Here is a 72,089-nt window from a genome sequence, read left to right on the forward strand (position 1 = left end):
TGAACTGAAATCATGTGGTGTGTCCACGCACACTGACCGAGAAACAGAGACACGGACACACACGCAGACACATGTGCAGAACCAGGAAGTTGGCAGAGGAGAAGCAACATCATTGAAGATCATTAAATAAAAAAAGAAAGAAAGCTGAATCTCGAATGGAGAAAATGGAGCAATTAAAATAGAATCATGAAAAAATAATTCATCAAACCAAAAAGCAGAAAGAGGGATAAAGAGGCAGGAGCACATCGGTGACACAAAGCGGCAAGCCTCGAATGTCAGGATGATCGTGCCTCACGGACTCCACGGAACACAAGTCGAGCAACAAGCAGCACCTTCCAGCAAAGGCCTAAGTGGATTATTTTGTGTTTTTGTTTTTAGTAAGATTTTTATTTCTTTATCCAAGAAGGTGGATTTATTTATTTCTTTATCCATCCGAAGGTGGATGCTCAACCCCTGAGTCACTCGGGGGGTCTAGACTAAGCTACTTAAAATGTTCAAGTGATTGTGAATACTGTTTGTAATGTGGTAAAATTTCTGTTTACTAAGAAAGAGAGGGCAGCCTGGGTGGCTCAGCGGTTTAGTGCTGCCTTCGGCCCAGGGCCTGATCCTGGAGTCCCGGGATCGAGTCCCACGTCGGCCTCCCTGCATGGAGCCTGCTTCTCCCTCTGCCTGAGTCTCTGCCTCTCTCTCTGTGTCTCTCATAAATAAATAAAAATCAGTATATACCACATTTTCTTTATCCATTTATCTTTGATGGACATTTGAGTTGCTCCCACCCCTTGGCTATGATAAAGAATGCTTCTATGAAGATGGAGGTCTCTCGGAGACTTTATTTCTCTTTCTTTTTTTTCCATCTTCTTACCTTAATAGAAGCGCGAACACTTCTCACTGTAGTATTCCAGCTGTTCTCTCTTTAAATCTCAGGCCGAATTCATAGGTTTTCAGGATGATTTGAAAGTTATCTAGGTAAGTGGGTGGGGACAGGTGACCTGGGGACCCTACTCTTCCGCCATCTTGCCCCGCCTCCTAAAAAATCTTAAATAACTGACTAAAAACTATTAGAAATGGTGGAAGAGTTCAGTAAGCATTGCACATAAAAGATCAATCTCCAAAAATCAACTGTATATCTACATACTTTCAATGAACAATCCAAAAATAAAATTTGAAAAAATAAACCCATTTACAAGAGCATCAAAATATATAAATAAAATTCTGAGGAATAAACTTTACAAAAGAAGCTTATAACCCAATTTCTGAAAACTACAAACACTATTTAAGGAAATTGAAGATCTAAATATTTGGAAAAAATCATATATTTATGCACTGAAAAATTTAACATTGTTTCATAGCACCCCTGGTCCAAATTATCTCCAGATTCTATTACCTTCCAATAAGTAGATAAACATTCTCACACTCAGATGGAATTGCATGGGTGCCTAGTATCCTGAAAAAGAACAAAGTAGATGGAATTCTCAATTTCGAAACTTTCTGAAAAAGAATAGGAAACAAGACAGTGTGAGAACAGTGTGGTACTGGCGTAAGGATAGATATATTAATCAATGAAATAGGTTTCAGGATCCAGAAGTACACCATACATCCATGATCAGCTGAATTTAAGTATCCGTGCCATGACTATCCAATAGGGTAAAAAACAGTCATTTCAACAAATGGTCTTGGAACACTGGATGGCCACATGCAAAAGAATGAAGTTGCATCTTCACCTTACACCAAATACAAAAACTAACTCAAAATGGATTAAATCTAAATACAGGACATAAACTAAAACTTCTTAGAAGAAAACATGCAGATAATCTTTTGACCTTGAGTTTAGCATAGAATACTTCAATATGGCACAAAAAGCACTGGACTTCAGTGTTAAATGCTCTTGTTCTTCAAAGGACATAATAATGAAAATAAAAAAGCAATCCATATAATGAGATAAAATGTTTGTAAATCATATACCTAATGAGAAACTTATTTCCTGAATATATGATAAGTCAATAATATAAGTACAAAAAGCTCAATTTAAAAAAAATGGGCAAAGGATATAAATAGACATTTCTCCAAGGAAGATCAGAAATTGCTGATAATTACTTGACAAGATACCCAACACATTTTCAATTTTCATTGTATTCATTACCAAAGCATCTAACCATACCGTGAAATAGACTCCTATATGTACCACACCGTACAGAACAGTGCCGCTTCCTAGATACTCAATGCAGTTGTTCCTCAGGACAATCCTATAAAATAGGTATCATGGTGCCCATTTTATAGATGAGGAAATTGAGGAAAAGGTACCTCATCAGAGTTTTACAAAGAGCAGGACGTAGAACTAGGATTTCATCTCAAACTTTTATTAAGTCCACAAGTCCAAAGATGACTTTTAGAGCTGTAAACTAAGTATTATATTAATGTTTTGTCTATTCAGAGTTTTTCAACTAGAAGGAATCTGAATTTATAAATTGTAATTTTTCTAGAAATATTTGCTTTTTCTAAATGATCAGAATAATTAACAAAGTTCTATTCTTATATTTTCATAATCTCCTACATATGTAGGTTTATAGATCTACATCCTTTCTCATTATAATAAGTTTCATTCAAATTTCTGTCCTCCTTCCTTTTTGGTGGATTAAGATTGATGAGATTTGGTGGATTAAGATTTCATTTAGAAATTAATAATTTTTTTATTAATATTTTATTTAGAAACATTTTAAATAAATATACTTAACAATGGATTTACTCTACTTTTTAATTTTATCCATTATTTTATTTCAGTTATTATTATAAAGATGTTTTAAATAATTATTTTTTCTGAATTTCTGGGAAAAGTTTACATTATTTTTTTATTTTATTCTATTCTATTTATTTAGTTTTAGAGAGAGAGAGAAAGAGCAACCACAGGAGTTGAGAGGGAGAGGCAGAGGAGAGAGAAAGAGAGAATTGTAAGCAGGATCCACACCCAGTGTGATGTGGGACTCCATCTCATGACCCTGAGATCATGACTTGAGCCAAATCAAGAGTAGAACGCTTAACTAACTGAGCCATCCAGGTGCCCCTACTATCTCTAACAATAAGTTGGAATTAATTTTATTGGTTAATTTTTCTTCATTCTCTGAATTTATTCTGGATACATATTGATGAGCACTCAAAGTTCAATGTACTATTGTACATTGTTAACTGTAGACTTTATTTGTTCTCTCATCTTATATGGAAGACAACAATACAAACTTATATAATATAACACCACTACCAGTTTTTTTGTATATTATGGTTTGTATAAATTAAATGAAATTAATTAAATATTAATTATTAAATATTTTATGTAGTCACCAGTGGGGAATGTAATGAGCGATAGAAAGGATGCATTTGCAATTATGTGTCTTTGTATATATGTAATTATAAATAAATATTTTTGAGGCATTAAGATGACTCAACTTTCAGTACTTTACTATAACACTGTCCAGTCAGTATAATTATTTTTCAAAATTGGTTTTTAAACATTTTAATTTTGTAATAGCTTCAAAAATGGATATATTATGGAAGTGTCCTCAAAAACTTAAAAACAGAATGACTATGAACTAGCAATGGCACTATTAGGTATTAAAAAATACAAAATACTAGTTCCAAAATACGCATGCACCCTGATGTTATAGCAGCATTATCTACAACAGCCAAATTATGGAAGCAGTCCAAGTGTCCATCAACTGATAAGGGAAAAAGAAGATGTGGGGGATCCCTGGATGGCTCAGCAGTTTAGCGCCTGCCTTCGGCCCAGGGCATTGTCCTGGAGTCCTGGGATCAAGTCCCACATCCGGCTCCCTGCATGGAGCTGCTTCTCTCTCTGCCTATGTCTCTGCCTGTCTCTCTGTGTCTCTCATGAATAAATACATAAAATCTTTAAAAATAAAGATATGGGGATCCCTGGGTGGCTTGGTGGTTTAGCGCCTGCCTTTGGTCCAGGGCATGATCCTGGAGTCCCGGGATGGAGTCCCGGGATGGAGTCCCATGTCAGGCTCCCTGCATGGAGCCTGCTTCTCCCTCTGCCTGTGTCTCTGCCTCTCGCTCTCTCTCTGTGTCTTTCATGAATAAATAAATAAAAATCTTAAATAAAAGATATGGTATATATAGATATATAGATATAGATACATAGAGTGTGTGTGTATATCATACATATATATATATATATATATGTATTAGAATATTACTCAGCCATTAAAAAAGCCATATAAAAAGAACCAAATCTTGCCATCTGCAAGGACGAGGATGGAGCTAGAGTATTATGTTAAGCAAAATATGTCAGTCAGTGAAAGACAAATACTATATGATTTCACTCATATGTAGAATTTAAAAAACAAAAGAAATGAGCAAAGAGAAAAAAAAAGAAGAGGCAAACCAAGAAACTGACTTCTTAACTATGGAGAACAAACTGATGGTTAAAAAATGGGCAGACTGGTTAAATAGATGATGGGAATTAAGAGTGTCCTTGTGATGAGCACCAGGTATTGTATGGAAGTGTTGAATCCCTATCTTGTAAACTGAAGCTACTATTACACTGTATATTAACTAACTGGAGTTTAAATAAAAACTTAAAAAAAAAAAAAACAGATGTCTACTATTTGAGTTCCTGAGAAATTATATAGGGGGAAAGAACATCTTCTTTTTAAAGCAAAAAGCTCAGCAACATTAACAGCTTAATTTTCTATTTAGAAATGCATATTTCAATGGCAAACCAATTCAGATTTTCAAAAAATCATATTTCATAAAATACTTTAAGAGTGAAATACTCAAATACATATATTAGACCATGTTTGTAAAAATAATTCTATATTTAAACCCACTAATATAAATATGTGTGATGTTTTTAGATTTTTAATAAACTACAGACAATATTTAAAGTAAGTTATGTATGTTGATACTAGTCAGATTAGTGACTTGATAAAGAAACTTTTTAATGCAGATTTTAAAAACATTGTTGATTAGCACATCATATGTTTTGTGCTTTTACATTACTTTAAAATTAAGTACTAAAGAGAAATAATAAGTTTTTAAAAACCTAGTCATCTACTATCAACTTATTTTGTTATATATGTCATGTTTATTTTTATTTTCCACATACTGAAGGTACTAAATAGCACATCTGCTATCTAAATATTTTCATTGAAGTGCTGCTGAAATTGAAATCATTTCTACTCGTGGACACTAAAATATCAGCTGCTTCTGGTTAGTTAATTGAACTAGTGATTATTCTTGAACATGTGGGTTGGTTGTTTTCTGCCTGAAATAATTACCCAATGAGGCTTACACTAAGGCTATCAGCAGGAAGCTAACAATTGGGGGTTGGTGAGAAGAATGTACATAACACTTCTGTGTCTGCTGCCAGATGGAGAAGCAGATGGGTGTGTAATACATTCAAAACTAACTACATGACCTCAAATCTTCTCAGTATCTATTACCAACAAGGTCAAGATTTTTGAAAATCAAATTTTCCAACCAATAAATTACTAAAAATTAGCTAAGAACAAGTTTCTGCTTAAAAGTCTGCATATTTACCTGCAAAATCATTATTGAACCAAATTGTACATTGTTGTCTGTCACTAAAATGTGTGGTAATATGAATTTTTATTAATATATATGACTAAATAAGCAGTTACTTACTAAAAAAAGTGGTTATGTCTTAGTGTTTCAACTTAATATCATTCCCTGGGTAAAGAATTAAACAATTTTAGTGCAATTATTCTTCTAAACTGTGGTAAATAGAGGTTTTAATTTGTAGACCAATTTGTATTTGTTTTTTTTTAATTTTATTTATTTATAGTCACAGAGAGAGAGAGAGAGAGAGAGAGAGAGAGAGAGGCAGAGACACAGGCAGAGGGAGAAGCAGGCTCCATGCACCGGGAGCCCGATGTGGGATTCGATCCCGGGTCTCCAGGATCGCGCCCTGGGCCAAAGGCAGGCGCCAAACCGCTGCGCCACCCAGGGATCCCCTATATCAAACGTCTTTATAGTATTATGTATTCTGTTAGGACTAGGAATAATATATAACCAATGTAAAAACAAATCTCCCACTTTTATTTTATTTTTTTTAAGATTTTATTTATTTATTCATGAGAGACAGAGAGAGAGAGAGGCAGAGACACAGGCAGAGGGAGAAGTAGGCTCCATGCACCGGGAGCCCGATGTGGGATTTGATCCTGGGTCTCCAGGATCGCGCCCTAGGCCAAAGGCAGGCGCCAAACCGCTGCGCCACTCAGGGATCCCACCAATTTGTATTTGTTCTGTGTGTATGTGTATGAGAGTGCAGGTACATCTATTACCTATCTATCTAAATATATGACTTATTATTGTGCTATGCTGCCTTAGAAATAAAAGTTCAAATATTTCCAACACATCTGTTTAATATTCCTTTGGAATTTTATTCTTAATTATGAACTTGTAGAAAACATTGCTTAATTCCAATAAAAGTAATAAAGTACACTTTTTTTTCCTGATTATTCTTAGTTGTCCATTAGGTTTTCTTCAGGTGTGCTGTCATTACAAAGGAAAATTAATACTATAGAAGAATGTGTTCATGCCACTAATCTGAAGAGTAAGTTAATCATAATACTCCGAAAATAGCACTCAGAATATATATTTACAATCAAATAATACTGCTACTACTTCATTTTCCCATGTTTGTCATGCTATTATTTACATTTCTTACATTTGTAACTATTGCATTGTACTTTGTGTCTCAAACACATAAATGCTTCAATCGTTTGAAAATTTAATTTACCAAATTGGAAAATGGTACAAGAATATACAAATGCAACTGAGATTAATGCCATAAATTCACATAATGACATAAGTATTCAAAGAGTAGAATCTATATTTGCTAACAAATGAATATGTGAAACTTGTTTTTACACAATTACGCATAAGAAAAATTCAAATGAGTCATAACACCTTGAAAAGTGGGAGATTTGGGCAGCCCCAGGGGCACAGCGGTTTGGCACCACCTGTAGCCTGGGGCGTGATCCTGGAGACCCGGGATCGAGTCCCACGTCGGGCTCCCTGCATGGAGCCTGCTTCTCCCTCTGCCTGTGTTTCTCTGCCTCTCTCTCTCTCTGTCTCTCATGAATAAATAAATAAATCTTAAAAAAAATAAAATAAAAGTGGGAGATTTGTTTTTACATTGGTTATATATTATTCCTAGTCCTAACAGAATACATAATACTATAAAGACGTTTGATATAGGGATCCCTGGGTGGCGCAGCGGTTGGCGCCTGCCTTTGGCCCATGGCGTGATCCTGGAGACCCTGATCGAATCCCACATCGGGTCCCGGTGCATGGAGCCTGCTTCTTCTCCTCCTCTGCCTGTGTCTCTGTGTCTCTCTCTCTCTCTGTGTGACTATCATAAATAAATAAAAATTAAAAAAAAAGAAACTCCTTGAGCATGTGGATCATAGATCTCACTTAAAAATAAAAGACGCTTGATATATATCTTCAAAGTTATTGACAGACATGGCTAAAAATTGCAACAGTTTTCTGGCAGTATTTGTCATCAAATCACACTAATGCATAATGACACTATTTTTTACTTGGCCATACAAGCAGATATTTTATTTTTGCATGTGAAAAAACCTAAAGGTCAAAATATAACCAGCTTCTGGCATGTGCTGTGTATATATAGGATAAATGTTCATGCCTTTTTATTCTTTTAGCACTAAAACCCAAAGCTCAGAACTTTTGTTTTAGTTCTGATGTGTAAAGAGCTTAGACATTGTCACTCCTGTCTTTGCAACAAGAAAAATCAGGACAACTGAAAGCTCTTGACTTCTCTTGGCCCTATCTGAAAACTGGGCTTGTAGGGAAAAGCACAATCTTAAATCCAGAGATAGAGAAGAAAATTCAGAGAATTATAGCCAAGATCTTTTACCTGGAGAAGTAATTGTCAGACCCACAATCTAGTAAGAACATTTATGCAGTAACTTGCTTAATTCCTGGAGCTGAACATGGTCTTGTGTGAGCAGGAAATCTCTGGGCAATATACTCCTGAAGGCCCCCAACTTTCATGAGTTTTATCTTGAGGATCCCCACCTATTTATTAGAGCGATGATTTTTTTTAATTTTTATTTATTTATGATAGTCACACACACAAGAGAGAGAGAGAGAGGCAGAGACACAGGCAGAGGGAGAAGCAGGCTCCATGCACCGGAGCCCGATGTGGATTCGATCCCGGGTCTCCAAGATCGCGCCCCGGCCAAAGGCAGGCCCAAACCACTGCGCCACCCAGGGATCCCCACAGCGAAGATTTGAGCAAGATCTTCTCACGACCTTGGCAAGTGAAAGGGAGAGTAATCCTTGTGAATATGACCAGAGCTGTCTCCATTAACAAAGACCTCCCATCCAAGGAAAAAGACTTTACCAGAGCATTATTGAAGCTGGGTAAAAGTTATCCCTCTAATTCCAGTTTCCTATAGTTTTCTTGTCTTACTAAAGGAGAAGGAGAGAATACTATATAAGAAGAAACATATGTGAAGTTCAGAAGGTAAAGAAACAGGTCCACAAAATGAGATTTAGTCATAAGATTTTAGAGGGTTTCCCTTCCAAGACCCCAATACAATAATATGGATTATAGGTGAAAGTTTGCAAGACATGAGACTCTGAAAAAAATACATGGGAAAGCCCAAAGTTTCTGGCATTTATAAGCTACAGTAATCATCAAACAAAGCCAGGCTCCTAATCATATACACAAAATCCTCACAGGAGAGTCCTACTTACCTCACCTACTATTACCCAAAACTACATGTTCAGCTTTCAACAAAAAAAATTACAAGAATACAAAAAAACAAAAAAACACAGCGTGAAGACACAAAGCAAGTATTAGAATCAGATTCATATAAAACACCGATGTTGGAATTACATGGTAGAAAATTTAAAGTGACTAGGATTAATATGTTTAAAATTCTTAGAGTAGAAAATAATAGAAACAGGGATAAAAACCCTATGAAAAGAGTAAAAATCAGAAATTAAAAACATAGACAAAAATGAAAAATGACTTTCATGATTTTACAAGTAGATATGCACTGCTGAGTACAGAATTTCTGAGTTTGAGATAGGTAAGAACATATCAAACTAAAGTGCAAAGAAAATATTAACTAAATAAAAAAAGAAAACAAACAACAAAAACAGAAAAGATCATCTAAAACCATAGGATGGTTTTAAAAGATGTAATATGCTTAATTAAGAGACCATAAGAATAAGAAAGAAAGAATGGAGAAGAAATATTTTGAATGAGTAATGTCTGAGGATACTCTAATACACGCCAAATCACAGACACTAGAAGCTCAGAGAACATCAAGCAAGTTAAACAAACAAAAATACACTATACTTGGGTATATATTATTCAAATTATAAAAAACTAAATGAAAGAGAAATCTCAAAGCAAGATATAGAAGATAAATACCCACCTACAGAGAAAGGAGTAAGAATCACAATGGACTATTATCCAAAACCATATAAGCAATAAAAAGTGAAATATTTAAGTGCTTTAAAAAAACTAGAATTCTATTTCCAGTGGAATTATCCTTCAAGAGAAGAAGAAATATAAGGTATTTTAAGACAAACAAAAACAGAGAACTCATCACTAGCTGATCTTTTTTTTTTTAATTTTTAAATTTTGATAGAAGGAAAATTATTTAGTTTCAGTAGCCTGGATCTATATTAATAAGAAAGAATGTCAAAGAAAAATATTAAGGTAAAATAAATTTGTTTATTTTTATCAATCTAAAATTACTGTTTAAAGTATTATTGGGTGATTATAGTATAGGGATAAGTGAAATGAATGACAGCGTATCTATAAAGGACAACAGGGAAGAATTGGAAATGATCCATCATAAGTTACCTGCACATGAAGTGGAGCAATATTATTAGTAGGTTAACACAGATTAGCTAAACTCTAGGGAACTATGCATAGTTTTTAAAGGAAGTAAATCGAAATAATAACAAAGGACATAAATGGAATAATAAAATAACTAGAAGATAAGAAGGCAGTAAAAGAAGTGAAAAGAAGGAATAGAAAACAGATACAAATATGGTTGATACCAATCAAAATATGTTAATAATCAGTTTAAATATGAAAGATCTAAATACAGTGGTTAAAGACAGAACTAGTCAAAATAATAAAAAAGACACAACTATATATTACCTAGAAAGCATCCTCTAAATATAAAGAAGTTGATAAGACGTAAAATGATGGATGAAGATATATTTATGGTAGAAACTAATCAAAACAAAGTCAGACTAGTTATATGCATTTCAGACAAAACAGACATCAGAACAAGGAAAATTATCAGTTATCAGTGATAAAGAGAAGTACTATGAATAGTAAAGAAGTTTATTCTCCAAGAACTAACAATCCTAAATATATATGCATCTAAGGACAAGCATCAAAATATCTGGGGCAAACAGTGATAATATATTATAATTCATAAATCAAAGATGCAGAAAATCAGAAGAGATATAATTGGCCTAAACAATATATCAATCCACCTACCTAATTGAATATCCTAAAATATTCCATCCACAAGGAGTAGAATATAAATTCTTCTCAAACTTACATGAAATATTCACTAAATAGATTACATAGGGCCATAACCCACACCTTAGCACATCTTAAATGTATAAATCAAACAATAAATATCTTAGATCACAATGAAGTCAAACTAGAAATTAGTAATAGAAGCCCACCTGGAAAAATCCTCAAATATTTCTAAAAACACAATTCTAACAGTACACAGGTCACAGAAGATTTAAAAAATTTCAAAAAATTATTAACTAAATGAAAATAGAACTCATTAAAAATGTGCCAAATGCAGGAAAAAGTAGTGCTTAGAGAGAAATTTATAGCATAAAACACATATGTTAAGATACAGGAATAACTAAAACTGTCAGTTTGGGAAACCAGAGAAAGAAGACTAATGTAAGCAAGCAGAAGAAAAGAAACAATAATTTTGAAATGAACAGAAATAAAACTCAAATTAAGAAAAAATAGGGAAAAATCAACCAAAATAACACCCTCCTTCTTTTGAAAAGATCAATGAAATTGATAATCTTCTAGGTAGGCTAAAAAAGAAAAAAGAGACAGAAGAGGAGAGGAGAGGAAGAGAGGGAGGAGACGAGAGGAAGGAGAGGAGAAGAGAAGAGAAAGAGAAAGATCCTCTCCTCTCCTCTCCTCTCCTCCTCTCCTCTCCGCTCCTCTCCTCTCCTTCCTCTCCTCTCCTCTCTCTTCCCCCTCCCTCTTCTCCTTCTCTTCTCTTCCTTCTCTTTCCTCTTCCTTCTCTTTCCCTCTTTCCTTCCTTCCTTCCTCTTCCTTCCTTCCTTCCTTCCTTCCTCTTCCTCCTAATAATTAGTCACCAAATTACACATGTCATAACTAAAAATCCAATACTACATCTACCATGTGATTAAACAAGATAAGAAAGTGCGGCACTCTGGGTGACTTAGTCCCTTAAGCATCCAACTATTGATTTTGGTGCAGGGTGGTGAGCCAACTCTGATTTTAGGATCTCGAGGGTGGTGAGACCCAGCCTGTAGTCAGGCTCTATGCTGGACGTGGAGCCTGCTTAAGATTCTCTCTTTCCTTCTTTTCTGCCTCCCCCTTATTCTCATGTGCTCTCACTCTGTCTCTCTCTCAAATATAAATAAATAATAAAATAAAATAATAAAATAAAATAAATAAAATAAAATAATAAAATAAAATAAAATAAAATAATAAAATAAAATAAAATAAATAACATAGGAATACATTAAATAATAATTTTGTGCCCATAAGTCTGGTAATTCAGGTAAATGGAATACTTTGTGAAATATACAAATTACCACAAGTCTCAGAAAGACAGATAAACTTGAGAGTGTTTTATCTATTAAGAAAGTCAGTTCAAACTCAACTAACCATTTAGGGAAAAAAATGAAAGCAATTATCAACAATCACTTAAGTCAATAGGATTAGTAAAAGCACTTCCTAACTTATTCTACAAGGCCAGTGATATCCTAACAACAAAACAAGATAAATACCTATAAGGAATAAAAACTATAGATTAAGACCTTTTTAGGAAACATTAACATATCTCATGAACATAGAAGAAAAGTGAATTAATTCGTTCAATTAAATATTAACATATCAGATCTAATAATGTATAAAAAATTATACACCATGACCAAGGGAGATTTATTCCAGATACACAGAGTCAGTTCAAGATGTGAAAATCCATCAATGTACTACACTATTAATGTAATCTTTAAACCATCAAAGACTAACGAAAAAAATAGTATGACCATAGCAATTCATGCAGGAAAAAAACATTTCACAAGGTGTAAAAATCTCAATTATGTAAACCTCTCAGCGAAGCAAGAATAAAGGAGGATATCTCCAACTTTATTTAAAAAAAATCTACAGAAGCAAAACTGACTTCATGTTTAATGGTGAGAAACTGGACCCTTTCCAACTAAGACTGGGAACAAGGGAGGATGTTTTCTCTATAGTCCCATTCAATGATATATAAAGAATCCTAGTTAGTGCAAGAAAATAAACAAACAAAAGGAAATTGATTATTTGCAGATTGAGAAGGAAGATATAAACTATCTCTAGTCACAATAATTTGATTGATTTTTTTAAATCCCAAAGAATTAAGAACTCATAAAAATCATAAGTGAGTAGAGGAAGAAGGATAAAGGATAAATATACAAAGAGTGATTCTATTTTCTTTCCAATAAAAGCAATTAGAATTTGATATTTAGGACATGAACTGACATTTTACCAAAGACATACAGACAGACAACAGACCCATGAAAAGATGCTGAATATCACTCATCATGGGGGAAATGCAAATCCGAATTACAGTGAGATATCACCTCATGCCTGTTAGAATGGTTAAAATCAACAACACAAGAAACAAGTGTTGGTGAGGATGTGGAGAAACTGTAGATGAGAATGGAAACTAGTACTTTCACTCTGGAAAACAGTATGGAGATTCCTCAAAAAATTTAAAATAGAACTACCATACAGATCTAATAATGGCATCATTGAATATTTACCTAAAAAGTACTAACACACTAAATCAAAAAGATATCTGCACCCCTATGTTCATTACAGCATTATCTACAATAGCCATTTGTAACAACATGGACGGAGCTAGAGAGTATAATGCTAAGTGAAATAAGTAGTCAGAGAAAGACAAATACATATGATTTTACTCATATATGAAATTTAAGAAACAAAACAGATGAATGAAGACCAGACAAAGGGATACAAACCAAAAAACAGATCATTGGCTATAGGGAATAAACTGATGGATACCAGAGGGGAGATAAGCAGAAGGATGGGTGAAATAGGTGAAAGGGATTAAAAGACACTTATCTTGATGAGCACTGAGTAATACATAAAAATTTTGAAGCACTATCTTGTACACCTGAAATTAATATTATAACACTATATATTAACTATACCTAAAATAAATAAAAATTCTAAAAATACCATTTACCACAGTATTCCAACACTGAAATCCTTAACAATAATGAATTTAACAAAATGTACATAGGAATTGTATGTGGAAACTATAAAATATTGATGAAAAAACACAAAGAAGATTTAAATAAATGGAGATTTATTACATAGTTTTGTTTTGGAAGACTTGTTATTATTAAGGTGTCAATTCTCTTAACTTGGACTTTAGATTCAACTCAATCCCAATGCAAACAGATCTAGTAGAGCCAACACAATACTGAACAAGGACAAAGTTGAAAGGCTCGTAATATTTAAGAATTACTATAAGCTACAGCTATTAAGATAGTTTGACACTGGAAAAGAAAATAATAATTGAACAGATTAGAAAGCACCAAAATAAAACATAAAATCAGTCAACTAAATAAATACCAACTAAAGTAGTAAGGGTAATTCAATGAAGCAATGATAGGCTTTTCATTAATGGCTGAAATACTTAGATGTCCATATGGAAAAGAATGCACATAGAAACTGAACTTACACAAAAACTAGTTCTGAATGCAGCAAAAACTACACAAGCATAAAATTTCCTGATGAAAATGTGAAACTTAATGAAGAAAGTCTTCATAACCTTGGCTTTGTGAGTTTTCTGATGTAATAGTAGCATAATTAATAAGCAAAAATTTTAAACACTGGATTAATAAAAACTGCAAATATGGATCTTCAAATGATACTAGCAAAAGTATGAGATAGTAAGTCATAGGCTGGAAGAAAAGATTTGCAAAAACACATCTAATAAAAAATTTCTATCTAAAATTTATCGAGAACTCCTCAAACTCAGGAATAAGGAAATAAAGAGCCATTTTTTTTTTAAAAGGGAGACAGAACGTAAGACTGCTAACTCTGGGAAACGAACTAGGGGTGGTAGAAGGGGAGGAGGGCGGGAGGTGGGAGTGAATGCGTGACGGGCACTGGGGGTTATTCTGTATGTTAGTAAATTGAACACTAATAAAATAAATAAATAAATAAATAAATAAATAAATAAATAAATAAATAAAAAGTAAATGTTCTAAAATTATATATTAAGGAAGATATATGAGTGGAAAACAGTAATATGAAAAGATATTCAAAGTTTTTTCAATTAGGAAATTACAAATTAAAACCTCACTGATATGCTAAAACATTTGAATGGCTAAATTAGGAAAAAAAAGACAATACCAAATGCTTATGAGGATGTGGAGCAACATAAACTCTCATTTCCTGCTGGTAGGAATGCAAAATGAAACAGCCACTTTGGAAGACAGTTTTAGCAGCTTTACAAAGTTAAGTAAGCATAGCCTCACTATATATACGGCAATACTACTCTTAGGAAATTGGTTGAGTAATTTGAAATTGCTTGAGTAATTTTGCACATACATAAACCTGACTGCAAACGTTTATGGAAGCTTTATTCATAATGGCCAAACACTAGAAGAAACTAAGATGTCCTTCAAAGGTGAATGGATGAATAAACAGAGGTATACCTATACAACAGACTATTACTTGATAAAAATTTTAAAAAGAACTTTAAGGTACAAAAACACATGGGTAATTAAAAATGCTTACTGCTAAGTGAAAGGATCCTGCCTGAAAAAAAAAAAACTCTATAATTCCAATAATCTGACATTCTGCAAATGTTAATACTATAGTTATGGTAAATAAATCAGTGGTTCCCAGTTCAGGAAGATGGACAGATTGAATAAGCAAAGGATGGCATATTTTCTTGGGGCAGTGAAATTACTATCTATAACACTGGAGGGTGACTATAAGACATTAAACAATATTATTTGTATATTATTTATAAAAAGATCAAGTAATTCAATAAGATTTAATAGGATAGATATGTGTTTATTTTCCAACATTTAAAAATATATTTAATGTATTTTTGCAATGCCAAGATTTCCATTAAGACAACTCATGAAAATGATCTGGGAACTGTCATTAGTTAATAATTGTTTAAAAATGCAATATTCTATCAATTTATCAACTGCACATGTTTTTACATTTTTAACTTCTGTGACATTAAGTTGAGTCTTATAATGGATGGCATGTCATACTCTAATTGGCAAGATTTTTCTTTCTCAGTGGTATATGTAAAATGATACATATAAAAAATTAAGGAAATGAAGCATTTTGCTTATTAGACTTTGTTTAATTTTTGTTTTCATTTTTCCAGAGTAACTAAGGAAAAATATAAAAGCAAGTAAAAATTATAGTTAGTATAACTTGAGAAGTTCTATTCTATTTTTATTATCTTTAAAAAGATTGTGCATTTTTTTTTTGAGAGAGAGAGAAAGAGAGAGGGAACATGTTAGAGCATCCGCATGCAAGGTGGTGGGGGAACAGAGAGAATCTTATGCAGGCTCCAGGCCCAGCATTTATGGAGTTGATGCAGGGCTTGATCTCATGGCCCCAAGATCATGACCTGAGCAGACATCAAGAGTTGGATGATTAACCAACTGGGCCACCCAGACACCATTAGAGATTGTATATTTTATTTAGGTGTTCCCTTAAAAATCAGTAATATTCTCAGGAAAGAAACTTTGAAATGATGCTTAGAATTAGATCAAAATACACATATTGGGTAATCTGAAAAAATATTAAAATGTCATGGAAATATTTGCACATATCATGATATTGAAATGCCATTAACTGGAATGAGGAACATAATATACCATGATTGTCACTTCTACTCCTAAATGATCAAGCTCAGTTTAAGACCAAGTGTTATTTCCCCCTGAAAATGAGATAAGAAAGGCTAGATCTTTGATCTCCATGGAGTAGCAATGGGTAAAGAGATGTTTTTGAAATTTGTCATTTATAGACCACCATAAGTCTACATAAGGAAAAGTTTCTATTCCAGTTATGTTTTGATTTTCCCTAAAAAAGAAGACCACATAAAATATAGGGAATTTAGGACACAGGTAAAAAACAAAATATGATCATCCTTAAATTGATGAGAGAGAACAGTTCTATTAAGATTTTAAAGATAAGCTGTACAGATATTATAAGATATTAACTTGGAAACCTTGACTGAGGCAGTAAGATATAATAGGTAAGACATTCTTATAGACCAAGATGCAAATTTTCAAACAACATTTCTGAAAATCAATTTCATCACTCTTACAATCTTTCATTTGCATGGAGAATAAGAAAATCACTCCTCATTTTATCTGCAATCAGATGTTCCCAGCCTAGAGAATACAAAGCCAATGTATTTATTCTTCCATTTGACTTGCCTCTTGTCACTCTACTCAAGATTGAAGAGATTAGACACTGTGCTTAGGAAAGAAAGAGAGAAAGAAAGAGAGAGAAAGAGGAGGGAGGGAGGGAGGGAGGGAGGAAGGACGGAAGGAAGGAAGGAAGGAAGGAAGGAAGGAAGGAAGGAAGGGAAGAATGCAGTAGAAATGACTCATCTGCCTTCCATTACTCAAAGTTCTCACCTGCAGTAGACCCCATTAGGGGAAGAAAAGTCATTGTAATGTTTAAGGAAGTTGGATATTGGGAGTTTAATTATTAACTGGTAACTACCATTCAAATTATTAAATTAAGATTGTTTTGCAACTTATAGTGATATTAGAATCTTCCTACTTTCATCATATATTTTCCATAAATTTTAAAGTTAGCATCACTATTAGGGCTTTCCCTATTCTTGATTGTTTGAAATATCACTTATATACTTAGAAAACGAAATTGTAGTATACATATTTGAAATACATGTTAGGTTATTAAGTAAACCATTTTCATGATGTTTTTAACAAATGTGTACTTTGATTTATATATTCTGAGATACACGCAAGATAAAATTGGTGTCACTCTGCTTTCTCCCTAGGATTAAAAGATTTTCCAATTCTAAATTCTCTTCAACTACCAGGACAGCCCTGTTTTTAAAATATAGTCCTGTATGTAGACCTGGATAACACATGGGCATGTTTTCCTCAAATTATAAGTATAAATTTTGTATTCCCCAATCTTTAGCATCCTACGTGTGTGGAGAGGACCATTTGCGGTTTCTTGTCCTGTATGGTCATTTATTTAAGGACTGCACATATTCTGTAAAGAAGCTACCATGATTCCATGCTTTCTAGGCACCAGAAACTATTTTAAGTACTTAAAAATATTATTTATTTAATCCTCTCAACATCTGTAAGTGGAAATTATTGTAATTATACCCATTTTTAAAGCTGAGGAGACCAATGCCCAGAGAGTTAGGGAACTGTCCAAGGTCACACGGTTACAAAACAGCAATCCTGGAATTTGGCCCCAGGCACTCTTGGCTGTGGTGGCCACCACAGGGCCTACTGTCCTGCACTGCCAAGGAGAACTTTCCAAAAACAAGCAGGGAGTGTGCTTTGATTATTTATAAAGCTCAGCAGCCAGTGAGTGGAACATGAGTGGGAGGTTTGTTGCCAATAAAAAAGAGAGCTGATAGTGGGCAGGTCTCCAGACTGGACAAAATGAAGAGCTGAGCCAAGACAGGGGCAATGCAATTGAGACAGTGATGGAGATGGAAGAGAATGAAACAACAGAATTTAGAGAGAGGTGAGGAGGAGGAATAGGTCTACCTGTGGTTTTCTGACTTTGAAAAAAACCAAATCCCTTTGTCTCCTGTTTACTTCAAATTGGTTCCTTCCACTCTGTGGAGAGAGTATTTTGGGAAATCTGTAATTTCCCTGATATATGTCGGTGTATCAGTTTGGAATGGTTGGTAAATATAGCCCCAAATCTGAAATTTAGAAAGGAAGAAATAAGACAGATTGTATGTGTTATAAGGCCGGTACCAAAACAGGTACTTTGCTCCCAAGGGCACACATTTCTAAGCTGAGATCTATGAACTTGATCTCTGGATGGGCTCTAAAGGGTCTGAGCCACTTAAAATTGCAGGCAAAATTGTGCGTACCTTTGCGTCTCTGCGCTTCTCTGGGGAGGGTGTCCAAGCCTGTGTTAGAGTCTCAGGGGCTTTGTGACACAACAAAGCTCATAAACCACAGTCTGAGACCCTTAAGGTAAGTGCCATCCTTTTTTTTTTTTTCATACTTTTTTATAACATAGTGTGGTGCTCAGGATTAGTCTGCAGACAGACCATCTCAGTTTAAAGCCTGCCTCTGCCACCTGCTTTTTTATGACTGTGAGCAAGTTTTTTTTTTATTCTCTCCCTGCCTCAGTTTCCTCATCTGAAAAACGAGGAGTCTTTTCTAGTAGTTTTGAGAGTTTAGTCAATACAGGTAACGTTAAAAGGGCAGTGCTGGCACCAAATAAACTCTGATATGCTCTAACTCTTCCTTTGACCAGCAACATTTATTTTTCTTCACATAGAACTGTATCTTGCAGTCATTCCTGCCACATGGAGAGATTACATTAATATTATATTATGTAAAATCATTCGCTCAGTAACTATTGTATGAAACTAAAATGCACCCCTCAGATAGGGAGGGGCAACACTCTTCATCAAGCCCTGTACACGGGTATAATACACAAGAATCATAAAGAATGAATATTTTATGGATTCCTACCTAGAAATATTCACATTCTATAGATCTGTGTTTAGGCCAAGATTCTGCATTTGTAATAAGGGGCCTCAGATATGAATGATTTAGGTAATCCAGAGAGCAGCCTGAAGAGCATTATTTTAATTGTTCTACTTTCGTCCTTTTATACTTGCAGTCCTCCTAGTTATATTAGTCAGGAGTGATGGGATCTCTAAAATCAACAGATCATACATAAATTGCCCATAAACAAACAGGGGTGGAATGGATAAACAAATGTCCTTTTGTTTCCCAGGAAAGCTGGTTACTTCGCCCCCTTAGAAAAAAAATGCCTATCGCTTTTCTACTCCCAAACTAGCTCTTGTTATTTAAAATACATCTTATTAAAATTACTTCTGTTATAATTTGGAGATCCTTAAATTTCCATCTGGCTATAGCTTCATTCCCTGTCATAGCAGTGCCTTTGCCACAAGCGTCCAAGGCATGATTATGCCAATCAGTCATGTATTAGAACATTTTCTGTTTTCCCAAGAGCATGTCTAAGAAGCGAAAATTAAAAAAAAAAAAAAAACACTCACACACCCCTCACAGTTTATAATCTGATTTTGCATGAGAAGTCTGCAAAACCACAATGATACAAAAATCTGTGAGCATCTTGCACCAAGACATTGATGGTATTCTGGTTTTTCGATATCATGTGGATTCTTTAAAAATTAATTTCTCATCTTCCGAGTAGCTAAATATTTTGAAACTATGTAATTTTTCCATCACAGAAAAAAGAATTTAGAAACATATTTCTTGGCATATCATTCCAATGGGAATTTCATGCAAAAGTAATATTTTAACAGCAGGCTGGAAGGAAGACTCATTGCCTTGTCAAGTGCCAGTTACAAAATTAGACACAGCCTTAAAGGGAATAAATGGGGGATTAAAATGTTTTTGAAGCTGCTCATTTGTCTAAACTTTATTAAAATTTCCATGAAAGGGTAATGATATTGATCGACATATTGTCATATATACAGAACAAAAACAAAGTGAACGGAAGAATGATAAATTATTTCGCCTTAAAAATTCACGTTACTGATGGCCAGTGCTATCTGAACTGTATTTAGATGAATTAAGCAGATGCTACCCTTCTATTTCTAACAAAAGGAATGAAATTCAAATCAAAACATAGGAAGGCAAATCTCAGAAAAGTATGTGAAGGTTTAAAGCGGCCACAAGTCTACGAGTTGAGATGTCCTTAGCAAACAATTATTCCATCTAATACATCATTGATATCATTACCATATTTATCACCAGTATGCAATGTTTATAAATTGTGTTGACCTCGGTGACTAATTTAGGTTACAAATCGTGAATCACTGTATCATTTTTCGCTTCCATTTCTTTTAATGTCTGGGTCCTTTCTGGTTTCAGAGTGATACATTCTGGGTTCTGTAGTCCTTTGGGCTAATATCTTTTATACGGGGGGGGGGGGCTGAGCCATCTATCCCTTTGATGGAATCTGCTTTGTAAATAGACTGATGTACACTTTTTGTACACAAATATGTTTGTATACAAATCATGTTTCCTACTTTGAATTTTTTTTTCCTGTGTGTGAATATATCATCATACTCCAGAGTAAACGACTGGATACACCAGGTCTACTGGAGTAGACCGTATCTGGGGATCTCACGGACAGAAGAGTGATGGGTGCCCAGGTGCCTGCTTCTTTCGGGACCCCCCAAAGAGTTGTCGGTGGGGTTTTAAGCCACACAGTGTTCTGTTTTGTTTCTTAAACTTAGAGGAAACTTCTTTTTTAAATGACAACAAAGGGGATCCCCGGGTGGCTCAGCGGTTTAGCACCTGCCTTCAGCCCTGGGCCTGACCCCAGAGACCTGGGATCGAGTCCCACGTCGGGCTCCCTGCATGGAGCCTGCTTCTCCCTCTGCTGTGTCTCTGCCTCTCTTTCTCTCTCTCTGTGTCTCCCATGAATAAATGAAGAACATCTTTAAAAAATAATAAAAGGGAACAAAGAACATAAACCGTTGTGGCCGCGATAAAGGGACAGCAGGGAGGACGGGGACAGCCAGGGACTTCCACGGCAGGTCTTCTACCTCCTGGAAACGAGCTCGTCCCAGACTCTGGTCACTTCGTGGTCTTCTTGGGTCCGCTCAGCGGTCTTCCCGGAGAGTGGGTGAGATCTGCTGCTTCCCCGCGCCCCGGGCCCCCCAGGACCTGAGGGCTTCCATCACCCCCTTCCGTCCCTCACAGGGCTTGAAGGGGTTGGAGAAAGATCTTTTCCCATGCTGTTTGTCTCATAAAGCCCTATTTTTTTCTCTTCCAGAACCTTCCAGAGTTCGGCTTTGGCGAGTCTCCCGACCCCGTGTCCGAGCACCTGCAGGGGAGGAGGGTGCACGGGGCGGGAGGGCTCCGGGGCTGGGGGCGGCGGGGCGGGCTCGGACACCGGGTGGGCTGGGGTGGGGTGTGGAACTCGCCAAAGCCGAACTGTGAAAGGTTCTGGAAGAAAAAAAAAAAAAAAGGGAAAAAGGACTTTATGCACACAAACAGCATGGGAAAAAAATCTTTCTCCAACCCCTTCAAGCCCTGCGAGGGACGGAAGTGGGTGATGGAAGCCGTTTGGTCCTGGGGGCCCCGGGCGAGCCCGAGGAAGGCGCCGATGCTCCTGGGAGCCCTCCGGCCACGTGCACCCTCGTCCCCTGCAGGTGCTCCCCTGCAGCTCCTCACACCTGCCCTTCCGCAGTCACTGTCCCTGCGTGTGGCTGCGCGGGGGCGTCCAGGTCCTCCGCCCCGCTCTCCTCCCCCCCCCGCAGCAGGTGCACCCGGGAGGGGGCGCACGGGGGCCCGAGGGCAGCTGCCAACCAGGGTTCAGACGCGGAGGCGGCGCAGGTGCAGGTGCAGGTGCAGGGACCTCGGGGCTCGGCCGCTTCCTGTGGCCCCGCGCACCCCCCCCCCGCCGCAGTGCGCAGGTGTGAAGGCGCCCGCGGGGGTCCACGGGCTGGGGGGGGGGGCTCCAGGCAGCGCCCTCGCCGCCGACCCGCAGGTGCCGGAGCGCAGCCGGGTCAGGCCCCAGGCGGGCCCTGCACCCCCCAGGAGGGCCCGGCTCAGCGGGCGGGGCTCCCCGAGAGGCCGCGGTTGCCTGCGGGGCTCCCGAGGGTCTTCCCCGCGGCGCATCCCCTCCCGCGGCAGGTAAGGCTCCGCGCCCCCCGCCCCCCGTCTGCTCCAGGGGCCCCTCGCGCCCGCAGGACGCCGGCCGTTGGGTCGTTGGGCTGGTCCCGGGCGGGGCGGGGCGGGGCGGGCTGTCGGGCCCCCGGCGCCCCGGGCCGCCGCCTCGGTCTCCCCGCGCAGGGCGGCCCGCTGAGGGCTGCGTCCCCAGAGAAGCCACAGGCCAGCCCCGGGGCAGGCCCGAGAGCGCCGGCGGGTGCTCCCAGGAGGAGCCTGGCGGGGCCTGGCGGGCTGCGGGGGGGCCGGGGGGGCTTCTCCGCCTCCCCCGGGGCAGCACCAGGAAGCCGAGCAGGGACCCGGGGGAGCCTGGGCCGCTCTTCTGTCCTGGAGCCCGCAGCCCGGAGGCTCTGCTAGCCTCCCCCTGTTGGGGCCGGGGCACCCTGACACCTGCCAGCACCTGCCGAGGCGGGGCCCGGGGCTGCAGCAGGGCCACCCCCGCCTGACATGACCAGGCCTGGGGGGCGAGTCCAGCAGCTACATCCGTGCACATCCCTAGGAGGGGAGGGGACGGCCTCCCGCCTGACATGACCAATGCTTGGCCATTGTTATGAACCTTGGCCTTAGTCGTTTTTCAGGGCGCTTAGTGGAAGACTTCTTTTTTTCTTTTCTTTCTTTTCTTTTCTTTTCTTTTCTTTTTTTTTTCTTTTCTTTTCTTTTCTTTTCTTTTCTTATTTTGAGAGACCAACTTACAGCAGGGATCAGTCTTTGATTAATTTGTTCCTTTCTCTGTTTAAAAAAGTTCTTTTTTCCATTAATATGTGAGCAGTAGTTTTAGTATATTACACCTCTTAATTTATAATGCCTTTAAAATTATGATTTGCTTATCATTTAACGTGCATCATTATAAAATTAGATCATAATTTAATCTATGTATTTTTCCTGTATATGAAAGGTAGAACAGAAAGCTTAGGAGTTATTATAAATATGACTGACAATACGGTCTAATTATAAAAATTATGGTGTCAACAGACTTTTACAACTTTCATCATGGAAAAGTATTCACAGAGTTTCACCCTTGCTTTGTTTCAATAGAGATAATATATTTACACAGTAAAAGAGAAAAATTAAATTGTGCAAAAATAAATTATATAGGCTCTAACAGGCTCCCTCCATAATCCCCTGTTCTCTAGAAATCACCAGATATTTTAAGGTTTTAAAAGGTTTTTAAAGAAAGACCTTAAAATATCTGGTTTTGTTTGATTTGATTATTAGTACCATCGTTCTAAAGAATGCAATTAAAACATAATATACCAATTTGAGTTTACACATCCTGTTGTCCATTCTTACAGGCAATAAACGTGGGGGTCCAGCTTCTGGAGGCAGTTAGGTCTTGAAAAAAAATACCTGAACACTCTGTACCTACAGTCTCTAATTTTTAAGCAGAATAATATTAACTTATATCTTAAAAATCTGTTGTTAGGGTTCATTAAAATGCATTCAGCATTCAAACTGGAGAGATTTACAAGTCAGTATCATGGCTATGTACATATTATTAACGACATAATTAAGGTTAGCGATGGTCTCAAGTAAGAAAACATGTATCTTTTTCTTTAAACCACGTGAAGGAGCATGTTCAAGCTCTCAGGTTCAATTCATTCTCTTTCTTATACTTTATCAACTACTTAAAACAATTATCATATGTTAGATTGCTTTGTAATCATACCATAACTACTGGTACAGTATTGTGATTTTCTTGGAGTTAATATCTTGTGGATATAGAAAAGTCATATGAAAATATTGCAATTTCTATAACCTAATTTTTTTTTAATTTTTATTTATTTATGATAGTCACAGAGAGAGAGAGAGAGAGGCAGAGACACAGGCAGAGGGAGAAGCAGGCTCCATGCACCGGGAGCCTGATGTGGGATTCGATCCCGGGTCTCCAGGATCGTGCCCTGGGCCAAAGACAGGCGCTAAACCGCTGCGCCACCCAGGGATCCCTATAACCTAATTTTTTGATTGGGAACTACATTATCTTGATCAAAGAGCCATCTTTATCTTCTTACTTCTCAAGTATATACATGTAATTAGATTAATTGTGCTAAAAAGACAGTCTTCATGGGGCCTCCTTTGTCTTCCTTTCATTTGAATCTTGTTTTAATTTTCCTAGAATACTTTCTTAGGTTAGTTTGGATACTGGAGTTGGCTGAGTCAGAAATGACTCCAAATAATTGTTACTTTAAAAAAAAAAAAAGGTAGTTTGTTTCTCCAATAAATATAAGGTAAAGCAACTCCATAACTGTCAGTCTTCTGTTTCATTGCTCCATTATCTCAACACATGGCTTCATTCTCATAGTCCAATATGTCTACTCCAGTTTCCTCTATGATATTGTGATTTATGCATGAGGAGTGAAGCGATGAGGAAGGCTGGGATGTAGAGGGAGGATTTCTTTCTGTTAGGGAAAGAACCCTGACAACTCTTATGTTTATAGTGCAATGGTCTGAACTTAGGCATAGAGCCATACTTAGCCGCAAGAGAGATTGGAAAAGTTTGCTTTAGCTGGATGACCATTGCTCAACAAAATACTCTTATATTGCGAGAGGAGGTTATTAGAGGGCAGCTCACTGTCTCTGCCACAGTTCTTGCTCTTGAAAAGATAAGAATACTTGCATATCTTTCTTTTCACACGCAAAATTCACAAAGTTCTTTCCATTCTGTCACCCATCCCAGGATTTCTAGCTAATGTGTGGTCTTCTCTTTCAGGGTCAATTATAGTACCAAGTGGTCTGACCATATATAAACTGATCTTAAAAACAAACAAACAAACAAAAAAACAAAGGCAGCTTATCTGTACACACTCCCCTCCCCATGCCAAATATGCAGTGGTTTGGTTAACATAGGCAATCGCAATACAACATACAATTTGAAAAAGGGTAAACAGAAATAAAACACTGAACAACTGCTCAAGAGCTATTATCCTATTTCGCTTGGTCAGAATTATGAAGCCTTTAGGCAAAGGCAGAGAGGTAAATCCCCTGGTAAATCCATATGTCAGCCCTGTACTGCTTTCTAGGACAAATCCCTATGTCCTTCACAGTTGAAATTTGTTGTGCTAAGTGGTCCTTCCTTTTCTGTTGTCTTCTGTACCCTTTATGAGATCTACAGAGCATTTGCAGCTAAAGTTTTCCTGATGCAGTTTTGGGATAGAACACTCACAGGCTTCTGCAGACATGTAGTCTCTGCAACAAAACATTTTTAGGAGCACCTGGGTGGCCCAGTTGTTTAAGCATCTGCCTTTGGCTGAGGTCATGATCTCCTGGTTCTGGGATGGAGCCCTGAGAGTCAGGCTCCCTGCCCGGTGGGGAGCCTGCTTCTCCCTCTCCCTCTGCTCCCTGGCTCTTGCTCTTTCTCTCTCTCAATCTCTATCTCAAATAAATAAAATCTTTTTACAACCTGACAATACATTTTTTAGCCAAAAAAAAGAAGAAAAAGGAGGTTTCTAGTGTTTTTACTTTTCATCAATTTCTTCTTGCAAATGAACCCAGATGGAGAGCCTATCTGGACATAGAGATTAAACCTGAACACTCTCATCTGTGTATTGGTGTTTGTGGTTTGTCCTTCAGGATCTCTCAGATGATAGGAAACTGCAACCTGGCCAGTTGTTTAACATTTAACAGTTATCACTGAGATCTTATTGTACCAAGTTGTATTGTCAGTAACAAGTTTGATGGTTGTCCAATTTTTTTGTGTATTTTTCAAAATGTAGATCTTTTAGAATTATGCATTTTTCATCAGAACTTTGAAAACTCATGTCTATGTGTTTATGTCTGGGAACTCAATGTGCCTTTCAATTAAAAGATTTATCAGACAGTTGTCTAATTAGTTCCCATAGATAATTGTGTCAGTCTTCCTGGCCTTTGTCAATGTATCTATAATCCTATAACCAATGTTAGTAAAAATGTTACTTTTTTTTTACATATTTTCTAACTTTGTTGGGATTTATAGTTTTGCTGTGATTTTAAGAGGAAAATTAAATTTAAAATGTGTTCCCAATCCACTTCCATTTAAAACAACAAAAAACATACAGAGATGTGAATAAAGACTAGAGCTTTACAAATGAGAATATTTACCAGGACTATTTCCAACTCCCAAACTATTTGGGAAGACAAAAGTATTTTAATAATACAGTTTTCTTTTTATCTATAATAAGTAAAAGTGTAAGTTATAAATTCACTTATTTTTACTTTTAATTTCTTGTTGTCATTGACGTATTTAATATGATATTATTCACCACACTGCAGATTCCAAAGTTAGATAGTGTTACATTCTGAGTATTTTGAACAATAGAACTAAGTTAAAACGATCGACTCAATATATCACAATCTCTCCCATGACTGTGACAGCATGAAAAGCAAGATGTATTTTATATGTAAATAAATGTGGTTTGGACCTATGTTTTTCATTCTCAAGTGATAGTAGAACTTTCTGATTGATGGCTTTATGTTAATAAATAGCTGCACTTTGGGAGACTGCTTGGGCTGTTGGAAACCACAAAGCAACTGAACAGTGGAGCAGTGGAGAGGAGCATTTGTGTGCATTGTGAATGAAGTTACATATTTATACTTAAAATGCTATTTGTCATACATTTTTAATCTTTTGACCTCATATGAAACTTTATTGATCAATCTTTAGAACTATTTTTTGTTTATCTCTGTATAAATTCACACATATTCATCAATCTGTCTACCTGGGCATGATTTAATTAAATGAGGATTTCACCTGACTTCTTAGCTGATATTGATAATATACCCACATTTTTTTCTTCAAAACCCCTAAAGAACAATGTACAGTAAATAAATGTATAAAAACTCAAATATTATTCTTTTTTTGTGATATTTGACATAAGCCTAGTAATGTGCTTCACAATAGGCCTGGACAAGTATGATGAGAGAGGTAGATTATTCCAATGCTAAAACTTCTTCCTTGTCTCTATTACTCCTTTAAACTTTGAATCTACTTGTATCCTTTCCAGTTCATAAATTATTCTTTGAAGGATATGTTGTAAAAATATCCCTAATATTGGCTCCCCCTGCCCTTGAAACCATATTTTGGTGACTCGAAGAGCTAAATCTGAGTGAATTTAAGAGAAATAAGATATTTTGTGGGGAACTTGGGTGGCTCAATCAGTTAGGCATCCAACTCTTGATTTCAGCTCAGGTCTTGATCTCAGGGTTGTGAGTTCAAGCCCTATGTTTGACTCCCAGTGTGGAGCCTACTTAAAGATGATATTTTTAAAGGGGAGAAAATAACTTGTGTGGGACCTGAGAGAAATGGCATCAAGCTAGTTTGTATTATCCATTTCATTTTGTTTTGTTTCTTAGTATGTAGAAAGGAACTGTGTGTGTGTGTAATATTCCTGAGAATAAAATTGCACAAAATATAGAGTAAGGAAGGAAGAATAAAAAATTGCTAGAGCATAAAACTTAAATGGACAGAGGAGATTCTGTCTAGAAAATAAACAGATTCAGTTAGTATAGTACTTTGACAATTGATTCAAGTAACAGTTGGAAAGAGAGAACATAAGGTGCAGATCCTGAGAGTGGGTATGTGTGGTAGTGGGATTCTGTAGAACATTTTTTTAATGTTGAAATTAAACCAGCAAAGGGTAAATCAGGACATCTCCTGAAATTAGGGAAAAGGGAGGAAGGAGAGCTAGAATTTTTGAGGAGAGCAAAGACAGTAAAGGAGCCATCTAGGAGAGTGGAAGATGAAGGACCTGGAGTTGTGTGATTGTTGGACAGCCTAAAAGTTCCTAAGGTTTGTGCCATCACATAAGTAAGGCTGATTAGTTGCAAGAATGCAGAAATAAATGTAGACAATTGGGTTAACTCAGAAGTGGTGCTTTTTCCAAGTGAGTTTAAATTAAAAAAAAAGAGGGGAGAGACAAGGAATTGGTAAAAGAAACATTATATTGATTGACCATGGTATTTAAGATGGCTAAAGACAAGAGGACACCCAATAGGTAAGAGGCAGTGGAAATGCAGTAACATTTGTAGCCCCTATGGTGTAGAGAGATTCTTGGAGCCTAGATCCTTTTTTTTTTTTAAGATTTTATTTATTTATTCGTGAGATACACACAGAGAAAGGCAGAGACATAGGCAGAGGGAGAAGCGGACTCCTTTCAGGGATCCGGATGTGGGACTTGATCCCGGACCCTGGGATTATGCCCTGAGCCAAAGGCAGATGCTCAACTGCTGAGCCACCCAGATGTCCCTGGAGCCTAGATCTTGAAAGAAGTGACCTCAAATGCTAGTTGGCAAGGATCAGAGAAGGAAATGCCTGAAATTGAGATGAAAGATATGCAGAAATCTCTAAGGACAAGATTGTGGTGAGTTGCTTTTGTAGGGTGAAGAATAGGAACATCAAGGGAGAGGACTCAAGGTGTCAGAAGTGAAGGTGTTGGAAGGATCATCTATACACATACTGAAATCCCAAAAAGACAGGTAACCAGTAAACAGGATGACAGTGAATTGGGAACTGAAGTCATCCAAAAATAAGGATTAATAATGTAGGTATTGGGAAACTGCATCAATAATTTTCATAATTGGAAATATAAAGTAATAACAAGAATTTTATTTTATTTTTTAAGATTTTTAAAAATTTATTTAGTCATGAGAGACACACACACACACAGAGAGAGAGAGAGAGAGAGAGGCAGAGACACAGGCAGAAGGAGAAGCAGGCTTCATGCAGGAGGCCCGACGTGGGACTCGATCCTGGGTCTCTTGGATCATGCCCTGGGCTGAAGGCAGGCGCTGAACCGCTGGGCCACCCGGGCTGCCCTAACAAGAATTTTAAATGCAGATAGTTTTAGGGAAATGCAGGAGATAATAGTTTTAAGGATGGGATGAAGAACAGGAAACACACCTTTTTTATATCCAGACCCAACGGTTCAACATCTTTTCAGTGGCATAGAGAACAGTTTCTATGTATAAAGACTATGTAAAAGCACTGACCTCTCAGGCAGAGTGCAGGTTTATTGGAACAAAAGGAGTAAGGGTGTTCAGAGAAAATATGAAGACAAAGTGGATTTTGCAGATGATTGGTCATTTCAAAAGGCATGATAGAAAGAGTTCAGGAATTGGGGAAGGCTTAAAAGTGATGAGAATAAGGAAGATTTAATCAATTTGTAGATTGGAATGCATAAGATGCCTAGTAAAATGAAGGTTTAGGCTTCCTGTGATCACCTATTTACACAGGATGAGAGGGCATAATGAAATCAATTCCATCATATTTGAGACAGATGACAGTGGCAAGGCTATGGATTTTAGAAGGGAAGGACATCCATTGATGTCTGGAACTTACTCATGATCCCTGTCAAGTGAAGCCAAGAGATGAGCAAAGTAAATTTGGGGCAGACCGAAAACCAAATTCGGAAGCTATGAAAAAAGTAAATGGCACTTGGCATGGTCAAAAACACAAAAAGGCCAGGTAGGATGAAGATAATTGAGATGAGGTCAGAAATGTGGCTAAAGGCCAAACCATGTAGAAACCAGCAAGCTCTAAAAGACTTGAGTTTAATTTAGAGTGAAATGAAGAGTCTTTAGAAGGTTTTGGGCAGATTTAGATTTAGAATGGCTAATATGAGATTTGTGTAAAATAAATATCCAGGTAAGCAAAAATGGTAGCTTAGAAAAAAGGCACAAGTGATAGAGGTGTTGAGAATTGGTAGGATATTGCCTATATTTTGGAATGAGGTCCGAATTAGATTTTTTGTTGGAATGGATATACACTTGAAGGACAGAGAAGAGTCAGAGATCATTTAAGATCCTTGTTCTAGCCGCCGACCATTGAGTTTCCATTTACTGAGATGTAGAGGGCTGATGGAGAGATTTTGTCTATATGGAGATAAAGTCAGGAGTTCTGTTTTCAACAAGCTGTATTTGAGATATCTATCAGACATGCAAATGGAGCTGTTAAATGAGAAGCTGGTTTTATGAGTCTCGAGTTCATGGATAGGGTTGAGGATTTAATTTACACTAATATTTTATGCTTTTATTTACATTTTTTCCTTAAAAATGTCATAGTTATACTATTGGTATTTTTTAGTCAGCATTTTAACTTTTCTCTGTATGTTTTTAAAAATGAGTGACACTTTCCTCTTTTCACCTTTCTTACCCTGCCTTCTGCTCATTCCTTCGAGAAGTTATAATTTGATTTCTATACTTATTAACTCTTCATTCATGATTTTATCTCCCTTTGCATTGCCCTTTCCCTGGGAACATGGTCCCATTTTATTTGCCTGCTCATTAAGTGTCTCTTTTCATTCTCCTCTCATTCTCCTATTCAGTTCAATATTGAGCTTTTCTTTTTTCTTTTTCCTAAAATAAAATACTTGATTTGAAAAATCTCTAGTATGTTACCTTATGGATGCAGGGCCTTCTCATATCAGTCTTGTTTTTTTATATATTTATTTTAATATTTTTATCTGCTGCTTTATACATTAACTTTCGTTATAGAAAAATTATTACCTGTTTATTGAATTTGATCTCTTAGGTTTACGAGATTATCTTTTCTGAACATTTTGCTGATTCTTGGTTTTATATTCCAATATAAATATTTTTTTTGAATCTGAGATTCCCATTAGGTTGTTTTGAGAGTACTACATATAGCTTACTATACCCTGCCTCCAGGTCTGGTGCTGCATGTGTGGTGATATATACTTCCAGATGGTATGCCTATCTATGACTGGACCTTTGAGCATGGAACCTTTTGATTAATCTGTGTCTCTTGCACAGGGTTCTTTTCTGCTTTCTGGCCAAAGGGTCCTCATTATTCCCTCCTTCCCTTAGGGTAGATGTTTCTGTTGCCTACTGTTTAGTATGATAAGTGAGGGATAAAAAATCTGATTAGCCTGGTTGTCCCTCCAAACATTCCAAACATTCTAAGGCTTTTCCCTATCTCCAAGATGTCCCACATTTGAGTTCAGAACAACTCGTATAACAAACAGAATTGGTATAGAAATGAAAGCACATTCTGAGTTTAGTCACAATCTTCCTACCAAATGTATGCCAGGAATTTAACTAAATACTTTGTATGGAATTAACCATCAGATGCACGAAATAAATCATATTAATATCCCCAGTTTGCAGAAGAAGGTTGTATCAGAGTCCAAATCATTTTACCAAGGTCAGTATAAAATAATCCATCCAATTTCCGTTTGGCAACATGACCCATACCTAATCCACCATGATTTTCTAGCAGGTCTCAATGAGATGTGTGTGTGTATTTCCTTTTCTGTAATTTGGGTGTTAGTCCTTTGTCCACTCTGGATCTCCTATTTCAGGAATGACTCCTTTTAGTTCCACCTATCTTTTCTCAGTGATGTTCTCACATCGTTGCCCTTTCCTGGGGAATTTTCTTTTTTCTGAATTAATAGTGAAGGGATAATACAAATTACGGGCAAAGTATTTATAGCAATTATCTATATTCATCATTTTAAGTCTAGCTACAACTTTGAAGTATTTAAAGTTTCCAGCACTGCAATTATGGCTGTTTTCCATGTTTTAATTGTTACTCTTTGTGTATGAATGTGAAAAGAATTCGGGATAAATCTGAATTCTCTTAAATTATATATAGCATTGTGTTTATGTCTACATTCATATTTTCTTTTTTTTTCCTATGGAAAGGGTCCAAAGATTTCATTAGTCTTCAAATTGTAGTAAACCACAAAGACACACTATGTAGGAGAAACATGTCCCTACATACGCATATAATACTATGCTTCTATTTTCTAAATAAAATGGGAAACTAAAAAATGCATACAGACCTAGCTACATGAAAATAAATATTTTTCATTGGATTTACCATTGGAAATGAGGGTAAAAAGAGATCCGTGAAAGTACAAAAATGCTAAATCCTAAATCTTGCAAATATAGGAGAACAACAAATGAACATTTCTCATTTCCTCATAAAATGTAACATTATTTACAGACCACATAAAACACACAAAATCGCTGTAATGGTAGTAAATATGTATTATCATTCTAAATCAAGCCATAACTAATGACACTCTGGGAAATGTTTAGCTTATACTGAGGCTAGGTGTCTTGCAAATGAAAAGCTATTTAAGTGCTAAAATCAATTGACTATATAATACCATGTTTTCTGATGGGAATAGTGCACAAAAGATGCCTGGAAGTTGTTTGTTACAATGGCTAAATCAGATTCTACCTCTGGTTATTATCAACCCATACATTCGTCATTATAAACTGCTTCATATTTATTTTATTATACTGATTTACTTTAGCACCCAAGACAGTTTGTACTCCTACAAAATTCAGAAAACATTGATTTACTTAAATTATTCAATACTTTACTGTATGGCTATTATGTCATTTAACATTTTAGACAAATCAATACAACTTTTTTTAATTGCCTGTCACATACCTAAGGTATCGCAAATGTGTATCGCTGGAATCATTAATTTGCACTATGTTGATGACATTTTTATAAATCAACTAGCTTAAAACCATAAAGTGGCATATGTGGGGGGAAGTACTAGGATATGAAATGAATAATTTAAGCTAGTTGGAATATATAACTGCAGAATACTTTATTAAGTTTATAATAATTCTATTTCTCAAATAGCTGAAAGGTGGACTGCTGTCTTCTGAGGACATTGTGTATGATTTCTTTCCCCTCTTTTAAGTCTACGTAAGTATGACAGATGAGATGCTAAGTAACCTCAATGCAATGTTTTCTATTCTGAGAACTCTTCTATGGAGAATTTTGACTACAAGGTAGAGGAACCACACTGTATTTGTGCAGAAAAAAATATACTTCAAGCATATTTTTGTATATCAAGTGATAGTGTGCTATCCTTGTGTTTTAGACGAGACCAAAATAATCAAAATGGTAAAAAGAACTCATCCAACAAAATGATCATCCAAAAGTGTTATAGGTCAACTTGCTGACACTATGTCCTTTTCGAACATTCTAGAAAAAGTTATTGTGCATGTCTCAGTTTTCAACCTAGGATATAAGGCCTGCATGGGCAAGAATTTACATCTGCTTTACTAATCATATATATATATATATATATATATATATACACACTCATATGTATATATACACACATATATTACATATATTTTACATGTAATTACATTCCTAATAATAGGTAATCAGTAAATTCCTAATAATAGGTAATATAAAGGTAAATATTTCTTGATAAGCAATGGATCAGAAAGTATGATAATTGTTCTGTATTTTATTTAACTTGGGTACTAGCACATGATGCTTGAGGAAGCTACATTTGTATTTTCCTACTATATCTAATAATATTGTGTTACATAAAATATGTGCAACATAACAAAAGGTCATGTTTAAGTGGATATGGTGGTCATATTACATTGAAGCTGTATTTGAACCCAGTATCATTATTGCTAAGATATCAGCTATACATTATAGAATGATAAGAAATATAGCAGAGCTCGAAGAAGAAAATAATAGTCACCCAAAGTCACAGCAGCCAAAAGATAGCAAGATAAATACCATTTGTATTTTGGAGAATAATTTTGCACTTGCATATAAATTACTATGCTCCAAGACTGCCCTGACAATTCTGTTTAATACTGTCACATATCAAAATACATTTAGAATTACCTACTTTAAATTTAGCGATATTGTAGCCTTGAAGAGTGTATATTGTATGAATGAGTGTGTTGTTACAGTTATACTTGTAATAATTATTTATGTAACTATTTAGTCATTGATTTTATACTGTGTTTGAGGCATCTATTATGATCCAGAAATAGCTGTAGATAATTTCTTGCAATTGAAGAACTTTAGGTCTGAGAAAGGAAAGTACAAATGAGAACCTTAAAAGTGTGCTCGAAGTGATAGACTACAGGAAGAACACGGTGTAGGAATATAAACTATATCAGTGCTTCTAAAATCATGTCTAAAGCATCATTACCCTCTCATCTGTCATAAACTAATACTTCTGAAGAATCCAACAAGAAACTGAAATTCCGGAAAAATGAAAACAAAACATGGAACATGTCAATTTTCATTATTAGGTTTGGTAAGGATAAAAGTATATCCAATAGATCAAAATAAACATAGCATTAAAAAAAGAAAATATTCACAAAACATATACTTGTTGATCCTTAAAAATGAACAGACTGGAGATGAGCTACAAGAATCAGTTTTGCTCTAATAACACTGTGTCCTTACACATCACACCTAGTCAGAAATTTATGAATGAAATAGCAGTTCCCTGTATAGAATATTTTTAGGTCCACTTTAAAGAGGTCTATCAATATTTACAGTTTTTATTGTGGTGAAAGTGCTTGTTATGTACTTACTACCAAATCTAGAGTGGATTATAACCTCACTACTTGCAGGAGGTAATACATATTTAACCTCTTATATAGTTTGAAAAATATATGTCAAAGAAGCGAGACAGAGGTGCATGTTGATAAAAGTAGGAGAGGAGATTATAAAGCAAGTTCAGCATACTAATTTATAATTTTTATCCAAATGTAGAGTTATACTTGGTTTTTGAAGTATACTCCCCTAAAAATTTATAGTATAAATCTTTTCAGTTTAAGCAAGTTTTTTGATGAAAAAATGTTTAAAAATAGATTCAAATCCGTGGATCTATCATTGATTGATCTAATTAATGAAAAATACAAAGCAGGGATCCCTGGGTGGCGCAGCGGTTTGGCGCCTGCCTTTGGCCCAGGGCGCGATCCTGGAGATCCGGGATCGAATCCCACATCAGGCTCCCGGTACATGGAGCCTGCTTCTCCCTCTGCCTGTGTCTCTGCCTCTCTCTCTCTCTCTCTCTCTCTCTCTCTCTGTGACTATCATAAATAAATAAAAATGTAAAAAAAAATACAAAGCATTGTATTAAAATAATAAGGGATTGGTGATAACTTCCCTCTTTTATATTTTTATAAGTTCCTATTTAAAAAGTTTTTATTTTAATTCCTGTTAACATACGTAGTTAACATTAGTTTAAGGTATACATTACAGTGATTCAATACTTTCATTCATTACCCTGTGCTCACCATGACAAGTACACTCCTTAACCCCCATCACCTATTTAATCCATAGCATCCAGCCTCCTCCCCTCTGGTAACCACCAATTAATTTGTTTGATTAAGAGTCTGTTTCTTGATTTGTATCTCTCTCTCACTCTCTCCCTCTCTCTCTCTTTTCCCATCTGCTCATGTGTTTTGTTTCTTAAATTCCACATATTAGTGAAATCATATGGTAGTTGTCTTTTTGTAACTTATTTTGCTTAGTGTTATATTCTTTGGCTCCATACATATTGCTGCAAGTGGCAAGATTTCATTCTCTTATGACTGAATAATATTCCGTTGTGTATATACATATACACTACATCTTCTTTATCCATTCATCAATTGATAGACACCTTAGACTGCTTCTGTATCTTGGCTATTGTAAGTAATGCTGCTACTTAAATTCAAAATGTATGAAAGACCAAAATGTGAGACCTGAAAGTATACAAATCCTAGAAAATAACCCAGGGGTAACTTATTTAACGTCGACTATAATAGCAACTTTTTTCTAGATATGTCTCCTGAGACAAGGCAAACAAACACAAAAACTATTGGGACTACATCAAAATAAAAAGCTTTTGAACAGTGATGGAAACAAGTAAAATTCAAAGGCAACCTACAAATGAGAAAAGATATTTGCAAATGACATATCAGATAAAGAGTTAGTATCCAAAATATGTAAAGAACTTCTAAAACTCAACATCTCAAAAGCAATCCATTTTAAAAAAAGGGCCGAAGACATTGACATATGAAAAGACATACCATCAGGAAAATACAAATCAAAACTACAATGAGATACCACCTCACAGCTCTCAGAAGGGCTGCAATCATCAACAGACATGGGGGACAATTGCTGATAACTTTCAACTAAGTACATATTAGCATCATGACCTGTTTTACTCATAATTGTTAAATTATGGAACATGTCATAACATTCCCTACAAATGTTTTTCTTCCAAACTTCCAACTTTATTTTGTGCCCTTGGATCTTATCTGCCATGTTGCATTCCTTCCTTGTGTGAAAGGATTAAAATCATTAAAAATACCAAAGGAAGATTGACTATCCAATTCTCATCATTGAAGAGTTGGAACCAAACTGGTTTCTTATCTGACAGGAACATTGAGAGTTGATTCTTCAGTTCCAAATTTGCAACTGTACTCTTGCCATTGAAAAACATTTTACTTCAGCATGAATTAACACTTGTTTACAGTCAGTTCTTATATTATTAATTGAGCAAATATTGATTTTAATACATAGATTTATATATTCACAATTTTAATACATGTGATCAAATATATTTAGTTTGTGCAACTTAATGATTTTTTTGGCCAAGTCAATCTTACTAAGGAAACTAGTATTTGATTTATATTTTGATGCACCAATATTAATTTAGTGCAAGCTTCTGCCTTTAAAACATATTTCTACTCAAAACCTGAAGTGTGAAGTCCATTTCACATCTCTTCATTGATATAACACAAACACAGAGCTAGCTGTATTTGTTGGTAGTAGATCCTCCAACCCCCCCCAAAAAACAGAAAAAAAAAAAGCGACAACACAATTCTTGCTTCGTATCACCATTAAGATAATGGACACAAATGCCTGTATTGGAAGTATTCTGTATTAACAATTTCTGTGCATTTGTCAAGTACAATGAAAAAGGCTTTTCTGGATTTATTTGCTCAATAATTGGTCTTTTATATCTTTAGTCAGTTGCTGACCACTCCCAGGTATAGTGCCGTTGGAGAGTATCCCACGAGCTTCCTTCTTGCATCAGATTCACCTAACATTTCTAATCAGTATTGTCTTTCACACATGTCATGGCAAATGTACGTGTTAGATATTAGTTTGTTGGTCTTACAAAATCATAGTGCTACTTTATAAGAAAAACTGGAAAATAATAATGTTTATATGTAAAATACCTATCTGCCTCTGTCAGCTTTTTTGTTCAGTAGTTTTTCAGGTAACTTGCTTTGAATTTATCCCTATTAATATTATGAATGTAAATGCTGATTAAATTTTGATGATTTCATGGCCAGTTAATCTCTGCAAATAACATAGTGAACTTCATGCTTCAACAATAGTTTGGGATACAAAAACTGAACTCAGTACTTAATGAAGCTGGAACAGATCATTTGGATCTATACATTTCAGAGTCCTTTCCAACATTATTATTTGGTTTAGTAATATTGCACATTCAGAAGTTATGTGTTTTTTTTTCAGGAAAAATTCAAATGAAGTTTGTTTTACCATCTTTGAATTGGAATTCAAATATACATTTCAGGGATCCCTGGGTGGTGCAGCGGTTTAGCGCCTACCTTTGGCCCAGCGTGCGATCCTGGAGACCCGGGATCAAATCCCACATCGGTGCATGGAGCCTGCTTCTCCCTCTGCCTGTGTCTCTGTCTGTCTCTGTCTCTCTCTCTCTCTGTGACTATCATAAATAAATAAATAAATAATTTAAAAAAAACAAAAAAACCCCAAAATATACATTTAATTTTCTAATTTGTCTAATACTTAATAATAAAATTTTTAAAATAGGCTTTGCTAATTTTTTAAAAGATTTTATTTACTTGAGAGACAGTATGAGTGAGAGAGAGAGAGAGAGGAGAGGAGAGGGAGCACAAGCAGTGGGGAGGGGTAGATGGAGAAGCAGACTCCGTGTTGATCAGGGAGCCTAATATGGGATTCCATCCCAGGACTCTGGGATAGTGGCCTAAGCGGAAGGCAGGCAGACACTTAACCCACACGGCCACCTAGGTGCCCCAGGTTTTGTTATGAATTTTAACCTGATAAAAATATTTTTTTCTTGAAAAACATAAGATGATTAGCAGGATAACATTAAACTTTTCCATGTAATTTAGAAATATATCAGAAAGTAGAGACTTTTCAGAGTAAATCTATTTATCATAATTGACTTGAGTTGTGCTCTAATTCTCCTTCTGTAAGGAAAAAGCAAAGATAAAGTTGCTACTATGATCCATTCAAAATGTTGTCTTCAAGATTTCTGAAGTGTCCTAGCCAGAAGCATATCCCATAAATGTATTCTGCAGGCAATCTTTAATGCAGTAATCTAAATTGTTCAGATATGGGATATACATTGCAAATATTATTGTCATTTTTTGTATTACTATGTCCTTACAGTTTATCCCTAGTAAAAACATGTTTTCCATTACATGTGATTGATTCTGTCAAATACAGCTTCACATCACACTCCTTGCTCATGCCTATACCTGAAATTCTCCACAGTCCCCCCACCCTGCTAGGTGGCATGCTAGGGTAATCAGCGCTTATATTTTACATGTTAGAGTAAATGTTACCTCGGAGAGGCATAATCAGAGTTAAGTGAATTCTATTCATTCTCTCAAAACATCCTATACTTGTAGAACCTAATCCAATTTCATATTATGTATCTGGCATGGGTTACAGATTTTGATAAAGTTAAGGACCATGTCTCATTCCTCATTATGCATCCATTTTTTAACGTGCTGATGATACATAGGAGGTCTTTACTGATCACATGCTGAATGAATACTTGAATATGATTATTTGCAATGGCATAGGTTGAATATATATATAACTGAATGCTTTTTGGACTTGCCAATGATTTCCAACCTTGTCAGTCACTCAACTGGATGATTTAAGTTGCTTTATTACTGTGTTTCTGCTTGCATTTGACTCATTAGAATCAATTTAAGACAATTAAAGTTTTGTGTTTTTAAAAAGAAAGCCAAATTAACATGTAGAATCAGAAGCAATTAAATCTGTATTTTAAACATTTTCAGTATGTCCATATGAGACATAGTTAGTTTCATAAAGAACTATGATTCATAGCAATACATTCTCTTAGTGTTATATCTCAACTTACTTCTACACAGTGTAATTAATTACCTGAGGAGCTTCTACTTAAACATTTCTCCCAGTAGGTCACATGATTTCTGTGGGATATGCATTTTCATTACCAGTAGCACAGCTAATGTGATAAATAAGTGGAATCACATCTTTAAGAGTGCAATTATACAGAGGGATTGATGGCTTCTATAAAAGCATCTAAAATTTAGGCTAATAATGCTACATATTAGGTGTGACTTTTTAGTAGTTTTGAAGGAAAACCAAATTGTACATAGAATAACACTTTAGAAAATAGAATAACCATGTAATTTGCAGAAATAAGAATGACCTACCTACAAAGCTTTGGATGAGCAGGAGAATCAGTTGTTGATGGGCTTGAAAGCATTTGTCTTACATATGACTTTTTTAAATATACAACTACTTTTGTTCTATCAACTTCCTAATTTGCAAATTCTAGGCTTAGATCCTAAAGTATGTTATTTCATCACTAGTATCACTCTATATTACTAGTTAGCTGTTTTATTTTATTTTTTTGTTTGTGAAGGACAAATTGAACACTAATTAATTTAATTTGTGTTAACATTATCTCTAAATAATCTGATTTGGTATGATCCCATTACCAGATTCCCTTACATAAGAACAATCTCATTAACAAGGCCCTGAGATGTCACTTTAGATCCATTTGGTAACAGAGATACAGGCATAAACTCATTACATGATGCACTCCCCATTCTTAAATTGATGAGGTTTGCTCTAGCTATTGTTTGGGAGTAATATGCCTATAATCTAGTATTTCTGGAAGGAATAAAGAAAATCACTGTTTTTAAGAGAAAAGCTTATAAAGAGAAGGAAAGAGGAAGGAAAGGAAGGAGGGAAAGAAAGCAAAGACAGACTGAAAAATTAAAGGTATAAATGATTTCTTAATCACACTACACAATAAGGTAATACTTATTAAGTTATAGAAACATTTTAACCTGCGCTACTCAACCCCATAGAGGTTCTGATTATGACTCAATGCTATTAAATTATTTGAAGACAGACAACTATAAATACTTCGCCATTGTTACTGAGACTGTCTTGTATCTTCAAGGAAACTGATATGAATGTGCATCTCTTATTTGAATATTGGTTAAAAATTAGCAATACACTAAGTCTACTGACAGTATTTGATTGATAAATCTAAGATCCTGTGTTATTTCAGTACCCTCCTCTTACTGAAATATTGAAATATAATGGGTGGTTGAGTACGGGTGTGTGCAGGAAGCCAATGCTCAGGGCACCAGACAGAAAGCAAAGCTTCTTTATTTCCTTTATGTTAGGATTCAAACTGAAGTACTGTGGGCAAATTAAAACTGATATGACAGGAAAGTTTTCTGATACCCTCTTTCATTTCCAAGCTGGTAGATATCTGGATTTTTTATGTGGCTAAAATGAAAGCATGAATTGTAGGGAGATAAGTTTTAATTTTTTTTTAATGTGTAAGTTTTATTTAGGAAAATAATAGCATTATAAGCTATCTAAGGAAGAATAGGAGTTTCTACCTTAATCCTTCTTTCCTGATTCCCACTCCCCAAAGGTAAACCTATGCGACTCATTCATCTATTTCTTCTGGCATGTTGCATTGTATTTCTAAACATTGGAATCGCTAATGTCACAATTTCTAGATTTTTCTGTTTATGAATAGTTGTCTGCCTGCTGTGGATTGTGATGATGTAACCTTGTTCAAAGTCCTGTTACCCATCTTCCTCGCCACATACTTTCCAGTACTCATGTCTCAGTTCCTGGCTCAATGTTCTACTATTCAATTTTATTATTATAATAATAAGTAAACTGGCTCCCATCATTTATTGTTCCTATTACATTTCCTGTTTGGGACAGCATTTGCTTTTCTTGGAGCTAGTAATGATTTCATGTGAGTGTATGTGTGTATTTTCTTTCTTCCTATCACTGATTGATTAACCTAGGCTTTCCAAGAGAACTGTAGAACTCGTCTCAACATGCTCAAATATTTTATCAGGTAAGATATCCATTCCATCTTTTTTTTTTCTTGGACTCACGTTTCCTGAAACACTTGGTGTTCATCTTGCTTCCTGAACTGGTTGTGTTCTAGATCTGACAAAGAGCTGTTGTAGAGGAACATTTTATTTTGTTCCTGGGAAGTCTTGTGCCTTTTTTCTGTATTGAATACTTATCTTTTGTTTCCCACACTGTTTATTTTTTATGATTCACTTTTATCATATTTATGAAACATGTACTCTAGTAGCTTTCTGAAAAACAATACATGAAGATAAATATTTTGAAGCTTGCTATTCTTAAATGGTCTTTGTACCATTTGATATATTCTTTATATCCTTTGATATTTAGGTTGACATTGATATCCATTTTTGATTTAAATATAAAGTTTATTGATATTTTGGTCAAAACTGCAGGTTTTTTACTATTAGCTTTGTGACACTCACTAGCTACTTGCTCCCAATATTTATTTACATTGTTTTCCCTTTATTTCCTTTGTGGTGTCTGTGTGCTTATCAGAAAGACATCAACTGGGGATCCCTGGGTGGCTCAGTGGTTTGGTGCCTGCCTGTAGCCCAGGGCGTGATTCTGGGTCCCAGGATTGAGTCCCACATCAGGCTCCCTGCATGGAGACACAGCCTTCTGCCTGTGTCTCTGCCTCTCTCTCTCTCTCTCTCTCTCTGTTTCTCTCATGAATAAAATCTTAAAAAAAAGACATCAACTATCTACCATTATCAATTAGATTTGGTTACTGTAGAGACTGAATAACAGTGGCTTAAATCAAATATTTCTCTCTTCAGGTAGCTGTCTAAATATCCTCAGTTGAAGGCTGACATGATAGCTCCCCTATATTAGGAATCTAGTTTATTGATTCTTAAATCTCTACTGTTCCACCATATGGCTTCCATTTTATCATTTGCCATGGCTGGCCCTGCCACTTGCATGCATGTCAGTTAGCAGGAAGAGGAGAAGGGAGAGTAGGGCACCCGTTACCTTTAATGGCATTGCCAAGAAGTCACACATATCAAAAACTTTATACTTTGCAAGCCAAAAAAATATAATTATTTTCTTTTCTGAATACTCCATTTGCATAGCATTGTGATATATTTTTAAAGAATGCATTTCATTTATGTTGCCTGGCTTTATACATTTACTGGAATTTTTTTAAAACTAAGAACGCTGCCTCCTAAAAAAAAAAAAAAAAAAAAACTAAGAACGCTGCTTATTTCTTCTGAGCTGTTTCGTTTTGTTGGTTTTTTGTTTTTGCTATTGGTATGGACACATGCATGGTGATCTCTGGAAAACTATAATTAAAAATAGGGCAGTAAGGTGGCGATTGGAAACACTTTTTGGATGGGTTTCATTAACAGAGTAAAGAATTTTACCATAGTGTGGTTAATAAGAGTATGTTAATCCACTGGGCAAATCTGAAATGTCATTATGTTTTGACGTTTGGTCTGTTCCACTGCTCAGAAAGAATCCTGGGAAGTATGTTAAAAAGAGAGCAGAGGGGTGTCACCATGCACTTTGCAGGCTTGCATTCATTCTTAATTTCATTCCTTCTCTGAGTTTAGTTATTTGATTCCAGAGCCTTACTAACCCAGCCTTCTCAGAGAGGTTACTTTCTCTATTATGCTGTGGTGGGAAATCTACATTCTCTTGGTAGCAAAGCCTTGCAGAAAAAAGTCTAGGGGCCTCAGTCATACTACTTGCAGTCTTAACTCTCACATTCCAGCCTTCAGAGATAGTTGTTGCATCCAAAGTTCTGAGACCCCTGTTTTCTGTTGGATAAATTAGCTGCTATTAATTGGCTCCATGACTGTAAGGATTATCTTCCTTTCTCTGCTAAGTCAGTTGTCCTTATTTATCTACTTTCCCTCAAAATTCATCAAAATTTCTTATCTGTACTTGCATTGGAATACAATTTGAATATTTTATTTGTATTGCTGGGGTTTAAGGAGGGAACAGAGAGAAAACCATTGGATCAATCCTTCGTACATAAGTGGAAGTTTCCTAAATTTACTTATGGAGTAGCTTTGAGGGTAACAAAGGAATATCTTATCTTGTAAAAAACAAGAGCAAGGAATAGAGATGTGTTGCTCCCAAATGGCAAACTGCTGAGATTGCATCTGTATGAGATACCTGGAAGCTAGATCTCAGGTCTCTGAACTCTCATCCTCAGCAAGAGGACATGACACAAAGCAGGAAGGCCAAGAAAAACTTCAGCAATGAGGACAGGCCATTTTTCAATTTGTAGGCTACCCAGGCAGAAAGAGGACCCTCCTGAGACATAGTCATGTTCTATGCCTCTGTTAGAACTGTTCAGCCAGATGCTACCTAGAAACACAGATCTTTGATAAAGTCCTGTCTTTTGTCAACACACTAAAAGTCTTATCCCTATTACATCATAAGACTCATAACACTTCTTTTGTGCATGTTACTAAATTCCTCCTACTGGAACTTTACTAGAACCAGGATTAATCTAATCACTGAGTAGTTAAAAGTGTGACAGGAATCCTGAGATTTTGCTCAGCCTTTCTGAAATGCTTTAATCAACTTTTAAAATTACCATTCTTTATAAGCTAAACAATTATTTTTACGTGTGATATAGCCATAATTATGGAAAGAAAAGCATTGAATTAAACATACTACCTGGAGTGTGGCTAGTTACATTAGACTGCACTTGGTGTAATAGTTTTTTGTTACTTCTGTAATAAGTTGCCACAAACTTAGTAGCTTAAAAGAACCACAGAAATTTATTATGCTACAGTTCTAGATATCAGAAGTCTAAAAGGAGTCAGAAAGGCTGCATTTCTGTTCAAACTCCTTGTGGGAAAGGGAGAAGGCAAAAACTGGAATCTGTACCTTTGCCTCTTCTAGTTTCTAGAGAGCATCTTTATTCTTCTCTCATGATCCCATCATCACATCGTCTGAACCTCTGCTTGTTATTGTATCTCCTTCTCTGACTCTAACCTTCTGGCCTCCATTTTATAAGAACCTTTGTGATTGTGTTGGGCCCACCTAGGTAATCCAGGATAATGGTCTCATCTCCAGGATTCTTTTTTTTTTTTAATGCCTTTTAAAAAACTATTTATTTATTTATTTGAGAGAGAGAGAGAGAGAGAGAGAGAGAGAAACAGATAGAAGAGCCTAAAGTAGGGAGGAAAGGGAGAAGCAGACTCCCTGCTGAGGATACCATACAAGTGGGTCTCAATCCCAGGAGCCAGGGATCATGACCTGAGCTGAATGCAGAGGCTCAACCAACTGAGCTACTCAGATGCCCCTCACCTCCAGGATTCTTAAGGTAATAACCAGTAGTCCATTTGCCATGCAAGGTAACATAATTACAGGTCTGGATATTAGGAAACAGACATCTTTGAAGAACAATTATTTGGTCTACCATGCTTTGGAATCATGAAATTATCTCTAATTATTAGATCTACTTACAATACTTAGTATGTTGTTACTTACACACACACACACACACACACACACACACACACCACAATATTCCAAAGACTGTGCTCCATCTTAACTTTCTCTTAGGTAAACATTTTTCTTCCAACATAGGGATTTTATCCCCAAAATATATAGCTATCATTTTTAAATAATGAACATAGTTCTGTTATATAAAATAGTCATTTACAAAGATGTTTTAAGATGTGTGTGTTAACAGAAATGACAAACATAGGGGAAATCTTGTATTTCCTTTTTGATACAATAGCAAACATGCTATGTTGTTACTCAGTCTTAAAAAAATTGTGTATGTTGACAATTCTAATGTTAATTGTGTATTTTGTACTAAGAAGCATGTTTGTGTTTATTGAGTTCTTTTTGAGTCTTTTGCCAATCAGTTACAAATAAATGGAACATGTAGTTATTTGGTTAAAATAACCGTTGAAAAATAGATATTTGTGCAATTTAGTTGCTAAACTCATAGAAAAAAACTATAATATATTGAACATGTGCCTGTTAGTTATTCTAAGCCTAACAGTTTAAATCCTAACCTCAGTGAGATTTCCATGTTAATTGAGTATGCCAACCAGGTATCTAGCTATTCTTGGAGTGTTGTCATTTCAAATATTTGGTCACCTTCTTTTCAGACCATTTTGTTTTGGAAAATATGCTCAGAATGCAATTAAGATATACTTTGAGAAACTGCAAGGCACATACCAGGAGAAATGTTAGCACACACAGAAAAAGCAAGAGCCACTTACTTTTGTATTACTAAACAAGCAAAGACTTACTTTGTATAAGAGAAAAAATCCACATAGGCTTTTTGTGTACCCTCAGTTCATGTGCTTTGTTAATTTTTTAAAACTTTTATACATGGGATTCTTAATTAATTTGATTCTTTTTTACTGGCATTCATTAAGCTTTTCCTCTCTCCTGGATCTCCTCAAAACATAAACACCCAAATCTCTCTCATCCTTGACTTTCTTAATTTCTGCACCATTTTCATCTCTGCCAAGTTTCTTGAAAGAACAATAGGCCGGTATAATCCCAATTCATACTACAGTGCTCTGCCTTCAAATTTATAACTCCCTTTTTCCTCTGAAACTTCTTTCTGAAATAAATTCTATATTCAAAACAAATAGGAATTCTGAGTGCCTGTCTTGATCATCAATTGTTTAAGTATCTGTGTCATCTTCCTTTTTTATTTTTCTCCTGTACCCCTCCATATTTCCTTTTTCTTTTAAATCTGAGGATCTGAGGATCCACCCCATGATATGCAGGATTCCAAAATGGCAGCCCAAAACTGTGCCACCCTATACCTGTGAAATATGATGTAATATCACCTCTGTGATCATATCATGTTGTATAGCACAGGAAATTTATTTGATTGGACATGAACTAATCCTGTGAACCATTTAAAAAACAGTTTCTATCTGGCTTAGCAGATGGAAACATTTGAAACAGAAGGATGTGATGCACTGTGGCTGGCTTGAAGATAGAGGAGATTATCTGACATGGAAGTAGGTGGCTTCTAGAAGCTGAGAGCAGCTCTCATTTAACAGACATTGAAGAAATGAGGACTTCAGTCTTACAACTTCAAGGAACTAATTTTCTTTTGAGAATCCAAATGAGCTTGAAAGGGAGAGCCCTGAATTCTGGATGAGAAAATAGCTGGTCAACATTTTGATTTCAACCTGAACAGAGAATCTAACCAACCCTGCTACACTTCTGACTTACAAAAACTTGAGTTATTAAGTGGGGATTCTTTTAAGTTAAATGGTTTATGGTAATTTATTACACAACCATAGAAAATTAATATATATTCTTTAAGATGTTCCTTTTATTATTGATATTTTTGTATACAGGAAAATGCCATCCTGTCTTGATGTTTAAAAACCACTTGAATATTCATAAACACTATATATATATATGTTTATATTTATAAATATAAAGAGGAACCAGTTGTTGAAGGCGATCAGTTTATATAGTCAGATTGAGAACAACTGAATAGAAATCATCACTCCATTAGTCAATATAGACATATAACAGGCATTCAGTGTAAAATCCAAGTTCAAGTTCCACAGACCAAATGTTTTATATTTACACAATATTTTGCTATCAACCATCCTAGAAATAGTCAGAACTTTATTCATGAATTTTAGTCTAGAAATCTCCATCGATTTGAAACAAAATTGCATAGATAACCCAATTATCCTTCCTTTCACACTTGTTGATTTCTATCTCTGGAGGATTATTTTCAACATACTTGTAGAAACTAAAAATATTTAAGTTCAGTAGTCTAGAATAATACTTCCAAAAGTATTTTATTTTTTTATTTTTGAATTAAAAAAGAATATGTGAATTAGAAATGCTAAGTACCTAAGAGTTCTCATCTGAATTCACTGATATATCTCTCTTGTAACACAATACCAATCCATAACAACTGAAAATAAAAATTTAAGAAGAAAGCAATAAGTCAATATGGAAGTCACAATAAAGAATTTGCTATCCAGGGCAGCCCAGGTGGCTCAAGCAGTTTAGCACTGCCTTTGGCCCAGGGCCTGATCCTGGAGACCTGGGATCGAGTCCCACGTCAGGCTTTTTGCATGGCGCCTGCTTCTTCCTCTGCCTGTGTCTCTGTTTCTCTCTCTCCTCTCAGTGTATTCTCAGAAATAAATAAATAAAATCTTAAAAAAAGAATTTGCTATCCAAAAATTTATATTTGTATATTGAGGCATTTGCCGCACATTCAGAGTGTCAAAAAGAAATATCTGTATTACTTTGTTAAAAAAATAGAATCAGGACAGTTCAAAGATATACAAACTCGGTGAGTATGTTGTGTTGAAAGTTTTTTAAAATTGTTTTACAGACGGCTAAATCACAGGTGATCAACTACATTTCTCCCTACATTTTTATTTTTATTAAATTTATTGAGCTAAAGTCAAAAGACAGAGAGAAAGAGAGAGAGAAAGAGAGAGAGAGAGAGAGAAAGAGAAATGGGGAAAAAAGAACATAGATCCCGAGTTATACATTATGTAAGTTTGAGATACTGAGTTTATGGTTTATCAAAGATTTGACTTGAACTATACTGTAGATTAATTGGACCTAACATGTATATGCAGAACATTTCATGCAATAGCAGGATACACATTTTTCTCAAACACATATAGCACATTCTCCAGGATAGACTGTGTATGAAGTAAGAAAACAAATCTTAGAAAATTTAAAATTGAAATAATAATAAGTATCTTTTTTTGACAATAGTGATATGTAACGAGTAATTAGTAACAGGAGGAAAGGTGGAAAATTCACAAATATGTGTCAATTAAACAATATGCTCCTGGACAACCAGTGGGTCAAAGAAAAAATCAAAAGAGGAATAAAAAATATCTTGAGAAAAATAAAAAGTGAAACACAATATTCCATATACACAGGATGCAGAAAAGACAGTCATAAGAGGGAAATTTGTAGTGATAAACACCTAAATTAAGAAAAAAGAAGGATCTTAAAGAACTTACCTTACATTTCAAGGAACTAGAAAGAAGAAACTCAGAAGTTTAACAGAAGGAATGAAATAACGATCAGAGCAGAAATAAATGCAATAAAAAATTTAAAAAACAGTTGAAAAAATCAATGAGACTAAGAGCTGGTGTTTGGAAACATTTTACAAAATTTGACAAACAAGCTATATTAAGAAAAAAGAAAATTCAAATGAATAAAATCAGAAATGAAAGAGGACACAATGCAACTAATTATATGCCAATAAATTGGAGGAACTAGAAGAGACACATGGTTGTAAACATACTAACTACCAAGACTCAATCATGGAAAAATAGAAAATCTGAAAAGACCAATATTTAGTAAGGAGATTGAATCAGTAATCACAAATATCCAAACAAAGAAAACCCCAGGACCAAATGGTTTCACTGGTGAATTTTATCAAACAATAAAAGAAGAATTTTCATTATAAAATTCCTTTAACCAACTATGATTACAGAACATGTTCTAATTTAGGAAATATTAAAACACAAGTATGTGTATATACATACGTGCACACATAAGTTTGAAAAAAGTTCATTCATTTATAATGTTCTTAACAACATTGAACCCAAAAAACCCCAACAAATGCTTTCCTTTAGCCAATCTCTATTATCTCAACTTTGAGTTTTAATATTTTTTCTCCTTTACCTTTACTTTTCTTCTGCCTCCTTCTCCTTCCTTATTTTCTTCACATATTATAAAGGTCATTAGGGACATTTATTTTATTATCATGCATGATACTTTCATACACCTGATTCATTACTGTTAGGTACTTGGAGATATTGTTGAAAATGCCAAGGTTCTCGTCATCAATAGGTGTTGAAAATGAAACCTATAGCTTATCCAGCTACATTTTATTGTACAGTAAATTGATATTTCACAAGGATACTATATATAGACAATTATATTAAACAAGTAAAATGATGTATTAAAAGTGTTTATATTTTAATTAGTAAAATTGCCCTAGGTAATTTATTTGATTATATGCCAATTATGGGTTTTATAGTATTGAAAGGAATCTTTCATCATTTTTCCACTGTTTTATGAGGTTAAACCACACTAGTCTTTTTAAATTCCTGTTAATCACCATGGCACTGCTCTGTTTTCCTGTTGCATGTATGAGTCCTTTCCCATGAAGTTTATTCCTTTAGAAATCCTCATTCCTTTGCTAGATCTCTTCTCTAAATATGATTCCTCTTTGGTAAGTTAATTAAAAATTAACATTTGAGTTTTGCATTTTTGTATCCAGTTATTATGAACAAAGATGATACATATATTCATGTGAAGGTTTCTGTGTGAATATGAGTTTTAATTTCTCTAGGATAAAAGCCCAGTAGTGCAATTGCTCTGTTTTAATTTTATGAGAAACTGACAAATTTTTTCCCAGAGATGTGGCAAGCAAAAATTGAGACCCCAAATTCCCACCCTATAAACTCTTCCACTTGAGTACCAGTAACAGCTGTGAATATGATGAGAAATATTCCTGTGATATGGTCAAAGGAATTTTGAAGACCTAATTAATGTCCCTAATCAGTTGACTTTAATATAATCAGTAGAGAGGTTATCCCTATGTGGATCAGACATAATTAAATGAGCCCATGTTAAAAGATACTCAAAGCAGAGACTGATCTCTTGGCCTGAGGAGCAAATGGGCATATTGCTGAGTGGGCCATGTCACAAAGACCCAGAAGTGGCCACTAGACATTGAGAATGCTCTCCAGCCAAGAGCTAACAACAACAACAACAAAAAAAAGAGGATATCAGTCACAAAACTACATATGAATGAATTTCTCAAACAACCTAAGGGAGATTGAAAGTGCTTCATTCCTTGATTCAGGGTCCACATTTAGGGAACACCTTAATTTCAACCTTTTCATACCCTGAGTAGAAGATCTATAAAATAAAATATGTGGCTGGATTTTATCCTCAGTTCTTGGGACATAACCTTTAAGCTCTTGGAATTTGCTAAGTGATAGGAGTGTCTATTATTCATCATGAGCCAATCAGATTGCACCAGATAATGTATGCTAGGAAGGTGACTTATGGTGGGACCCTAGGTAGCCAATGCTAAGGAAATGGCTCAAGATGGGGTTTGGTCAAGACAGAAAGACCATGTGGTCAAAGAGTTGAGGCTTTAGGGATTAAAGGGGACTGGCTTTAACTTGAAACTTCTCCCTGAATAAAAGAAGAGTGAAACATAGAAGACACTGGCCTTTTAGTTGTGCTACCTGAGGGGCCAGTTTCTGTCTTGCTTCACATGGAGTGTTGATGGAATAGCCAAAAATAAGATACCTAGAGGCAGGTGAGAAAAAAATAACATGGTAAGCTGCTTGCTTGCGGAAGGTGAGATGGCTCTGTGAGATTGAGAGAAAACAGAATCTGAGGCTTCTCCCCCAAGAAAGAGATAAAGTGTTGAGTATGCCTGCTATGGCCCTGATCTATCAATGAGCTGTTGGAGGAAGTAGTTTGTTTCTTTTTACGTGGAATGCTGAAGGAACTGGCATAATTTAATGAGAGCAACTCAGAACAAAGAAAAGGCGCAGGTGGCTTACTGTACCCAGACTGGCTCAGCAACAGAGAGAGAAGGTACAGAGTTAGACACCTGGACAAGGAAGGAGGGATAGAAATAAAGCATGCATCCAACATACTGGCCTATTGTACAGCAGTCAGACACCAGATGGAACAAGAGATTATGGGCTCCTAAAAGGAAAAGAGGGATCCCTGGGTGGCGCAGCGGTTTGGCGCCTGCCTTTGGCCCGGGGCACGATCCTGGAGACCCGGGATCGAATCCCACATCGGGCTCCCGGTGCATGGAGCCTGCTTCTCCCTCTGCCTGTGTCTCTGGCTCTCTCTCTCTCTCTCTGTGACTATCATAAATAAATAAAAATTAAAAAAAAATTTAAAAGGAAAAGAAACCAGTCAATCCTTTGTTCAGTAATTTATATAGAGAAGTCCAGAGAAGACACATATATACAGAAAAGGCTTGAGAGACTCCTAAAATCTCTCCCTGGATTGACAGGTGAAGATTTTCCTTGTCAAAGATGGTAGATAAGGACTTGGAGAGGTGGCTATTTTTTCATATGCACAGACAGCAACACAAAGATGTAAGGAACACAAAGGATCAGGAAGCCATGACACGTCAAAGAAAAAAAATAGAAATCTCCAACAAGAGACCTTAAAAAATGAGATCTATAAATTGCCTGACCAAAAAACAAAACAAAACAAAACAAATCACTATAAATGAGCCTAGTGCATTAAAAGGAAACATAGCAACAGTAAATGAAATCCAGAAAATGATGCATGAACAAAATAGAAATATAAAAAAGGGGGAAAAAAGAGCCAAACAAAAATTCTGTACCTAAAGAATACTGAACTGACAAATTTAATAAACAGCTTCAACAGCAGACTCGATCAATCTTAGAAGGAAATAACAATCAGCAAAGTTGAAGAAAGATCATTTAAAATGATCAAGTTAGAGAAGCAAATACAAAAAAGAATGAAAGAGTGAAGAGAGACTAAAGGACTTATGAGAAACCATCAAACAAATCAGTATATACACAGTAGGAGTCCCAGAAAGAGACAAGACAGAAAAAAAAAAGGACGGAAAACTTATTTTAAAAAATAAAGGCACAACAAAGGATCTGTACTTGGAAAACTATAGAACACCCATGAAAGAAATTGAGGAACACAAAAAGAAATGGAAAGACATTCCATGCTCATGGATTGGAAGAACAAATATTGTTAAATGTTTATGCTCCCCAGAGCAATCTATACATTCAATGCAGTCCCTATCTAAATACCATCAATAATCCTAAAATTTGTATAGAACCAGAGAAGACTCTGAATAGCCAAATGAATATTGAAAAAGAAAACCAAAGCTTGTGGCATCACAATGCTTCACTTCAAGTTCTATTACAAAGCTATAATCACCAAGACAGTATGGTACTGGCACAAAAACAGACACAGATCAATGGAACAGGATAGGGAGCCCAGAAATGGACCCTCAACTTTGTGGTCAACTAATCTTTGACAAAGCAGGAATGAAAATCCAAAGGAAAAAGACAGTCTCTTCAACAAATGGAGTTGGGAAAATTGAACACCCACATGCAAACTCATTTTATGATGTTGGCATTACCCTGATACCCAAACAAGACGAGAACACTGCAGGAAAAGAAACCTATAGGCTAATATGCCTGATGGACATGGGTACAGAATAGTCAACAAAATGCTAGCAAATTGGATTCAACAGTGCATTAGAAGTATCAAACACTGTGACCAAGTGTGTTTTCTCTTTGGGATGACAGGATGGTTCAAAATATACAACTCTAGTCCTTGGGAGTTTTTTGAGTAGACAATTATATCACCATGTTAATTTTTTTTTATTTTCCCAAACTGTAGATCTTTTTATTTCATTTTTTTGCCTTATTGCTGTGTCTAGGATTTTCTGTACTAAATAGGATGCTGAGAGCAGACATTCCTGTCTTGTTTAAAGGAAAGTCCTGAGTGTTTAACCACTAAGTATAATGTTCAAGCTTTCTTATTCCTTACTGATTTTCTGTCTACTTTTTATGTGGGTTATTTGTAAAAAAAATTTACTATGATTTGCCTGGTTCTCTTTTCAGTTCTGTTTTTTTTTTAATGTATTCTGAAGCTTTGTTATTAAGTTCATAAACATTTAGGATTGCTTATTTCTGGTGAATTGCTGATATCACTAGTAAATAGTGATCATTTTATCCCTAATAATATTTTTTTCTCTTAAATTTATAACATTTTATTTACAATAGCTGCATTTAAATGGGATGATTAGCCTATTTGAGTTTGATTTGGCTACGATATGGTTAGATTTGTATCTATCATTTTGGGCTGTGTATGTGTGTATGTGGTTTCTTTATACCTTTGTCCTAGTCTTTCTTTTTTAACTTTCTTTTGAATTAACTGAGTTTTTCATGACTGCCTGTTATTTGCTTTGTCCATTTATTAACCGTAATTCTTTGTGCGTGAGATAGATTACTTTAAATTTCCTAGTATACATTTCTACTTGTCATAGTATGCTTTCAAATAATATTGTGTCACTTAAAACTTATGTAAACTATAAAATGAATATTTCCATATATACTTTCCCATGCTACATGTAATTTTTATACATTTCTTTCTACATATGTCATAAGTGCCATAAAACATTCTTATTATTTGCTTATAAACAATTATTCTTGAAGGTAATTTAAATAGGAAATTATATTTATTCACAGATTTTTAGTATTCTTCATACTGGGTTGTTATGTGTTAATATTTTATTCTAATAACTTCTATTAACATATTTCAGGGCAGATCTGTGGGTAATGAAGCCTTATAGTTTCTGTATATTTGAGTCTTTGCCTTTGTTTTGCCTCTGTTTTGCCTTTTTACTGGATATGAAATCTAGGTTGACAATTTTCTTCTTCAGTCCATTCAATTGTTGTTCTATTTTATTTTGTATTACCTTGTTTTAATCCTGTAATTGTTCTTCTACCCATAATGTGTCTTCTTTCTCTGATTACTTTTATGTCCTTCTCTGTGTCTCTGGCTTTGAAAAACTTCATGATCACGTGCCTTCATGTAACTTTCTTTGTATTTCTTGTATTTAGAGTTTGTTGAGCTTCTTGGATCTGTGGGTAAATGATTTTCATAAAACCTGGGGAAATTTTTGCTCCTATTTTTCCTATTCTTCTACCTTCAATCTGGCAACTCCCTTTGGATGTGCCCTGGGCACTGTCTCCAGGCAGTCAGCTGAGATGTTGATAGAGGTCTTATTTGTATCTCTCAGAAATCACTGTCCTACACTGACAGAAATTATCTACTTTTTTTGAAAGCCATTAACTTATATATTGTGTTCAGTTTTTGAGGTATTTTAGGAGGATGGCTAAGATATTGTGGCCAGAAGGTTCTCTCATCTTTTTAAAATGATTTATTCTAGGAATGCCTGGGTGTCACCGTGGTTGAGCGTCTGCCTTCAGCTCAGGGTGTGATACTGGAATTCCAGGATCAAGTCCCCACATTGGGCTTCCTGAATGGAGCCTGCTTCTCCCTCTGCCCGTATCTCTGCCTCTCTCTCTTTCTGTCTCTCATGAGTAAATAAATAGAATCTTAAAAAAAAAATACTTTATTCTGAATGGTTCTCCTCAGGATTTCCATCTTACTTGTTTATTGATTCACTCATTCTTGTGAAGCATGATGCATTATTAGATGAATTTGAAGTACAAAAATAACCTCTGATACTTAAAGTCCTGACATGAAAATGCACACTCACTTTAAAAAGCTTTTGTTTTGTCTTCCAAACTTACAAATTGCAAAACATTCCAAGAATCCGTTTTTGTGCAGGGAATCTCATTTCATTTTACAGATTTAAAAAGTCAGATATGTAATGATATGAAATGTATAACTCCTGAACATTTCCTCTCATGAACTTTTCAGATTTATTTTATTTTATTTTATTTACTAAATATTTTATTTATTCAATTGAGGCAGAGAGATAGAGAGAGAGAGAGAGAGAGACCATGAGCAAGGGGAGAGGCAGAGGGACAGGCAGAGGGAGAAGCAGGCTCCCCAATGAGCTGGGAGCCCGAGGTGGGGCTTCATGCCAGGATCCAGAGATCATGACCCCAAGCTGAAGGCAGACACACTTAACCATCTGAGCCACCTAGGAGCCCCTGAACTTTTCAGATTTATATATGCAACTGTCTTCTTAACATTTTGGGTTGGATACAAAATACAGATTTTAAATTTCATTAAAAAGAAAGGGAAGAAAAGGAAAGCTAAGGAAAGAATTTAAGGGAGGGGAGGAGGAAAGAAAGAGAGAGGAAGGAAGGCAAGAAGGAAGGAAGAGAGGAAGGAAGGAAGGAAGGAAGGAAGGAAGGAAGGAAGGAAGGAAGGAAGGAAAGAAGAAAAGAACACAATTGTAGATTACATACTCTGTCTCTGCGTATCTGCTCTCCTATTAGCTTTTCTGTCTTGGTAAATCCCGAAACTGTATATGCAGCTGCTTGGGTGGAGGAGGTGTGGAAAAATCTTACAGTTCATTCTTCTCTTTCCTCCAACCTCAAACCATATCTACTCTAATTCCTAATATATCATGTATTTGACCAGTTTTTATTTCCTATCTCAGTAGGGTCTTTTCCTAGACTATTTCAAGGATTTTGACATTGGTTTACTTCAGTTTGCCTACTTCTTTACTTTTTGAGACTTGCATTTTCTCTCCCGAACACTCCCTAAACTTTACTTTCTGAACTTAAATTCCTCACCAACAACCAGAACATGCCTCCCCATTTCTCATCAATCTTCCTCACATTTGCTTATTCCTAATCATGAATCATAATATGACTTTTGCTAACAAAACTTACTTGAATCCATTCTTCCTTTGACTTATCTCATTTCTGGACAACTGAATTTGTTGATTTCTTCAGTTTAATCCTTTTCTGAACTCAGAGATTTTTTTCTTTTCTTTCTTTCTTTCTTTCCTTCCTTTCTTTCTTTCTTTCTTTCTTTCTTTCTTTCTTTCTTTCTTTCTTTTCTTTCTTTTCTTTCTCTCTCATCTGCCTGGAACTCCTTTTCCATAAATCTCATACAGATGTTTAATTTAGGTATTATCTTCTCATTATTAACAGCATCAGAACTGGTGAATTCATACTGATCTCACTTTGATTATATAACATTCCATTTTTGTGGGAAGAGAAAGAGCATAATTTTGGAAATAGTTATTTGAGATAAGAAGGCCAAAGATATAAATTATTCTTGGATATCCATTTATCTTCTGTATTCATCATAGTAACATCTACAAATGCTTTAATCAGAAAAATTACTCTACTAGTAAAAGTAATTATAATAAAATGCAATCATTGGAAGCAATTTCAGTAAATATAATGAGTGAAATCCTTAATTATACATTTGAAAGAGAATAAAAAGTTTTTGGGTTTTACAAACGTGAAAAGTAACAGCATAAATTAATCTATTTTGAAAAAAATAAGTTAATCTATTTTGAATAATAAAAGTCAATCAAACTGCTTAGTAAGAAGATAAAAATCATTAATAAATTTCTCTATTATGGCTTCTCTATAATACTTTGTCTTTAAATAGGCACTATAAAATAATTTTTAATTTTTTTAAAGATTTTAATTATTTATTTGACAGAGCACACATAATCAGGAGAAGTGGCAGACAGAGGCAGAGAGAGAGGCAGGCTTCCTGTTGAGCAGGGAACCCAATATGGGGCTTGATCCCAGGACTCCGGGATCATGACCTGAGCTGAAGGCAGATGCTTAACCCACTGAGCCACTAAGGTGTCCCTAAATTTTATTATGAAAAAATTAGATGAAAGAAGACTAATATGATTCCTTATGTGAGCATCACATAGCTTCAATAATTATCAACTGAAGTCTAACATTATATTATTTATATCTTAACTGCTTCTATAAACCATACTTTTACATATGTAAAAGCTTAAATATGTATCTTTAAAAAAGAATTTCTTTAAAAAAAATAATGTCATAATCATATGCAAATTTTAAAACCGTATCCTTTAAAAATCATTGTTCTTATGTTCCCATTGTCTTAAAAATTCCATTACTTTCATTTTGTTTGAACCAAAATTATTGTAATTTATATATACATGCACATGTTCACACTACACTCATTTATCTTCAAGTTTTGTCTCTGGTTTTGTTTTGTAATTTATTTGTTGACAAAATCTTTTTCCCATAGGATCATATGCAGTCTGTATGTTATTGATTACACCTTCATACTATTTTGGGGACATTTCTCTGACATCTGTGTTTCTGTGTTTTTAAAATGAGTAGCTAGATCTATAGGTTTCAACAGAATCAGGTCTAACATTTGGGCAGGACTATTTAAGTAGTATTATAAGTAGCATTTAAGCATATTATGTTCTTTCATCAGATACTAGATGGTGTATGACTGTCTCCTTTTGTGATGTTATCAGTTGTGCTAATTGATATCTATATTTCCTTTTCCATGATAGGTTTATTAAAGGGAATTTAATTTTTCTTAAAAATGTGAATCATAGTTCCATGATAATCATAGTACTTTTGGCAAAGTTTATTCATTAGAGTCAGTACATTTAAAGGTACGTTTAAACTTAGCTCTGATAGAATTATCATGAATTTTGAATGGAAATAATATTTATATCCTGTTTCAACAACTGATTACAATAAATGCATTTCTTTAAACATGTTTTATATAAAGATGTATCATAAAATAAGGATGATTTACAGTATTCAGATGAGGCAGTATTTTAAAACTATCAGTGGGATATCTTTCACATGTTAGAATTTAATATTTGATTTAAATAAATTTTTAAAATATTTGGCCATAGCATATATAGAAAATACACTCAAATAATTTTGGAATTTGTTTATAAAGCCCAAATCTAATAAGATGCAGTTAGTGTTATGGAAAATGTTGTTTCTCTTAAAGTTGAAGAAATTCTTTGCAATGAACTAGACCTAACTTTTTAATGCTCTAAGCAGTGACTTTCCAAGTTATCATTTCAATGAGTGGCTGCACTAATAGGAGAGTGCATATTTCTAAGCATGATACTAAGCAAAATTGTGACGTAAAATATAACTGCCACAGTTTTTTAAAGTATTGTTGATAATCCCATTTTTTATGCAAAAGTAGCTCTTTTCATTTACTTCTATCATAAGGCCTTTCTTTTATTTCTCTAAACACACTATTCTACACCAATATGTATTATGTCACCACTGAAGTTTTCTTTCTTTTTTTGTACTTTTTTTCTAGAGTGTCCTGTCACACTAATAATACACACACGACTCAGCATGTTCAGATTTATATTCTGTAATAGCTAGTGTGTATGTTCTGATCTAAACAAAGTAATCTTTGGTATTTTTGACTTTATACTTTATCTTCCCATTTATTTTTTAAAAAATTTTTAAAAAGATTTTATTTATTCATGAGAGACAGAGAGAGAGAGAGAGAGAGAGGAGCAGAGATAACAGGCAAAGGGAGAAACAGGTTCCACACAGGAAGTCTGATGCAGGACTCGATCCTGGACTCCAGGATGGTGCCCTAGGCTGTAGGCAGGCACTAAACCGCCAAGCCACCCAGGGATCCCTATCTTTCCATTTAAATTTAAAAACTATTAGGCAATTTTCTATGAAAGTGACATATTTATTATACATCATGAAATAATGCATATAATTAATTTGTCTTTAAATGGAAATCTTTAGGATGAATTTCTTAATTATATAATCTCATTTTAGCTTTACTTTTATGTTTAGCAGATATTAAGGTTTCATATAAACAGTAATGCCGTGGAACAATCAGCAGAAGTGTTTTAAACTGTGTAATCTACCAGTTGGTGACACTAATTTAATAGCAATCATTGAGGCTGGCTTATATAAGGGACTATTATAGTTAGCTTTATGGGAAATAAATTATACCATGTACTACCAGGTTAATAATGGATGATATGCTAAACTATTTGACTTGTCTCTCTTAATAAGTATACTTGGTTTTGCAAATAGAAAAAGCTTCTAAGTCATCTATCCTATCAAATCTCCCTACATCTTGAGTAGCTAGCTACCTGCTATGTGTTATAACTTTTTGTACATTTTCATGTTCCATTTTAAATTCCAGTGTAGTTAACATTTTTCATTATTGTTGATATCAGGAATATTATTTATTGTGGAAATGAAATCCTTTTCATATTTGTAGCAAATGTTTATACTCATTATACAACTTCTTGTTTTCTGGTATGTTTTAAAATCTGTACATTTTTATTTAGTAAAAGGTACTTGTCTTCTATTTTTGTATGTTTTCTGTTTTGCTAAACATTTTCCAACATTAAAAAATAATTTCCATAGTTTTTGTAATTTTATTTGAACTATCAAGCTTATTCCAAGTCTGTATTCAAATGAAGGCTTTTTTCTGGCAAGCCAAGAAATAAAGACCCCAGAAAAAATTTTGTAAAATTACCTTTTTCATTTTCTCCTTCTATTTGGCGTTACTTTCCTATGGCTATTTCTTTTTCAGTTACATTCCACATGTGGGCAAAGAAAGTTTGGAAGATCCAAGATTGCATAACCCTTCTTCTAACTAGTGATCCTAGAGGAATAAAGACCCTCTCTTTCCCATAAAATATGTATCAGATCTCAGTAAAAACCCTAATTTGCTTGATTTGGTTCACAAAAGGAAGAGAGGACCTCTCAGTCACCCTAGAAAATCATCACTCTGAGGCAAGTAGTGGGTGTGGGAAATCTGACAGGCAGTCCCAGGTGGACCATATGCACTGAGAGAGAGAGAGAGAGATGGGCACAGAATATGCACATACTTAGAAATGTTTCTGAGAGCTGACATTTTGTTTGACTAACCCTGAAATTCATACTATTGTTTCATCATATAAAGGAATAAAGACCCCCAACCAAATATAAACAAATTATATCAAGATATTTTCAGATGAGATCCTTAAGTGTTTCGAGTGGTTCTACAGGGAAGAGTGCATCAGTTAGCATGTAGTGTTCTATGACTGAAAAATCACATTTTCCTCCCACTATCTCATTTATTTCTTATCGTTTCCATTCTGTACTGAAATGCCCATCTCTTTATATACATGTTCACCTTTTTCACTGGAGTGTTTATTTTTAAAGTTTTTGTCTTTGATAATTCCAACAACTGGGACCTATCTAAGACTAGTTTTGTTTATTACTTTCTCTACTGATGGTACATCCATTTCTTGTTTCTTTGTGCATTTTGTAAGTTTTGGTTGAAGTTGGATATTTTCTGTAAGCTTAAAACACTTAGGAAAATCGTATCAATGCATGCAGACACATTTCTTTTTTCTGCCAGGTTTTTACTGTGGGTTGTTGAGTCAGTCTATTTCAGAATTGATCTGGGTTTGGTCCTGTTGTTGCTATGGTTATTTGCACCTTACCACAGGCTTCAAATTCCTCTAATGTTACCTTGTTTTTAGTGTGGGAGTTGGATTGCTTAAGAATTTCAGGGATGTTGCTCTACCCTCAGTTTTAGGTCTTCCCTTTGTGACTACTCTTCGAGAAGATTACTCATGCTTCTAAATTTCCTCAGTGGTAAATTGTGTTGTCATTTAGTACTTGCTAGCCTAAGGTTTGGGGTGGAGACGGGCCTACAGTAAATTTCCTATTGTCTCGATTTAGCCTCAGACTCAGGCAGACCTTGTATCCCTGAGTCATGAAGGTGAGGTTTTCTCAATGGTCCTCTCTGTGCTCCACTTGTAGGGTGACTTGAATGGACTGAAGCTAGATTTCCTCGTTCACCTCCTAGGAGTAGCGGGAGTACGTTTCTGATCCCTTCTCTCGGCTACAGTGGACCTTAGCCTGAGTTCCAAAGGCAACAGTGTTTGCGATTCTTCTCCCAGTATCTTGAGGCTTTGCCTCATGGGAAGAAAGTAAAGAGGATTCTTCTGAGGTGTGTCTTTCCCACAGCATGTGCTGCTCCCTTCCTCTAGGTTATACAACAAGAGATTCTTGTTCTGGCCCTTCATCCTGATTCCAGTCTTCCTCGTGCATAGCTGTCTTAGTCATTCCATGCCGCTATAATTAATCATCATAGCCTGGGGGCTTAAATAACAAACATTTTTCATAGTTGGAGAGGTAGAAAAGTCCAAGATCAGGATGCTGGCATATCTTGTGTCCTATAATGGCCTACTTCCTGATTTGCATCTGGTCTTCTTCTCTTTGTACCTTACAAAGAGAGAGAGTGAGAGAGTGTGTGAAAGAGAGTGAGAAAATGAGTGAGAGAGCTCTCTCATGTCTCTGCTTTTAAGGGCACTAATCTCACTCATGAAGGCTCTACCCTTTGGACCTAATGTACCCACAAAGGCCCTGCCCCCTAACAGTATCACATTAGGGTTAGAACTTCACCATATAAGTTTAGGGGGTGACATAAACATGCAGTCCATAACTACCCAATTAGGTTCATGGACAATAGCTTGGGAGTGAATGTGGATCTGGATCTGAGGTTCTCAGGGTTTTATGTATCCTCATAATGGCCCACATTTGTCTTTAATAATTTTTTGAAAATATAACCTGCATTATTTGTAGCAGTTTGTATATCACATGGCATCTTCTGGATGTATGCAAATGCTTGTGATTGGTAACTCCTTGGAGTTGACTGTCTTCCCTTAGATTTCAGATTTGCCTTGTCCTTATTTTTTTTTTCTGAGAAGTTCAAGAAGAGTTTTGCTTTTTTAAAAGTTATCTCGTATTTTTTGTTGAATGGTGGGATTAGCATACTTTCTAGTTTTGTTTTGTTTTGTTTTATTTCCATCTATGGCGAACCCAGAATTTACCTGCTATTTTAATTTATTATTATGAATCATTTTAATTTACAACGTTTGGGTTGCTTATTCATATTTTCCTCAAAATATTTATTGAACAGATAATTTTATAAAGTCTATGCTAGTTTTAGACAGCATACAAAAATAAATATAATCATTGTTGGGATAATGGGAAACTATTGCTCACTCTTAATGTTTTTTTTTTTTTTCACATGGAGGACATACCATTAGAATATCTTTGATATCCCTCTTTTCCTCCTTTATTTATGGGAAGATGAGTGGTATTTTGTCAGTGACTTTGAGAGTAGACCTGGGAATGTGTAGCTCAGTCCACTATTTTTCTCTAATTTTACAAGTCAGATTACTGGGAGCCCACATTTTGTTCTTCAGGACAGATTTTTTTTTCAAGCTGACTATACATGGTAATATCTGAAATAATTCCAAAGCTACCTATCGTTGGGTAAGTTTTCTATGGGATTCGGCATTAGAATCTGTCACTGCCTTTCAACTATATCACCTTCATTCATAAAATAAAGCAATAATATTAACAATAATAAAATTCTATTTTATATTCTGTATGCCTTATTATTCTTTGCCTATCTCAAGTAGATTTCTAATAAAGATAGATAGAAAAAGATATTACTTTCAAGTCCCTTCAAATAATAAGCAGCAGCATTATGACAGTCATTAATATTTTTGATTGATGTGTTAATTTGCTAAGACCTCAATGCAATATCTAAAATAGTCCTCACAATTGTTATGAGGTTGATAGGAATATTTTTTCTTACGGTATATTATGGCCACTTATCTTAGTATCATCATGACTCATAATGATAACCTTTTAAAAATTCCTACCTCATAGAATTTTTAGCCGATCATTTCTATTTATTCCGCTCTGCTCCATTGCAGCTGTTTTCAACATGTGTACTTATTCCTTGCTGTATAACCAGTTATCAACACCTTAGTGGCTTAAAAAAACAATTAACTCATAGTTTCTGTGGATTGAAAATCTGGGTGAACCTTGACAAGAGGCCTCTTGCTCAGGCTCTGTCACAGGCTATCACTTAGTTGTCACCTGGGACTCCAGCCTCCTCAAAATGTGCCTGGGGAAGGATCTGCATCAAGCTCACTGACATGGTTATTGGCAGGTCTCAAGTGTTCTTGACTTTTGGCCTGAGATAACAGTTGATTGCCTCATGGACAAGGTAGCTCACAACATTTTGAGAGAGAAAGGGAAAGGGAGAAAGAGAAGTGGGGTGTGGGAAGAGGAGGAGGGTGCTAATATAAGTGGCATATCATCTCTGTTGCCATATTCTATGCATTAAAAGCAAGTGACTAGGTTAAGCCCACACTCAAGGGGAAAAGATTATAGAAGTGCACGGGAGCTAGGAAGGGACACATGAAGTGGCGGCACTTAGTGTTAACAACCATGATTATACATAAGACCTTGGTTTGTATTTTCACTACCCCACCTCTGACATTTTAAACCTAATGCATCAGTCTTTGATTTCAAGCGCTTATCCTTTCCACTGTCTCACACATTGTCAGCCAATTCAACAGTGCTATTCAGACTTCAGGGCTTTCACTCTTCTTTCTTCAACTCTCTGTATCTCTGTTTTCTCTTCTTTCTGAGCTCTAAAACTTTTATGGAATGTACTCATTATATTACTGACACTGTAGTCAAGAGCTGAAAATCTTGTTTTCTTTTACATTGCTCTTTGTAATAGAGTTTCTGAAGTTATTATAGGCAAGGAAAAGTGTACAAATAGAATACCATTTCATTATTGTATATGTGACCAATTTATGGATGCAGCTTTGGGTGAACACTGTTGAACTGTTCATCTTGAACCATTATAGGGTCCAGAAAGCACAACTCCCTATTAAGCTTCAGGGACAGCTGGGTGGCTCAGCAGTTGAGCATCTGCCTTTGGCTCGTTTTGTGATCCCGGGTTCTGGGATCCCTGCAGGTAGCCTGCTTTTCCCTCTGCCTATGTCTCTGCCTCTCTCTCTCAGTGTCTCTCATGAATAAATAAATAAAATCTTAAAAAAAAAAAATAAAGCTCCAAAGAAATCATAGATTTTTAACCATTAGCCTTTACTATACTAGTGGTTATTGTGGAATAAAGGATCTGATGGGTTTTACCACTCTGATTATCATATTCTCAATTGCAAAGATTCTTTTAAAAAAAAGTCAAGGGAGTAATACTAACAAAATCCATAGTAAGTTTTTTTTTAATACCACATAAAATTTTAAAAATATATTTTCTAGTGCTTTTAACCTCACCTTCTTTCCTTCTCAAAACCAGATGACAACCTTGCTTCTATGAGGGAAGTCTTTAGGCTCATCCACCAGTTTATCTTACTGTGTATCCATCCCTGTTTCTTCATTTTGCCTTCTCCAAAGAGATCAATTTCTGCCTATGCAAAGTAAAATCCTATCTCTATATGGTAGAGACTGACCCTTTATGTCTTTCTAGCAAAGTAAGTACATCACATTTCTAGTTCACTGTGTATCTTTTCCTTTCCAATCAGTTTCTCTCCCTGAGCATATAAATGTGTTTAAGTTTTTAAGACCTTAAAAAAAAATTCTGCCATGATTCCACAACTCTTTATAGCAACTTTAAAAAGGAAACCTTTGCTCCCAAACTACCTTTTTATTACCCATTCACTACTTAACCCACTTAAATCAGACTCCTGTACTCAACTTCCCAGTGAAACTTTTCTCGCTAAGGTTATCAATGACATTTACTACTAAGTACATTGAGCACTCTTTAGGCCTTATCTTAATTAAACTCTTCTGTAGGTATTTGACATTCTTGATCATTCTTTTTTTTTTCCTTTGAAATTCCTCATGGACTTTACTAAGATCTTTATGTGGCTCAAGCAGGCATCAGTTTATACCTGCCTTCAAAATTGCTCAAGGTAAAATGAATTCAGCCAAGCTTTATAAAACGGAACTTTGTGAGAGCTCATTCTTAAGTCAACTGTGCAGCAAAGTAAATTCAAAACCATTATCTGAGGTTAATTTTGACTGGCTTGCCTGGAGACACTCTTAAGGCTTCTCTCCTCATATACATTGGATGTTCTTCAGTTCCACATGCTTTTATTTTTAGACTGTTCAGCTTTCGTGGAAGATTATTAATCCCCGAATACATTGCTCAATGAATACCTTATAATAGTTTTCAAGCATTCATTTACTGGGGAATATAATCTTGTGTTTAACTTCTGTGACCTTTTAAAAAATAATCTCAATCTGGAGAAATGATATTGAGGGAGGAATAGTGGTTAAATATATGCAAAATACCCCCTCTTTTAGAAAAGCCTGTGCACTACCACACTAATTTTTCCCTAACAAGAGAGATGACATATATATATATTGTATTTTGTTGATTCCATATAAAGCTGTATGTGGAAGACACAACATGATATGCCATTAAGAACTTGTGTTTTGGAATAAGACAACTCAGGGTTTGAATCAGTTCAGTGAAGTCTGAATTAGGTAATCATGTAAAGTATTATTTCCACTCACTAAACCTAAAGAAAATCATAATAATATTCACCTTAAGTGTAAGTTTGCGTTCAATTTCAGAAAAAAGTCATGCCAGCAGTATTCAGTATACTATTTCATCTTGCTTGCACTAATAGTACTTTTAATATTACCACTAATATTGAAGTTCTCAGAAATCGGAAGCTTCTTTCATACATGTGCACATAGGAGTTTATCATGAGACTATAGGACCTAGTCTCTGTTTATCAGCCAGCAAACTATGTGTAATGCCTTTTCTATGTCTTGGGAATCCTCTTTTTTTCCTATATGATCACCATGGTTTATAAGTTGTATATGGTTTATTTTAATAGTATTCACATGTATTTCCTAAAATGTGTGTGAGGAGTATATGTATACATTCTTTACCTCATTCACTCAAGATATAAACTTGGGGGTTAGAAACTTTTTTGTTCCTGTGTTTTGGTTAGATTTTTAGATTTTTAGGGTCATTAGTTTATACAATAAGTGATCATTAGGAAACATTTCAAAAACAATTACCAATTGTATGCATACATAAACAAATGATGAAATGCAGTATATTATGACTATTTGGAGTTTTATCTTATATCTGTTCAAGATTGTATCAATAATTTTAATAAATCTATGTAAAATATAAAATTTGTAGATGACACTTGCAGGAAAGCACAACAAAGATATCTGGTAAAAAATTGTATGTAAAATTTTTACCTTTTGGGCACCTAAGGTAGCTCAGTCAGTTAAGCATCCAACTCTTGATTTTGGCTCAGGTATGGTTCAAAATTTCTCTGTGCAAATACACAATGAAGAAAGTATAGCTTAATAGCAACACAAGTAAAAATAACTTTGGGATTTTTAAGCTTAAATGGGTTTTATAGGATTTATATTCCAGGAACATGCAATAGACATATTTTTCTTCTTCTTTCATTTTAATGCAACTAAAAATCCATCAAATTATATTTAAAACAATTAGAAGATGACTCTGAAAGTTGAGGGAAAGAAGACAAATCAGGTAGGGATCTGGGGATACAAGGAACTTCATTGTAGTGAAACTCCTGTTTTATTTATTTGTTTAACCTCATATATCACATGCATATTTAGAACTGAAGAAACTAGAACTAGAAATACCAAGGAGCAGACAAAAGAAATGTCCCAACAAAAGTCTTTTCTCTCTAGCCAAAGGATCAGGAAAGAGTAGCCTAACATTACAGAAAACTTGTAGAAAAAACTGTGTTTTCCAAACCAACACCCCCAAAAATTGTTGCCACCCACCCACATCCCTGCCAGGACAGGCCCAGTGGAAAGCCTAAAATTTTGTATTCCCTAGGCTGAAATGATATTATCAGGTTCCTAATTGACATTATAGAAAAGTCTACCAAACACCCACAGAATTCATAGTCTCTTCAAGTGCTTGTAAAACACATACCAAGATAGACCAGAATCTAGTCCTTAAGAAAAAATCTCAACAAATTTAAAAGAATTTAATTTTTTTAAAAGCATGTTCTCTGACCTCAATGACATAAAACAGAAAGACAATGAGAAAATTCCCCAGACACTAGGAAACAAAACAGCACACTTCTAAATAATCTATGGGTCAAAGAGGAGCTCTCAAGCAAACACACACACACACACACACACACACACACACACACGTGTTGAAGTGAATGAAAAGGAATCCAAGAAACTATAACGTATTAAAATATATGGGAACATTTGTAGCGAAAAATTGCATATAAGAACAGTAGAAATGTCACAGATAAACATTCTAAGCGTCCATCTTGTATCAGTCACCTTGGGCTACCAAACAGAAGACTATATAGGCTGGGTGGCTTAAGCAACTGAAATTTCTTTTCTCACAGTTCTTGAGACTGGATGTCCAAGATCAAGGTGCCAGCAGGATAATGTCTGGAAAGAACTCTCTCCTTGACATAGATGGTTGCTTTTCACTGTGTCCTCACGTGGTGGAGACAGAGGACAAGTTCTCTGATGTCTCTTCATCTAAGGACATGGATTCTATTGGGTCAAGGCCTCACCTTTTTGACCTCATGTAACCTTCTTCAATTTCTCATCTCCAAATACAGTCACATGAATTTGGGGATCAGGAGGATAAACACTCTATAACATGCATCATGAAATGAAGCAAAGTGAAGTCAAAGCAAACAGAAGGAAGGTTATAAAGATATAAGTAGAAATAAATGAAATTTTAAAGAGAAAAAGCAATAAAGTCAATGATATAAAGACCTGATCCATTGTAAAGATCAATGTATCAGATAAATTTCTTGACAAATAAGAGATAAAACACAAATATTTGAACAGGAACATCACTATAGACCCTGAAGATTTATTAAAAGGGTTAAGAGAATACTGTAAAAAAAAAAACCCTGCACATATATATCGCTTGAAAATCACAAGCTACTACAATTAATCAAGTATAAGTCAATAATTTGAATCATCCTATAACTATTCAGGAAATTGAATTTCTTTAAAAACAACTGAAAAAGAAAACTCTATGTTCAAATGATTTTCTTGGATAATTCTCCACAATATCTAAAGAATGGATTCTACACAGTTTCTTATAGGAAACAGAAGAGGAAGAAATTCTCCCAATTTTTGTTTCTTTTTTGGTTAAATTAGAATTTTGCTGATACCAAAGCAATAAGAGGACTGTCCAAAAAGAAAAGAAAAGAAAAAAGGAAATAGATACAGAGAAAAAACTAGCATCTGTCATGTATATAGAAGCAAAATTTGTAACAAAATATTACCAAAAAATATTTACAATATATAATAACTTTGCAGAATGCCCAAATTGAATTTGAATTCATTCAAAATGATCCATGACAGTAAGAGATTAAAGAAGATAAAGTCCACGTTCATATTAACTGAAACAGAGAAATTGACAAAATTCAACACACATTCATTATAAAAACTGTCAGAAAAAGAGGAATAAGGGGCCATTTTGAAAATTTCATAAATAGGTTCTACAAAAGGCCTTCCACTAACATTGTTCTTAAAGTTGAACTAACAATGCTTTCTGTCTAAGATCTGTAATGAGGCAAAGACATTTACTGTCTCATCATTAAGCAATAGAGAACTAGAAGTTCTAGTTAATACAATAGGACAAGGAAAGGAAATAAAAGCATACAGACCAGAAGGGATCATTAAAAGTGTCTCCTTTTACAGGTGACATGATCATCTCTGCTTAAATCCCTAAAAGTCTATAATTTTTAATAATCATTTTTAAATTATTGAGATAATCTACATAACATTGTATGAGCTTCCAGTGTACAACATAATGATATGTTTATATTGTGAAATGCTCACCACAGTAAGTCAATAACATTCATCACCATATTAGTTACAGTTTTTTTTCTGTGATAATAACTTTTAAGATTTACTTCCTTACCAAATTTCAGATAAATTTTTAAATAATCATAAAAGAAATCAAAGCATGTCTAAGTAATTAAGAATCAGAGACATGTCTTGCTCATGGTATGAAAGCTTCAACATAGTAAAGTTGTCTGCTTTGCCCAAATTGAAGAGGTTTAGGGTACTTCCTATCCAAATCCCAGCAAGATTCATTCATTCATTCATTCATTCATTCATTCATTTTTTATTTATTTTTTATTTTTTTTTAATTTTTTAGATATATGGGGCGGAACAGGGAAGAGAGAGAGAGATTCTTAAGTTCTAAGACCAGCTCAGAGTCCAACAAAGGGCTCAGTCTCACAACCTGGAGATCAGAATCAAGAGTCAGACACTTAGCAAACTGAGCCACCTAGGCACATTGCAAGAATCTTTATTATAAATATAGTTATTTATAAAATTTATATGGAAAGACAAAAGAAATAGAATAAGGAAAGAAAGAAAAGGAGGGGCATTATACTATCCAATTTTAGAACTTCCTGTTTCGCTACAGTAACCAAGACTGTATGATGTTGACACACACAGAGATAGACACAGAGATCAGTGGAATTGAATAAAGAATTCACAAACAGACCATACAGATATTTTTCAACTGATTTAATACATGAAGTTACAGATGCAATTTAAGGGAAGAACAAGAGCTTTTGCAAGAAATGGTACAGAAGCAATTGGACATAGATTGCCAAAAAAAAAAAAAATCTTCAGGATCTAAGGCTAAGCAAAAGTTAGTTCATTTGATACATAAGCATGACAAATAAAAAAGAAAATTGGATCAATTGGCTTCATCAAAATTAAAAATTTGCTCTATAAATATCATATAAGAGGACAAAAATTCTAGGTACAGGCTAAGAGAAAATAATTATAATTCATTAGAGATGGTAAATAAGTATGTTTAAGATGTTCAACATCAGTAGCCTTTAGGAAGTTTATTATTAAAACTAAAAAAAGAAGAGTACCTGGGTGGTTCAGTTGGTTGAGCCTCCAACTCTAGACTTCAGTTCAAATCACAGCATCAGGATTGTAATATAGAGCCCCTCATAGGTATCCACACTTAGCACAGAGTCTGCTTGAGAGATTCTCCTCCTCTGCCCCTCACCTGCTGTGCGCTTCTCTCTCTCTCTCTGAAATAAATAAATAAATCTTAAAAAAAATAAAATGGTACCACACATGTATCAATATCACTAAAATAATAAACAGTGACACCAGTAAACAATAGTAAGGATCTGGAGTAACTTTAACTCACGGTGATGGCGAGAATGTAAAATAGTACAGCCATCTTGCAAACCTTTGGCAGTTTTTTTTTTTAATTTTATTTATTTATTCATGAGAGACACACACAGAGAGGCAGAGACAAAGGCAGAAGGGGAAGCAGAGGGCTCCTACAGGGAGCCCAATGTGGGACTCAATCCCAGGACCCTGGGATCACACCCTGAGCCAAAGGCAGATGCTCAGCCACTGAGCCACCCAGGTGCACCCCTTTGACAGATTCTTAAAAAAGTAAACATGCAAGTATTCCATGTACCAGCACTTAGATTCCTGATCATTTATATTAGAGAAATGACAACATGTTGATACAAAGCCTAAACCTGAATGCTTATCCTTGCTTTTTTTATAAGAATCAAAAACTGGATTCAAATGTCCTCCAACAAAAAACAGTTAAGTAGACTGCAGTACCTTCATACTATGGCGTACAACTGAACAATTACAAAAAACAACAAACAAACAAAAAAACAATCAGAAAACTACTGATACATGCAACAACCTGTATATTTCTACCGAGAGGGAAATAAACCTCAAAAGGTAGCATACTGTATTGATCCCGTATATATAACATTCTTGTAATTATAATATAATAGATAATAAAAAGAGATTAGTGGTTGCCAGGTGTTTGAGAGGGTGTGAATTTGAGAAGGAAGTTGGTATGTTTATATGAAGAAAAAATGAGGGATCCTTGCGGTGAACTACTTTTTGTTTCTTGATGGGATCAGTGTCAGTATTCTGGTTGTGATATTGTACTATAGTTTTGCAATCCATTCTGTCTTTGGAAGGAACTTAATAATGGATCTATAAGAACTCTCTGTATTATTTTTGCAACTGCACGTGAATCTTAAATTATCACAAAATAAGAAGCTTAGCTAAAAAAGAAAAAAAATACAGAGGCATGTGTCTTACAAAATTTCAGCATGATCTATAACACCCTTAATATTTAGGAAAAAAAATATGTTTTTGGCATTTAACATGCATAGTCCAAAATCTAGCCAGGATGACTGGATTTAATTCTTCATAAACACCTTGAGTGTTTTAGACTAATTGGGGTTTATTTATAAATGGAAAACAGGAATGAGGAATAATTTAAAATTGTATGATATGCTGAATTAGCAACTATATTCAAATATTTGAAAATTTATACAGTCATATTTTCTTTTTCTTTAAATGAATACTGGAAGTAATGGCAGAAGTATCAGTGACACAGGTTTCATTCATCAATGAGGAATTCTATTTATAATATTTAATACCTATTAATTGATTTTTACCTGGGGATATTATAAATACTTGATGTATAATTCATTTAGTCCTGAAAACAACATAATGTGCTCATTAATTATATTACCCACATTTTACAGATGATGAATATAGAGGGCTAATATTAGCCTGTAACAGGGATAATTTTTGAGTCAAAACAGTTTGACATTGAAGCCTTTGCTATTAATAATTGTGCTATAGTATTTTTGCTATATGTTAGTATGTTTTCCAACTACAGTGGAATGAACTAGAAATACATAACCAGGGCGGCCCCAGTGGCCCAGTGGTTTGGCACTGCCTTTGGCCCAGGGTGTAATCCTGGAGTCCCGGGATTGAGTCCCACATCGGGCTCCCTGCATGGAGCCTACTCTGCTGTGTCTCTGCTCTCTCTATCTCTCATGAATAAATAAAATCTTTATAAAAAAAGAAATACATAACCCAAGAAAGTTTATTAGCCTCTTTATTCACTAATCCTGTCATTTGACATCTATAGACATATTTCCGAATTTCCTTAATTCAGATAATGTCAGCAAGTTTTCCTTGAACAGTACTTTGTTGTTTGAAATAATGTAATTGAAAGAACATCCTATATTAAAATTTATATGTATAAGAATATATAAAAATTAGGGATCCCTGGGGGTGCAGCGGTTTGGCGCCTGCCTTTGGCCCAGGGCGCGATCCTGGAGACCCGGGATCGAGTCCCACGTCGGGCTCCCGGTGCATGGAACCTGCTTCTCTCTCTGCCTGTGTCTCTGCCTCTCTCTCTCTCTGTGTGACTATCATAAATAAATAAAAATTTAAAAAAAAAAACTTTAAAAAAAAATCTTTAAAAAAAAAAGAATGTATAAAACTTAAACATAAAAGGACATGTCTTTAAATGTATATTTTCTCTGTATATGTAAATTTATATATATATGTAAGAATATAAATATAAATGTATATATATAAGAATATATAAAACTTAAACATAAAAGGACATGTCTTTAAATGTATATTTTCTCTGTATATGTAAATTTATATATAAGAATATAAATAGATAAATGTGTATATATAAGAATATATAAAACTTAAACATAAAAGGATATTTCTTTAAATATATATTTTCTCTATATGTATTCTTGATATATATTATATGTAAATATGTATTCATGATTATATATACATAT

The 72,089-nt window shown here is 35.2% G+C and overlaps 1 long non-coding RNA gene across 1 annotated transcript; it reads left to right on the forward strand.

The window, feature by feature from the left end:
• The first annotated feature begins 22,078 nt into the window (after positions 1-22,078).
• LOC119869265 lies at positions 22,079-37,668 on the forward strand. Its single transcript, XR_005386967.1, has 3 exons — positions 22,079-22,200; positions 32,828-32,893; positions 37,493-37,668. It is a non-coding gene; the product is annotated as an uncharacterized LOC119869265 (long non-coding RNA).
• Positions 37,669-72,089: the final 34,421 nt, after the last annotated feature.

Source organism: Canis lupus, unplaced genomic scaffold (genome assembly GCF_011100685.1).
Source record: "Canis lupus familiaris isolate Mischka breed German Shepherd unplaced genomic scaffold, alternate assembly UU_Cfam_GSD_1.0 chrUn_S1690H1884, whole genome shotgun sequence".
NCBI lineage: Eukaryota > Metazoa > Chordata > Mammalia > Carnivora > Canidae > Canis > Canis lupus.